Genomic DNA, 72,089 nt, shown 5'->3' with positions numbered 1-72,089 from the left:
CGTCCCACTGCTGAGCACAGGCCTCCTCTCATGCGCGAGAGGGCTTGGGCTATAGTCCCCACGCTAGCCCAATGCGGATTGGGGACTTCACATACACCTTTGAATTTCTTCGCAGACGTATGCAGGTTTCCTCACGATGTTTTCCTTCACCGAAAAGCTAGTGGTAAATATCAAATGATATTTTGCGGATTATTGGGCGTTCGGCCCTACGCAAAGCTGGTATCGTCTTGGGTCGTCCCATTCGTTTTTCGTCAAGTTTTTAAATTAGTCCTATTCTGCTTTCGTCACTTATTCTACATTGAACGCCATCGATGATTGCGACGAATGTAGAATGAGTGACGAAAGCAGAACAGGACTAATTTAAGAACTTGACGAATAACGAATGGGACGACCCAAGACGATACCGCAAAGCTCGGCCCTTAGCATCTAGTCTGTCGGGGCTACCTACCTATATTCGCCAGTTCATCATTTGTAAGTAGGTAATAGTAATTACTGCCACATAAAGATGTTAGCGTCGCGTAGACTGAATAATGAAATGCAATCTGACGCATACGATTGTTGTTCGATTTGTTGCTAGCAACGTGCTATTTAGCCTAGGGCTATGTGCGTCCTGCTAAAGTCGCATCGACGGTAATTAAGTCAATAACTTTTTTAGTGGGAGTTAAAGTTATGAGTCTTTACTGTGGACCTTCAAACCCTCATGGACATATTAAAAACTCCTACTTCTTTTTAAGAAGCTATGGGAAAATGTCAAATGTCCCATATCGTGAACACATCCACATAATTATTATCCACTGAAAAGACGTCGGTATTCCGGAACGGTGAGTTTAATTAAAAGGTCCCAGTCCCAGATGCTAATATCCACATAAAGATAACTTTGTGGCAAACTAAATGCCCGGGTAATCTTTATAAATAATAGTTTTAGTTCGTTTTGTCACTAAAATGTGTAAAATAAAATAAATTAATAAAAAAATTAAAAACACGACTGCTGAATTTTAAAGCGAACTGAAAAGCTAAAAATAATGTTAATATGTTAGTTACATAAGGGGTCATGCACATTTATGACCGTAACTGTAAGTAGGCACATGTGCATTTAGTTTCGATTGCAGTCGGGGGACCTTTTGAATGAAAGAATGCAGTAGGTAAATGAAGGTCCTCCGACTGTAATTGAAATTAAATGCACATGTACCTACTTACAGTTACGGTCATAAATGTGCATGACCCCTTATCTAACTAACATATTAACATTATTTTTAGCTTTTCAGTTCGCTTTAAAATTCAGCAGTCGTGTTTTTAATTTTTTTATTAATTTATTTTTTGGGTCTGTAGAAGCTGGTGCAAAGTTAACTTTAGAAGGACTTTAGTTTTCTTAGGACCTTGGACTGTTGGCAGATTGTTTGCCAGCAGTAAAGTGGGCACTTTAATTTTGCAAGCAGCGGTTGTGATAGTTAGTGTGTAGGTAAAAAAATAAATAAATAAATAAAGCGTTTATTCACAAACTTACTTACATTTAGATACAATACAGGTGAATAACAGCGTTGAATAATCAGCAATGTGTAGCAACATTGTTGACTGTTGACTGACTTTTAGCAATTTCACTAATAGCACACCTTGCTGAACCCATAATGCAACGCAACCCCTGGCCCCTGTCTGTGCCTGTGTCTCCCTGTTTTACTCATACCAATTACAGCAAGCAAGATACATCAGCAAGCGGTGCAGTTACGTATAAGTATAATATTGCCAAGTTATGCAGTGACTTTGATTTAGTTATTGGCGATTTTCAAAATTAAGTGCCCCTTTTTCACAAAGCACCATACCTGATATGTTTTATGTTCTATAATGTGTGTTTTATCTGATCATGCTGTCATCGTGTATTTAATGGCCGTATTTGTTTAAAAAAATGCACATTCATAATTCTATTCCGGAAACAGAAACAAACACTCTCCATTCGTCCAACTGCATGAACGAAAATTCAGAACGCATTTCCTTTGTGTTCGTTTATTTGCGTTACCACGATAGTGTTAGCATAAACAATGTGTGTATATTTTAGCCATGTTATAATACCAAACTGTATAAAAGGTGAGGAATCAAAATTCATGGCATTTGTCTTTGTAAATAAAACAACATTAACGCATTCACTGCCAGGGGGCGTGGCCTAGGAACAAACTTGTATGACGGTGGACGCACATGTGCGTCGGGGGCAGTGAATGTGTTAAGCATTAAGCAGAAGGACATCCTAGACAGAGGATAGGGATAAAACAATAATATATCTAAATATACAATTACTGATTCCACCCACCATAAGCAAACCGTTTTCACGTTTCCGTTGTGATTATATACCTGCGTAATACAATATAAGTGAGCAAACGAAATCGTATTTAGTCGTCATAGCGAGCCTACTACAAACACGGAGTTCGTTAACCGTAAATGGGTCGAACCCTTCCAAATCACGGGATGAAATAGATCGGAGTTATCGGAGGAACCAAACAAATATCAAAATCTTCCTAACAAAGTTATTGACTGTACAGTACAAGAGTATTAGTATTTAACTACTAACCCCCTAAGGGCCACTTGCACCATTCCCATGAGTTACCATGGTTACCAGTACAATTTGACACTGGATTAACGGTTTAACCGGTTAACCTCGGATTAGTGGGACGGTGCAAGTGGCGCTTATTCATAAACGCGCTACAAGCCTCAATTAGCTAGATAATAGTTTGTCTTTATCTGTCATTTCGACTTATGTATTTGTAGGAAAGGGATAAAACATAATTTTACTAATTCAGGCCGGTAAAGTTTTATGAATAGGGGGGTAAAAAAATAGTATGTATTTCCCGAATTTGACAGATGATTCGACGATATATCACTATTTAATCTAGATAGTGTTTACAGTCAGTAGGAGAAGTAGCTAAGCCGCCGAGAAGTTTCTAAATGACCTGCACACGTTATTTTTGTCAATAAAATAAAGAAGTAGGTCATGACTATAACTTGCTGCTATTAATATATAAATATAATTTTGTTTCATAAACAAACAACAAGTTTGAAAAACAAACCACTTCTTGCGAGAACATGACTGATAGAATTACATTCATACTTTACGAGAAATTATCGCGTTAAAAAACATAAAACCGCTTTCCTCAAAGTCTTCAGGGACCATGCTTGTTCTTTTCACAACTTAGGATCATATTTCTTTCAAGGAGATACAAAGAAAGATTGGTAAAACTCCACACTCGAAACGAATTCTCCGGAGGCTCTACGAGACGGCACCACCTAGTCGAGAAACGTAGGCGCTGAAGCCTTATTCTCTTACATTATCAAAATAACAAGACAATTGTATTACCATCGCACTCTCGCACGCTCTAAAGCATAAAACAACCATATGCGAGGACAACACGCTGATGGAAATTGAATTGGTATTTTAATATTGGATTTTATTTTCTGAATCCGGTCGCCGCACGTCTCATTCTTACAACTCACAATAATAGGGAAAATAGACTGAGGAAGCCATGACACTCCACTTTATATTGCACCACAACATTTCAGAAGGAGGATATATTTTATAATATTTACGGAAGCTATTTTCAATAGAGATAAAAAGAACATTATAATTAAATATGGTGATATATCTACCTACTATGATTGAAAATTAATGTAACGTATATAATTTAAGAAATAGGCTCGTCAATAAACAACGTTAAAAGTTGGGCCAAACTTGTTATATATAGAAATATACTTCTTAGCGAAATATAATTTAGACATCGAACGGTCGAAAGTATAATATAATAAAATTTAAGATTGCACTTTATTTTATATAGGTAGTTGTCAGAATCATAGCATTTATTTGTGATAAACTATAACATATGTCAGTATGGAGCAACAAAGAAATTTAAACATAAAATAAAAAAATAGTTTACCACGTAAAATGAATGTGAAAATATAAAAAAGTACCTACTAATTAAAATTTTTAATTTTATGTGCCCATTCAAGAAACTTTTCATAAAAATATCATACATATACATACATTAACATTTCTAATCAAACTAGTCTACGTAAATATAGCAGCGAAACGCAAGCATTTCGCTGAGGTCGCCTCAGCGCAGTTATTGGTCTGGCGGCTAACATATTGCATGTAGCTGTCACCCAGACCATTGTTTCTTAGAGACTCACTTAAGGCGTGCACATACCCCAGTGGCCTTGAATATTTATTGAGTTGAGCGTTTCTCAGTCGTGTCGTCTGTTTGTTTCTCTGCTGCAGTTCTGATAATGACTCGTTACCTTGGTAACAGGTACAACAACTTGGTTACAAGGTTTCCTTGTAGGAAAACTTGTTTGCAAAAATTCACCTTTCTTACAGGAACATCTCAGGTCAGAATAACGGCTGATATAGTTCGGCTCCGTGGTGAAAATGTTCCTTGCCATAAAAACTTTTGAGCCTCGTCATCAATGCGTCAACTGATTAGTAGGGTGTAAATTTAGTAAATGAAGCTTTGGCACTCCTTCCTCGTCAAGGATGACTCACGCTAGACTGGGCCTGGGCCCGGCCGGAGCGTCCGGAGCTTCTTTTTCAATGGTAAGCACCACGTGATCGTCACCGATCATAGAAAATGACATGTCACAGCGTGAGTCATCTTTCAATTGGACTCTTCTCGTTAATTGACTACAATTATGTCAATGACTAAATTTTTTTTTTACATTTCGGCCAAATAATTTACAATTCGATTCAGATTACTTAGTAATTTTTCGTTATGAAATATATCGTTTGTTCAAACTTCTAGGCTCTAAAAAACGAAAATTTCTCAGTTGTATGTATACGCCTTAAAACCCGCGCCAACAGCCTATTTAGCACCGAAATACATTTACACTTAATTCAATTGTAACCTCATTTCGGTTTGGAATTTAGTTTCAGTTTCTACGGAACTTCTTTAGTTTGTAATTGGAAAACTATTTTACAACAGTTGGGTCGTTTTGTTGGATACAGAACTTAGCACAAAGTACTTGATTCAATTTTGTAAACTTATAGACATTTACAATTAGCTTTCACCATTATCGTACAGTTGAGGTAATGCATGATTTTTTTTACAACCTTTCAATAAATTTTTGATAGAAGCTTTTATCGCTGACTGTAGTTTTCTTTTCACATGCAACTAATACCTACTCATCGATACATTTCTAAAACACCCAAACAATTAGGTTGCGTTGTTTTATACGAAGTTCCTATTTATGGCCAGCTCTTTTGTCTATCATCAGATCAGCTCGATGGTATCATATTATTGCATTGTCATCCAACGTCCATATTTATGTGAAGTTTCAGCTCAATCGAATAGTAGGAAGGAAATGGGAAAAAAAGAGTTTAGGAGTCATCATCTTATCATATATGGAATCTAGGACAGCGCCATCTACTCGTATAATTAGCTTTCACTGGTTTACCCATTATAGAGGTTACTACATTGCATGATTGCTCAGAAAAAATCCTAAAATAAAAGGTTGTGGATTTCCCTACATATTAGGAAAAAATATCTTTATATGGAATCCCAAAACGCACCAGCGCACCACTTACAAAGCTAATAATGGTACAGTTACAAATAACAGGCTGTGAATTAAAGCTAGAAATTACCTTTTAATTTAAAATTAGTTTATTTGTATGGCCGCCCTTGTTTTTATTAAGGTATGGATTATATGAGTGGAAGAGTACCATCTACAATTAACATTCACAAGTCTTCTCCATTATTGTACGGTTAGGATTTGGCTGAGATGGTACAAACAGCAGCAATAGTAAATTGTTAACCAAGGGATGAAAGGCAATTAATTCAGTCGAGGTAGTTTGGCGCTCGAACGTAGTGAGAGCGCCAATTGTTGACCAAGGTTTATAGTCCGTTGTTTTTAGCATTAGAAAGAACTTCGCAGAAGTTCGCTTGTTGTTCTAAATCTGGCACTTTTAGCGGTAACAATTTGAAGTAAATTATATGTATTGACCATGCTGCATTCGATAATTCAATAATTATTAACAATTAACGAGCCTGATAAAAACTGCACGCTTGCTTCTGCGGAGTTCTTTCTAATGCTAAAAAAAAACGAATTGGGTTCAATATTTTACGAATTTTACACGAACATTATTAAATATTTACGTAAACAGGACTTAATCGCGTATACGTATACGAGATTTAACTACGTATATTATACGCTATCTGCGGAGTTCTTTCTAATGCTAAAAAAAAACGAATTGGGTTCAATATTTTACGAATTTTACACGAACATTATTAAATATTTACGTAAACAGGACTTAATCGCGTATACGTATACGAGATTTAACTACGTATATTATACGCTATTAAGTCCCGTTTTCATAAATGCTAATAATAACTTGTTTTTATAGGTAACCAAAGATGAAGAGATGTAAAGCGTCCCCTAACAACCGAGTTGGCATGTATTAAAGCTCGTCCCGTCAGCCACGCTACATCAGAGACGTTGTAAAACTTGCCGGCCGGAGTAAGCTCGAAACGAAATTGGCAATCCTCTTCCACAATGGACCGTAAAATGGTTTTCCGTTTTTGCCCGACCGAGCGGAGCGCTCGTTGATTCACCGGACACGTCGCGGGCTATCGCTAGTCGGGGATTTGTGGAAATAACTCTTTTGCGCGCTCGTACCGATACTCGTCACTTGACAATCACGCAATACAAGCGCCGCAGAGTAGTTATCAGTATACTTAGTTGTGTACAGGGGGTCTACCGCGAAAACCGAAATTCGCAAATTGCGGGGATCTTTCTCTTTTACTCCAATGAAGGCGTAATTAGAGTGACAGAGAAAGATGCCCGCAATTAGCGAACTTTCATTTTTGCGATTATAGCCCGTCTAAAAGTTGTATAATATCGTATAAAAGTCGTCATGGGTGTCGTTTTATAGGTTTCAGGAAGTGCAGAATTCGAAAATGATGACAGTTTTGGAATCCAACATGTCTGCAGTGCACTTTGACATAAAAGTCGTCATGGGTGTCGTTTTATGGGTTTCAGGGAGTGCCGGTTTCGAAAATGATGACAGTTTTGGAATCCAACATGTCTGCCGTGCACTTTGACATAAAAGTCGTCATGGGTGTCGTTTTATGGGTTTCAGGGAGTGCCGGTTTCGAAAATGATGACAGTTTTGGAATCCAACATGTCTGCCGTGCACTTTGACATAAAAGTCGTCATGGGTGTCGTTTTATAGGTTTCAGGGAGTGCTGAATTCGAAAATGATGACAGTTTTGGAATCCAACGTGTCTGCCGTGCACTTTGACATAAAAGTCGTCATGGGTGTCGTTTTATAGGTTTCAGGGAATGCTGAATTCGAAAATGATGACAGTTTTGGAATCCAACATGTCTGCCGTGCACTTTGACATAAAAGTCGTCATGGGTGTCGTTTTATAGGTTTCAGGGAGTGCTGAATTCGAAAATGATGACAGTTTTGGAATCCAACGTGTCTGCCGTGCACTTTGACATAAAAGTCGTCATGGGTGTCGTTTTATAGGTTTCAGGGAGTGCAGAATTCGAAAATGATGACAGTTTTGGAATCCAACGTGTCTGCCATGCACTTTGTCATAAACAATCAAATTAAGGGTTAAAAACACAATAATACTTTCTGCCTTTAACGCTCGTTGTTTGAGTTCTTAAGACTTGACTCAGGCCTTCGAGGTTCGGGGGCTTGAGCTCTCTATGAAGCCCGAGTCTTAAAGATTTACTCTTAAAAGCTCATAAAAAGCTTCAGTCGTTAAGGTTCTGAACCGTTTCTGAGCTCAAACCTTTAGCGCTTGAGTCTTCAAAGCTTGAACCTTCAAGGTTTGCAAGTCTTTAAAGTTTAAAAGTCTTCAAGACTAGTCTTTTAACAACACTAACCGGAGGTTTTGATCACTTTTCTTAGTAGGTATATGACATTTATTTCAGTTTATGACTTTCATAATTATTGATTATCAGTGATAATTTATCACCGTGACACGGTACGAAGTGGGACTGAAATTAAAATCTTTGACTGGTATAGTTACAAGTTCTACTGAGTATTTAAAATGTATCGTTGTGCCGAATGTTCTGTGACGATATGTTCGTTTTACAGGTCGTGAAAAAAGAACAGATCGGAGTTTAATTACGTAGGTAGCTTACGTAATTTGAGCGCCTACTGCAAAACAGTTAGCAAACCTAGTTAATGTTTAGCCTCGTTAAATCTGGAATAAACATTGTTCTTGGTTTCTTTTATCTTAGTTAGCCAAATTGAGTTTAAGCATTATTAAAGTACCGGATGTTTTCTTCAGTAAGCTCAAAGCCGATTAAATCCTTATTTCATTATTTAATTAATACCTACCACGTACGTGCCAAATTTAGTAAATTAGAGATAAACTGTTTAGTTAGTTACGTAGGTATATAAGGGTACTTAGTTATAAACATTTTTTAAACTAAAATGTTTAACAAATAAAATATCAGTTTAAAATGTTTTAACATTTGCATATCGGTAAAACCGTATTAAACCACTTAAATATTTCACTGAAAACTTTTATCATAAATGTGATGAAGAACACTATTATATGTACATGAGCATGCGAAGTATTAAAATTCAACACGTGACATTAAAACACTGCGCAGTTTCTATTGACTTTGGTTAACAATTTTGGTTTTACTTCCCCTATTATTACAGTTATTACACAATGTAGTTTAGTTTACAATTTTGTTTAAAATTTATTTTGCAATGTCCGGAAACTGAGTCGAACGCTTAAAATGTACATTCATAAGTTGGTAGCACAATAATAACCTACCGATCATTCTCGTCGGAACGACCACTCTGCGGCTCCTGCCGGCCCGGCCCGCCGCTCATCCATTTAACTCCGCCAACCGCCATCAATCGCGATCCCCGGTACACCAGATAACACTTACAGCTCGTAATTATGCTGAGTCTTAGCTACACAAGTCAGTTTAAATAGTGTTTATTACATAAAAAGTCCTTCAGTTTTATTTACTCTTTGTATAGATTTAATTCTTTTGAGTGACGCTTCAGGACGATAACAGTGATTGATAATTAATTGTTTACCTTTTACTAAGGGCATACTGAAAATTCCTGGACTGACCACTCAGAAAAAATAAGTCTTCGCATATATCAGAATCCAGAAATTTTCAGTATGGCCCAATAGGTGTATCCACAATTCCACACCGCTATTATCTTTGGTGGAGCAACTGTGGAGCCACTGTGGAGCAAAACTGTGCAACAGTAAGTAACTAGGTAAGTTAAGCTATGTAGCTAATGTTTCCGTTTTACACAGTGTTGCTACACTAAAGTTACCTGTAGGTAAGTGTGGATACTCGTACACCTCATGCACCTAAAGTTCGTTTTTTTTAGCATTAGAAATAAGGTAAACAATCTTGATGTGTCTTTTAATTGAAAAACACATTTTAAAAATAAGTTATGGCAAATATGTAACAATTATAAATCTAATACGATCATTTATATTCTTCTGCTTTCATAAGTAATAGTTTTTGATTTTTAAAAAGCGTTTTTCAATTAAAATACATGTCAAGATCGCTTACCTTCTTGCAAGTTCTTTCTAATGCTAAAAAAAACGAACTAAAATAACTACAATTAGTAACTTGAGTCTACGTAAAAGACTTGAGTCATGAGTTGAGTTCATTGAGTCGTTACAATTGAAATGATCATTAAAGTCCGAATGACCAATTTGAGGCTCCGGCCCCGCGCCGCTCATCCATTTGATCCCGCCAACCGCCATCGATCACGATCCCCGGTACACCAGCCGGCCTAGCCAAGGTTACAATCGCTATCGCTTCGACATCGAAAAGCATTATGTCTCTCTATCACTCTTCCATATTAGCGCGACAGTGACAGTTGCGTTTCGATCGCTACGGAGCGTAAGCGATTGGCATCTTGACTACGCGGCCAGGTACCACTTACTTACCTACCTAATACTGGTTGTCGTAATTATTAATTATGTCAAATACATATTAGGATCGTTTGAAAAACGTTCGGTCAAGTAATGCGATCGACTGATAATAGTTATTAGTTTTACAAGGGGCAAAGTTGTTGTTTAACTCCTCAGCACTGTACTCGCGAAAGATTCCAAATTTGAGCATTAAAACTATCAAATGTCCTTCCCCGGGCCTCAAACTATCTCCATTATCTCTATACCAAATATAGGTTTTTTTTTAATCAGTTAATCGGTTTATGCGTAAAAAGGTAGCAGACAGGAAGGCATAGTTACTTTGTGTATCACTATCACTACACCTTATAAAACAAAGTCCCCTGGTGCATCTATCTGTTTGTGTGTATGTATGTTCGCGATAAACTCCAAAACTACTGAACGGATTTTCATGCGGTTATTTCCTAGACCTAGACCAAGAAGTGCAAGGTGTTATTTTAAACGTCAAACTTCTATGAAATTATGACGTTTATACAACACTTGCACTGTGTGGGCTATCAAAATCCGCTGCAGATTTTTCTTGGTCGAACTCTATCAAAAGTGATGCTTGAGGAAGGTTTAGTTGTATAATATGTTAAGGTTTTATGTAACCCGTGCGAAGTCGGGACGGGTCGTTAGTTTATAATATTAGTAGGGATTTAGTGCTCTGCCTTTAAAGGCTCCTCTTCACGTTGGGCCAACGCCAACGCCAACGAGGGACGCAGCCATGCGGTAGAATGAGATAGCAATATCACTTGCTCCCTCTAACGCATAAATGCAAAATGAGTCCCTCGTTGGCGTTGGCGTTGGCCCATCGTGAAGAGGAGCCTTAAGAATAACCCCGTATTATTAAGCGGAGGCTAAACGCTGCGAGCAGACTGTCTCACCTCGCACGTCGCGTCGTGTAGATGGGATGGCGCAATTTATAGAGCAATTCATCACGGCTCTTAGGAGCATACTCCACTGCGAGTACGTCTGCTGTGGAGACGTTTCCTTATATTTATATACGGTTTACTGCGTGGGAGGAACTAGAATTACCTAAATAGTTAGGTTGGGATATATTATAACTATGACTGCCAAAATTACTATTGTTAGTTAGGTACTTTTAAAATTGATGATTGGAGCAATTTGTGGAGCACTCTTAGGAGCATATTCCAGAGTACGGATGCTGAATGGAAATATTTCCTGATATTTAGGTCTTGTCATGTACTTCAGCTGTCCAAAACAAATTATTTTTGCTACCTACATTATTCTAATTTACCTGAGGTCTAAATTATCAAAATTTATTTATAAATGCTAAACTAGTCAATTCGTATTACCGCTCGTAATTTCAAAGTCTAATTACAAAACGATTTCAATGCATATATATTGCAGCATTTTATATAATTGCTTATTTATTCACCTAGGTAAACTAGAAATTATGATAAATTTCAATAAAATCAGTTGGTGCATTTTGGGAAAATATACATTTTCGTAATCGAGGTACATTGAACTTACGTTACGCTATACTATATTAGGGTCGAGTTCGCAAACATCTTTACAATTTAACTTTCCAAAAATATATTATTTAGGTAGGTACACGATATTATTGTCATATCTTAGAGGCGTGTCAATATATTTTAAATTAGCTTGTAATGATGATTACGATTCATAAGAGCTTGTTGCTATGAATAAAGTATATTTTGAATTTGAATTTGATGCTTGTTAACTGAACGTATGAGCTGAAATTGTGAACTACACCACTAAATAAATTGAAACAGTATTACATAAAAGCTCGCTTCATGGAAAATCGAATTAATGATACCACAAATCGGCAAGCGTAGCCTCAAAGCAAGTGGCATACTTGCTCATTGTTTAGGCCAAATGTACGAGTATCGTGCGTGTAGTAAGCCGCATCACTCGCCATTATTTCAGTTGGGAGCACTTAAAACCCTGGTTCCGTTAACAATTCAATTCAAGAACGCAAAGCCGTGCTCACAAACACGTGTAAATAAACGGAACGTGGAGTGGAGACTGATTTAATCATTTACTCTTTGAAAATATGATGCCGTATCGATCTCTGGGTTGCCTTTTATAAAATTATCTTCTTCTTCCTCAGCGAGTATGCGCCCATGTTGGGCATCATCATCATCATCATTTCAGCCTATATACGTCCCACTGCTGAGCACAGGCCTCCTCTCACGCGCGAGAGGGCTTGGGCTATAGTCCCCACGCTAGCCCAATGCGGATTGGGCTGTTGGGCATATGCCTCTCCAAATGTCCTCCAAGCAGCCCGATTTGCTGCTTCTCTCCTCCAGAGTGGGCCTGCAATCTTTTTAATATCATCCTCCCATCTTGTTGGAGGTCTATGATCTGGTCTTTTTGAACGAGGCCTCCACGCAAAATCATATTACCTACCTTACAACATACTTAGTCACAATGATTGAAAATTATTTTTGTTTTACAAAAACAACGGCTTTATTAATACATACATAGAGTGATTTTGTTACGTCTGTGCATAGTGTGCATAGTACTTTGAGAACCGAATACCATGATATGTCGGTCATAATACTGAACAACTTTAACTATTTGCTTTGGAGCCAATTCCGAAATCCCAAAGAAGTCTGCAGTATCATTAGAATAGAATTACGCGAATCATAATATATGCCAGTGTTTTATAATTATAAGGAACAGCAGATATCGTTTTCGCGATTTTAGGGTTAGTCAACCCTAAAATCGCGAAAGTTGCCATGAAATAGTAGGTTAATTAAATAACTTTTAAAACTATGTCCAGCAGTAGACGTCCTCGGGATGATATGATGAACTTTTATAAATACAGTCTGTTTATCGTAATCTAAATCTAATTACTATTTCAATGTCAAGTCACCGGTGGCTTGAATTCGCTACAGGCATTAGATAATATCTATATTTGTCATATTATGACAAAAAAGGCTTAGTATTAAGTTATAGTAAAAAAGATAGGTAAGTTTTTTGCTACATACCATAAGGCTAAGCGATTGTTGAGTCTATTCAGGGTCCTAGCATGGTTGATCAATATACTGACGCTATGGAATGTCCAATTTAGCTAGAACCAAAAATGGCATAACAATCACGGATCGTTGCTATGAGGTAAACTATAGACACTAGACAGTGATAGCAAGGTGTTATTTTGCATGTTTAATTGTTCAGATATTTTTGGCAACTGATCTATATTGCAATGTACTTGTAAATAATAATTTTTTGAATCATGCCGGTGCTTGTTTTGTGTAAAAAGGTAAAATAATCATTTCTGTATTTTCGCGCTTTTTTGTAACCAATGAAATAAAAAGCCTACCAAACAGTTATCGCAAAAACAAAAATCGAACAACATTTTCGTATAAAACTATTTATTTACATTTAATTGGGTAAAAGGTTTGCGCTGTTATGCAAACAAAAGCGAAACAAAATAATAATCATCATCATCATTTCAGCCTATATACGTCCCACTGCTGAGCACGGGCCTCCTCTCATGCGCGATAGGGCTTGGGCTATAGTCCCCACGCTAGCTCAATGCGGATTGGGAAACAAAATAATACAATAAGACAAAAAGCGGGATTAACTTTAGTTTCAAAAAAATCTTAATGTTGATTTGCTATTATTTGGACGCTCTTCATAAATTATAAATATAATGCTCACTAGATAAAACCTTTATAATAAGTTTTAAGCGTGCTTTGCGAAAACGTATTTCTAATAAAATTTAAGATTAATTAGTATTCAGTTTTAAGCGAGCTTTAAGCTTATTTTACTATACCACTAACCTTATATCAACCTTGATTACCTTTTGTATTGTTATCACGGTCGATATAAGTCTAGAGAAAGTAACCGTGAATCATTCAAAACTGTTATTTTACCATCCCTCCCATACAACTTATTTTTTAGTAAGTCAGGAAACTAATGTATAAAGTGAGCCCTCTAAGCTAACCTATATATTTTCACCACACTAGCTGGAAAGGCTCTCTTGATTGTTCAAAAACTGATGAAAAGTTGCATTTTATCCAAAGTGGGGCAAAGTAATCTGATGCAAATTTTCTTCTCCCCCTCACCCTCACCGCGTGCCTTAAAACCCTCGCAACGCTCAAGATTCCACTTTTCGAACCACTCGCTACGCTCGTGGTTCAATTATGGAATCTTCTCCATAGATTATTTTGGTTGCTCGGGTGTCGAAATAGCACTGGAGCGGATTAACAACAACTTTTCCACAAAAAACTTTTGTAAAACAAATAACTATTCTTTGCCTCGAGTGATTGCTGCGAGTAATGTATTTATTAAATACAATTATGTTTACACGGCATTGCAGTAATATGGAATAAAAGAAAATGTCGGTATTAAACAGAACATTCTATCATTACAGCATTATCTCGGTGAAAAGTAAAAACGTCAAATAAACCCGAACCAGTTTGCTCCAGTTTGCGACAATGTGCGCGCCGACACTCCCAGTTTTTTGTATTTTTAACTGGCGACGAGCTAGTTTAGTTGAATGTTCATTTAGATTCCTCTGCGCCATCGGGAGCATGAATAAAACATCCCGACCATAGAAGAAGACTTTAAATGGAATAGAAGTTTATTTTCCTTTTATTGTAATGAATAATTTGGTTTCGAATTGCAGTATCTGAATAGACTTTTCCAACTAAGCGTGACAACACTATATTCGCTAACGTTTGCGTAACTTACTTTCTCTCTTTCTCGCTCGCACTAGTTGCACTTTGATATGCGAGTACGGGCGAGATGCATAGAACATGTCAATACACACTCGCGAATATGTCAATGTCAAACTGGTGGCTGCCGTAAAGGATCACAAAATCATCAAGCATTACTTAGTTAAGACGAAACAGGAGCTGATTTTAAATATTTTAGATAAATATACCCGTCTCGCTAACGGAAGCGGCTCCTAAAACTAGTGCGATAAGGACAAGGCAAAAAATCCTGCGTAAAAATCTCAAAAATCGAGGGTTTCGTACTTGACTGATTCCTCCTCCAAAATTTAACCAATCGTAACCAAACTTGAAAATCTAAATGATTATATTGATTATGAAATTATCTGTGTCGGACCGTTTTGCTTTTTTGGCTAATTGATATCAGTTTTGAATACTACGCCTCTCATTGCGACATAGTCAATTAGGTCATTTTGGCCATTTTTGAAGGGCTAGAGCCTTAAAAAACAAAAATATGAAATAAAGCAAAACGGTCCGACACAGATATTGACAATATTAATCTGTATTGAAAAAATCATTGCTCTAGCATCAAAACCCACGGAGGAAATAGTCGAGTACGTTTTTATTGAGAAATGACCACTCCTGTTGGCTCTTAAAAGTCACAATACAAAACCTAGCTGCCGCCATACAATAAAATGCTTTCTCATTTTAAAACAACATTCTGAAATACGTACCTTGACATGAAATTTTACATGGACATTCAAGTAGGTACCTAATCTCGTGTTAGGCGTAGATCTCGATCTGGTAACGAGTGATATTACATTACAAATTGTATACAAAGTGACCTAGTTTAATTACTATTGACTATCTACTAAGGATATAACTCGAATCCCGCTCAAAATATGGAAGATAAACGGATGGGATTTACATTTACCAAATCAAACAGAATATGACTGTATTTTACGTTTATTTTACTGGAGCATTATATTTGCTCACAGCAATTTTTTGGCCTGAATTTTTGTTACCTAACTTTTACAGTTATTACACTCGTTAATAAAATCGTTATAAGAGGATTTATAATAGAATAAAAGATTCTAAATCAGAATTAATGGATAAAAAGTCTCTTTGGATACAAACAGTGAGTGTTTCATAGTTAACCGTATTCGGATCTCGTATGTGGCGTAGATATTATCTCGTGTTAGACGTAGATCTCGATCTGGTAGTTGAGTCCGGAGCCGCGCTTGGACATCAGTCGGATATTGGCGTACGAGAATTGGAAGAGAAACGGATGGGATTTACAGTATTTATGAATACAAACAGAATACAACTGTGTGTTTTATGTTTATTTTAATGGAGAATTTGGCCTACATTTTTGTTTCCTTTTACACTCGTTAATAAAATCGTTATAAGGATTTTTAATAGAATAAAAGATTCTAAATCAGAATTAATGGATAAAAAGTCTCTTTGAATACAAACAGTGAGTGTTTCGTAGTTAACCGTATTCGGATCTCGTATGTGGCGTAGATATTATCTCGTGTTAGACGTAGATCTCGATCTGGTAGTTGAGTCCGGAGCCGCGCTTGGACTTCAGTCGGATATTGGCGTACGAGAATTGGAAGAGAAACGGATGGGATTTACAGTATTTACGAATACAAACAGAATATAACTGTGTGTTTTACGTTTATTTTAATGGAGAATTTGGCCTAAATTTTTGTTTCCTTTTACACTCGTTAATAAAATCGTTATAAGGATTTTTAATTGAATAAAAGATTCTAAATCAGAATTAATGGATAAAAAGTCTCTTTGGATACAAACAAGTCTATGAGTGTTTCATAGTTGACCGTGTAAGGATCTCGTGTGTGCCGTAGATATCTCGTGTTAGACGTAGATCTCGATCTGGTAGTTGAGTCCGGAGCCGCGCTCGGACTTGAGTCGGATGTTGGCATACGAGAAGCCGACGCCACCCGCCGTCACGCTGGGTATCGCCTCCGTGTGGTCAAGGTCGCGAGCGATGATACCCTGGAATCAATATATTAATCTAATTAAATAATTAATTGATTATATTTATTAATTAGATGACGAAGCTTGCGCTGTGGATCTAAAGGTACCTGTGCTGTTATTATTATGTTTTTTTGGGTCAATAAATTATTTTTTATAAGATTAAATAATTAGTTTTACTACTCGCGCAAGTCATTTAGATTAAAATATTTTAATATTTAGATATAATTAAGTTATATTTGTATGATTTTATGTACCATTAACCTTTTGTATAAATACTATAAATAAATTATTTTGCATTATTAATAATCTTTTATTTACATTTTTGGGAACAACTCAAATTCTTTTATCAAACATTTTTTCATATTATAACTATTACAAAAAAAAACATATAAACTGAAAACTGGCGGCAGTCTGCACCGTGCAGTCTACATGGCTAATGATGGCCGCACAAAATGGAGACAAAAAGCGAACCTCAGCAATGAGGGAAGGAGAAAGAAGACTTCAAATACTAAATCCCGATTTCCCAAAAAAAAAGCCATTTAAATCATTTATAGCCACATAGGGGCCCGATTCGGATTTTGAAATAGACACCTATTAGACATCATTTAGATATCACCAGGATACGATAACGATATGTTTAAGTTCTACGACTCTGGATATACTCTTGAACGATTTCCACAGGATATGACTTAGAAATCCAATTCACATCTAATAGATATCACTCTATCTAACGTAAAAGTGACATTGGTTGCCCGAATTGCGCTGCAAAAGAGAACTAGTTGATATCTAAACTATAACGTATCTTTAGTACGTGTCGTCTCTTGTGAATATCTTGAAGTTCGAATACGGCAGTAGAGCATTGAGATCTCAAGACAATTACAACGAGACTAAATACGTAGGTACGTTTATAATACAGCATTTATCTGTATTCATTTTTGTTTTTAGGCTATGTTATATTTTAGTAATATATAAAAAAGTAATATATTGATATAAAATATATGTACGTTTTACGGGAATGGAGGGGAAGGGTGAGGTAGCATATTGAATTATTGACTTTAACGTCATTATAAATTACGAATAAAGACTTTTTTTACAAAGTACATATTCACAATGACATTTCGAGGTGTGAACTCCACGTGATAACGATAAATAGAACACGAACCCATTATTAATATTTTAACCGCTCAATAACCAATAAACGAGACCACAAAAGATAATCATTATTTAAAATACGACGACCTCATTTCAATGTAAACGTTGTTATAACTATTAATGGGAACCTAAAACTGCCTGCTTGAATATAATGACGGTGTTTTATCTTTCAATTATTAATTTACCACTTTTTGTATTAGTTTTATACTGTTGTTGCCACTGTGGGTAGGTAATCAACATTTTCACGTGTTTTGCAGATATGAAAACACAGATATACACAGATGTACACGAAAATTATCAAAACTTAAGTACAAATATAAAATTGGATCCTTTTAGTCGTCTAATCTAATGTATTGTACTCGTATCTCATTGAAGTCATAAACCGAATGTATGAATTTTTAGTGTAAATGCCTTTTGCACGATTTTAGAAACAAAAGTCTTCACTTCAAAACGACCAGGGGGGCGATTTTCGATCGCTCGATTTCGTCACTCGAACATCGGTGCAAAACGGCGAAATGCTAATTTTTGAAATACAAGACCCCCAGTTACCTAAGATACGAACTTCTAATACTGCAACAGATTAGAAATCATAAATATGTATATTTAAAATGTGAGTCAAACTAAAAAAAAAAATATGTTCGTACTCGTAAGAGTAATTCACTGAACCAGGGTAAATACTTCCCAGTTCACGGAACTGATAAATTGATAATGTATAACAAGATCACAGTTTCACGAAATAAATTGAATTTTATCCGCATTAATTATTTTCAAGCAATCGTTACCTACGGTTTTCCGATCATTCAATTTAATCATAAAGGAATTCCGAAATGGTGAAAAATATTTATTGTACGTCAATCAAGTGTATCAGATCTCGGGCGTCGTTAAAATACGAGTCCAGACAAAACAAGATTTGTAGCTGAAATGAAGATAAGGAATAAATGATTTTTGCTTTAGAAACAGAGCAGCGCAATCAATTTGCTTTGGTAAATAGTGCATTCAGATTGTACTTTGAATTTCTTCGCAGATGTAAAGAAATGTAGGTATTCTTACGTTTTCATGATAAGGAACTGATCAATTTTTAATTTTTTTTTGAAAGATTTTTTGGCTGTATAGGTAGGGCACGATCGAGGTTTTGACACATTTTTGTTTTTCTTTCTTACCTACTATATATCCTACTAGGCAAAAATATGGATACCTGGTGGCTGAAATCAATATTTTAATTTTTTTTTCATTCGAACCCACGATTTGAAACCGCCATGCACAGACATACGAAAGATTAAGAATGGTAAATATTAAATTATATTTTGATACATAATTACATTTTTCTTTTTTGTAAAAATAATATATCTTCAGAAAAACACGTCTTTTGCATTTTATCGATCGTATATAATCGCTATCTTCGTATATAAAGTTCCAATCACAATTGATATGTATTTCATGTTGAAAGTAAGCATAGGTACAGTCAGCTGAAGAGAAAAGGTACCACCGCTACATAGAGAAGTTTGTATGCAGGGGTGGTACCTTTTCTCTGCAGCTGACTGTACTTATACTCATACTCATAATCTACTCATAATATAAAAATAACACTGTTCATATATTTATAGGTACTATGTATTGTATTTACTGTTGCTTTGTGTATGACGGTGTAACTACTAACATAATTATCATCACAAAAAGTTACATAAACGCGTATAATAAACAGGAAACCACCTACCCCTAATGTAGGCCATGTAGGGGAGTTACCTATTCAACAATCGAGGTGCGTCAGAACCTTATCTATGTATTGTCATAGTTATTATTATATATAAACTAAATAGGCCTGTAGTCTTATTTACTTTTAGGGTTCCTTAGATTGGCAAAAATGTGCTTCCGTCATATTTTGAACATAGTTGTTGGGTGGTACACCGCCAACGGCCTTTCTATAAAAAAAATATACAAGGACGTAGGTATAGTATAGGACTATATGTATGTGTGTATGGTGGAAAGGAGGCCATTTTGGAAGTATTTACTTACTCATAATTATATTATTGTATGTAAGAACGAAACCCTCCAAGGCCTCCATTAAGTGTGGTGGAACGCGTATTGGGCCGGAATTTATCAGTAAATGATTGAGTCATAATAGGTACTAAATAGGCAGTCGGCAGTTAGCGTTGTTAAAGGTAATTAAAAAGTGAAGGAAACGGATTACTTTATATGTATGTACGAGTACCTACCTAAATTTTACACAACGTGACCCGATTTATAGGGCCTTATCTAACTGCTATCAAAGGTATGTACCTACATACGCGTTATTATTCGAATTATAACAAGACTATTTCTTATTTATAACTTAAGTACCTACTAATAGTTATCATGAACGTAGGTACTTACTACTTATTCATGACAGTAACAGCATGATATTGTTTGTAAGAAACATGTTGAAAATTATCAAGCTATGATAACCTAGTGTAGGCAGTATTTGTTAAATCTGAATGGTGACAAGAGATACGTAGGTACATGTCATTCAAAAAACGTAACATAAAGAAAAACATACGATTGAAATAAAAACTTAGCAAGCTACTAAACAACTGTAGGCGAATTATCTATGTTTGTATCAATAAAACAAAAAAAAAACAATAATAAATAAACAGATACCAACAGCTTTTAGTCGTTAAACTTAGGGTACTTAAACGTACCCCGCGTATTCTAAGCCAGCATTTTAGCCAGGTTTCTACCATCCTGGTAAAAACACAGAATATTCAACCACATTAAACCCACAAAACAAACAAAAATATACCTTAATTATCTGTTGTCCCGGATCAGAGAAAAACACCTCCTTAACTCTCTTCTTAAGCGGGATGGCATTATATTCAGCTTTCTCCTGCCACAGCAATCTGTTGTTAAAACTGGTGCCCACTATGAGATCCTTGCTTTCCACGTAAATGGCCGACAGGGCGACTACAAAAACTACTAAGGCGATCTTCATTATGAATAGTTAATGTTTATAAATTATAAATTAACTGGTAGCTTCGCTGGTCAGCGCCGGACTGGCTTGGTATCGCAACCCGCTTGCCCTGCCCTGTTTACATTCGTGCGTATATACTACCATTGTTAATGACCATGTTTAAACCTTATCACGAAGAAATAAGGTTGGCCGATAGTCAATGCTGTCAGTACTAAGAAGTGAGTAACAGGAAAAACTTATTGGCTGTGAATTGGATAAATTGTGTGAGTCGAAGAACAATGAGCACCGGGGCTAAGTGTATGCGGTCATTTCTCATTAATAAGGACATCTGCGTAGATGTATTTACTTGTTGTGATGTGACATGTGAATCACATTTGCCGTAGGTTCAACATTTACATAAGAAATGCTTTGAATAGGTACATTGTGCTAAACTGTTTTTATAGCCTAGATACTAAAATAGCAGTTCGATTAGCCATTTATTACGCAGTCATCCAGCTTTTGTACAGTACCTATTTTGTACTCAAGGTTGAGGTGAGCGGAAGTGTATTATCGTATTAGTGTCAAAATTATCGTAATGATAAAAAAATATCGTACTCTTTAAACCCTAAAATTTGAACATTTTAGGAGGAGGAGCGTTGTTTCAAACGGTTTATAGGAAATTTTGAAAATGTTGATGCCTTGGGAGCCCAACACCCAAAAGTGACAATGGCCGAGACGTTATCAACATATCATGTTATTAAACTTATTATGTTAGGTACTTACTTGCTCAAAAGTTCTTAATTTGGTTAATTTGGTAGGATACGAGTACATACCTACTTCTTTTAATTAAATTATATCTAAGTTTCATGAGTCCATCCAGGGTTAGCCACTAACTTGGACCGGTTAAACCCAGAGTCACCAGTACAATTTAACCCTGTATTAACAGTTAACTTCGAGTTAAGGATGACTCGCGCTGGACCGAGCCGGGGCCGGGCCGGAGCTTCTGGCGCTTCGTTTTCCATGGAAAGCACCACGTGATCACCGATCAGCCGTCATAGAAAATGACATGTCGGACGCCTCGGCCCGGGCCCAGCTCGGTCTAGCGAGAGACATCCTTTAGTGGCTAACTCTGGATGGTACAAGTGGCCCTTAGTTTATACATGTCATACGCTGCGTACAGTGTCAAGTTGTACATATATTTTAAATCTAGCGTTGCCATACAATAAGACCCTGTAGGTAGATTAGGCAGCGTACGGCGTAAACCCAAGATCCTTGCTATTAATGTTAATGGCCGGAAGGTCACTATAATCCTATGTGAGAGTTAATACAGCATTTAAAAAATATTTTAAATTATAACCTAGAAATATTCGGAATAAATATTGCGCAAGGTTATCTCGTGGTCATCGCATGGCCTGACCTCGTATAACTCAATATTAGCACTGTTTCGATTATAGACCTTGTTGTTATGATATAAGGTTGACATTTGAATGAGTGAGGTGTAGTTGTAATGCTTAGCGCGACAGAAACGGTGCAGTGATCTCAGTCTAACATCATCATCATAGACATCATAGTAATGCTAAACACACAGATTACGTAATAATAGCAGATATGGCATTAGCACAATTGAAGGAATTTAAACGTCACTATGAAATATGTCGAATTGTCGAATCGATTTTTATATGGGTTTTTTTAAAAACTGAATATTGAAATAATAGAAATAATGGACTGAGAACATGTAAACTTAATAAAATACAAAATAACACATAGATTTAGATCTAGTCAAAACAGTATTTTTATTAATTTACCCGTTACAAAATATGCAGTTAAAATCATGAATATACATAGAAGTACCTACACATATCCAGGCTAAGACAATTAAGTATCTAACTTAATTATTTTAGAAACTGCCTATTTTTAATTAACTCTTTAAAGCTTAGGAGGCCTCCTCGGCGCACAAATTATTGTCAAATTTTGTTTCGAGCGATCTCATTGTCATTTTCAGCGTGTCTATTTCTTAACCTATGTAATCTTTTCCTGCGGTCCAGCCTACAAACCTGCCACCTGTTGCAGACTCTATCACCTTCACACACGGTCTATTTTGGTTTGAAGCTCATCAAGTATGATGTCTTTGTGCGACATCGCCCCATATAAGTGTGCGGTATCCTTGACTCCTTTGACATAATTTATAATGGTATTTTTTCCTGTCCTCAGTACAAGGTCAAGTGCATACTTCGGAAGTAGAAGTATAAATCGATGGATTGTGTCGCAATTTACTTTATGATGGTTGTACCAGTTTTTAATAAGGATTAGGTATAGGTACCTCTCGCGTCGAATGATGTTCATTTTTAAGGACCTCAAATCAAAAACGTCCGTTTTAACTTTGGACGCATAGATTGACGAATCCAGCAACATAAAAACTAGTTTGATGTATTCAAAAGGTACCGAAATATACAATACAGTACGAAGCGGTCCCCCTTTTTAAATAATCACGATTAATTAGCAGTGGCGCTAGTGTGCAGGTTGATGGGCTCTTTAACCAGTGAAAACACGTTTTTGCCAAGGCGAAACGGAAAACTAGTTTTAACTAGGGAAAACGCGTTTTCACTAGAAATGGGTTTTTACGGTAACATATAGGTACAATAAATTAAAATTAAATTGTCGACATCGTGCAATTATGACATCCTATTAGTTCAAGCGTTCATGGGCTTTTCTAAACTATTATAGTATTTTATGCAACAGTTTTATAAGAGGGGTCAAAAAATGTGAGTGGCGTGGGTAACAATGTGAGCCGAAGGCGAACATTGTTAATAAATACGCCATGAGCATTTTTTGACTACTTATACAACGTTGCATACAATGCTTTTTCTATGAGTAGGCGATATTAAATAAAATACAAAAATTTATAAACAAAATTTTATTTATGAAAATGTCAATTTCAATTTTGGATAGTAGGTATAAGGTAGGTATTACTATATGTATGTAACTTTTGCCTGCGACAAGCACCCATAATATCAAATATTACTGCAACCTGTAACAAGAAAAAGGATAATTAGATAATATTCAAGTTTCAATGCAAAAATATAAAATGTACCTACATAAATATAGCTTGTTGTACTGTGTACTCTAAATCAATAATTTTTATAACATATACCAACCTTGCTTAAAAGATAGATCTGATCCGGTGCTTCCAATCAGTCTTTGAAAATACACCAATAAGACGTTTTCAGAGAACGACGAAGTTTTATGCTCCAATCTCCACGCCATGAACTTCTCATAAGATTTTGTCGTATAGGTGCTGCGACTTAGTACTTCTTAGGCAACAAATTTTCGGTCGCTGATTGTGCTGCAGCATATATTTCTTCAGGTGTAGAAACGATGTTGTCCTCTTCGTCCATTTTCAACGCTTTTTATGAACGCAAAACAAATAATAACGCAGAGTACTCAAACAACAAGAAATTACCGGGAAAGGCGGGAAACGTAAAAACAAACGAGTAATGTCTATGGTTATGTTTTTTTTAAAAGCCGTTACACACTACCGCACCGCACCAGGGTCGTGGTGCTGTAGGGTATAAGTGTGTTACAGGCCTTAGAAGTCCACCTTAAAATAGTGATGATATGGTTATATGGTATATTTTTGAAAAAAATATTTTTTTATTATGTTGGTAGCAATGAACTCAGTACAAATTTGATTTTTTTTAAATAAAAACCGTATGCATATATTCGTTTGTCACGTTGGTAGCAATGTATCGGTATGTGGCACCGTGTCGTAATGTCTCTAAAACGACACAAGTGCTTTTTTGGGCAATAGACTATAGACTTTTAAGGAGTATTAATAATGTATGCCCTTATATGTTCGTTCGTGACTATGTAAATGACAGATAAAAGTACACGAGTAGAAAAAAAGAGTTATAACTGTTATAAGTAAATTAACTTCTGTCTGCGGCTCCGTCTCCGTGGAATGATGATGATGATTGAAAAAAACCATAGTGGCTAGTGACCCTGCTTGTGAAGCCAATGGCCCTGGGTTCGAATCCCGGTAAGGGTATTTATTTGTGTGATTAGAGTCAGACCGTGAAAAGTCTGCAGCGATTTTGATAGCCCACGCAGTGCAAGTGTCATTTTAAACGTCAAACTTCTATGAAATTATGACGCATAAATAAATAACACTTACACTGCGTGGACTATCAAATCCGCTGCAGACTTTTCTAGGTGCGACTCTAACACAGATCATGAGTCATGGGTGTTTTCCATGTATTTAAGTATTTATATATAGGTATATCGTTGTCAAAGTATCTACAACACAAGCCTTATTGAGCTTACTGTGAGACTTAGTCCATTTGTGTAATAATGTCCTATCCATAATATTTATTTATTTTCTTACCCATAGTTTGTAAGGACAAACCCCGGGCCTCAAACTATTCCCGTATCAAATTTCATCTAAATCGGTTCAGCGGTTTAAAAATGAAGGAGTAATAGACAGACAGATATATGTATAGAAAGAGTTACTTTCGCATTTATAAAATTAAGTAGGCATAGTTACACGTTACTAAGAAATCATAAGAATAGTAATATGTAGTAAGTATCAGTACTAGGTATTCTACTCTTACTCGTATTGTTGTTATTAAGATACGTAGCTCCAAAGACAAATATTACATTTCTAGGAGGTAAGGTCATGTTGGGTTATCGGATAATGAGTATTCCTTTCCTTTTAAACAATACACGTTAAAGGGCATTTCTATTTAAAGTTGTACCAAAAATTGTTGTGTTATAATTGGGAATTTTTATATTATTTCTACTCAGAATCACGAGTTTTTTCCATTTTTACTGAGAAAAAAAGTGTCCCCAAAATTTTTGGTCCATTTGGTTACGGTTTTCAATACAAACTCTATGACCGTAACAAAACAGACAACAAAAAATTTGTATGAAATTTTGAGGACACTTTTTTTCTCGTATTAGGATCGAAAGAGCTCGTAATTCTGAGTAAGACTGAATAATATAAAAATTACAAAATCTAAAATGCAAGTTGAGGGTACAACTTTAGGCACTGGTCCCACCGCGAGCTAGTAAGCTATGAGCTATCGGCTATAAACACGAACAAAAGATAAGCACTCCCGTGTAAATAAAAGAGACGGCGATATTTATAGCTCACCGCTGGGCGAGTACCTAACTATCTTTTGTTCGTGTTTATAGCCGATAGCTCATAGCTTACTAGCTCGCGGTGGGACCAGTGCCTTAAATAGAAATGCCCTTAAACATAAATTAAGACGACCGTTTGTAATGAGAATTAACACAAAAACGAAGGAGGAAAATGTTCCTCCCTGTAGGTATATGAATATGACTTACAGAAAATATTTGGAGCTGCTTTCGTTAGATTTATTTTTTATTTTTTTATCATCTTTAGAGTTTCAAAAAAACAAAGTCCATTCAAATTATTAAAAGTTCCTTACTAAACGACGCTTAGATGAGCAAGAACTTAGATTAACAAGACTACGAAGGTTAACTGCATCCAAAGATTTGATCAGATACCCCAATCTCCCCATATGTGTACAGTCGACGTCAAAGATATGTTTACACTTTTGCACCTTACTCCCTTGTAATAAAGTGAAAAATCTAAACATATCTTTGATGTCGACTGTACCTATTATAATATGTGGGCAATATGTTTGCTGTAGTATGCGTGACCGCTGAAGAAAGTACGCCGTTTCCTTCCAGTACACACCCCGCGGCCCGGCAGATGTAGGGCCCGATTCGGATTTTGAAATAGACATCTATTATATATCTTTTAGTCATCACTTAGATACGATAACGATATGTTTAAGATCTAACCTGTCAAATTTGACATTTGCGCGATTCTGAAGATACTCTTGAACGTTTTCCACTGGATATGACTGAGATCCAATTCACATCTAATAGATATCTTACTCGTAAAACGTAAAAGTGACATTGGTTGCCCGAATTGCGCTGCAAAAGAGAACTAGTTGATATCTAAACTATAACGTATCTAAAATGGATCTAGTACGTGTCGTCTCTTGTGAATATCTTGAAGTTAGAATACGGCAGTCAGTATCCTACATCCGATATCGGATCGGACAATGTGAAAACGCTCTTATAGCTTGGCAAAAAAGAGTAGAAATTAAAAAGTGGCAACACTGTAGTGTCGTCCCGTTTTCTTATATAAATTGGTTTGAAAGGGACGACACTATAGTGTTGCCACTTTTTAATTTTGCCAACCTGTAGCAAGGCGCAATGCCAATATTAGTCAATCAGTTGTTGGCTCAAACGAGTTCAAAGAATTTTTTCATAAAGGGGCTTTTGGAGATGACAAATCGACGTGAGTGGGCTCCGTTTCCCAGAAAACTCAATTTACGAGTATATAATAGTTTCACGTATTTGAAAGCACAGCTACCTCTATCTACCTACGCCTAGTATATTTTTGCGAGCAATTACAACAGCCAATGTCGTTCAGTCAGATATTACTTAACTTATTGGTACTTTAAAATGTATAAGGTGCATTGAGGAGGTGGAACTTCTGCTTTAATTTTGCGCACTACATTTTGAAGGTACGGTTGTAGATGTAGATGTAGTGTAGGGACGCCCGGCCGGAAGCAGGCGGGCTGTCGATCGCTTGTCGCGTTCATTCAGCCCGGTTCCCTGGAGTTGGAGCTGCAGGTTACTGTCCCGGCGGCATTCCCACACTATTCTCCTCAAATCTTCTTGTTTTCCTGCATAACAGAAGGACATCTTTGAATTCGACGTCCTTTAGTTCGTTTTCTTCTAGTGTGTCTCTACCGAATGTATTATATCGCGGTGCCGCGGTACGGTTATTCGGAGAGTAAATTTCAAAATTACAAATAGGTATTTTGTTTATTACTGAACAAGAAACATAACAGTGTTACATTAATTTATGCTGACTCCCACACCATTCACTTCATACTTTGATTTGATTATGATTACTGTTTCTATAGTAGAAAATGCTTGTAGTTTAGTATAAGAATATATTGTTATTTTCAGCATTACCTACCCCGTTTTCAAAGTTACCCCAATACACCTTAGTGATTATGCGACTTACCTTTACACACACTACGAGCCACTGTAAGTTTATGACTCAACACGTACATGCAAGATTTATTGTCGTAGATAAAAGCAAACATATTACAATACCTACGAAACTATTACACTGACGCCGAGCGTATTGTGCCGGGAAACGTATAAGTGAAATGATTCCGCTTCTCACAGATTACGTAACAACATCTCAGAAACGCCACCGGCTTTTTGTATTTAAGACTATTATGTACTGACGGACTTTATTGGAACGAAAAACTAATTCCATGTATTTTTTTTTTCAAAACTTATAACTGTTATAATAATAAAAGAACGAAAAAATTAAACGAACGGAACATAACCTGTGGTTAATATGCCTTCATATGTAGAATTGCGAAAAAAAAATCTATAATGTTACCTGAACCTTGAAGAGAAACGGTTACGTTACGTTTGTATGGAGCAGCGGTCACGTGTCGTCGTTCCCTTTCCTCTTAAGCACACAAACATGTGTCAGGCATTATACGACTGCAGGGGACAATCGAGTGCGCCGACTTCTGGCCGAAAGGTGTCGTGTTTCGGAGGTTCCGGGGCAAACTGCCGAATCCGACACAAGAGCAGCCACGCCGTTTTGTCGTCTAAATAGTGTTTAGTTTTAAGTTTATAAAATACATATGTATGTTAGTCTGTAAGGTATTTGTAATAAAGGCCTTGTTGCCCGAATTAAATATCTAAATAAATAAAATAAAATTATAGTGTAGCAGGTAGCAGGTTGGGAACATTACTTTTACAACTGCAAAGCTGGCGCAGAAAGGTTCTGGCCGCGAAATGGAGGATGCAGCCAAACTAGCTACCGACGAGTTAGACCGAGCGTAGATACTTATTGTCCCGGAAAAGTATTTAGTGGAATGATTCCACTTGTGTGAAATGATTACATAACTTCGTCATATGCCACTGCTTTCAGGTTTTATAGACAGAAAAGAGTTGTCAGGAATAGGTAAGTTTAAATAGGTATATATTGTTGATAGAGCCGATCATTGAGTATTGACCTCAAACTGAAGGAAATCGGGAAGAGAGCCCACAGTAAGGGGTGGTCCATTAATCACGTCATACTTTTATGACGTAGTCTAGTTTTTGATAGAGCGCAACAGTAAAACATACCAAAAACATGCTTGATATCATTTTCATATCTGAAATACACGAATAGTGTATAATCTGTGTCTGTATGCATAAAACGTAATGGCGGATTGCGGCCGTGCAGCTTCACGTACTATATTCGCAACTCCCTTGCAAATGTATTTGAGCCTTTTTATTCGACGGTTATTCATTTTTAGCACTTACACTTTTTGAATTCTTCCCTGCATGTGAGAAGCTGTAACATTGTAATGTAAGGTGCATGGGGTAACTTCGAAAGCGGGGTAATTTTGAAAATGGCAAGAAGATACTTTTGACGCGCTAATCCGCTATTTTGATGCTGAGTGTATGCGGTTTACCGTTGGTTGTACTATAAAAGTTTGTAAATAGCCAAACACATTCGGTCACGTTGTTATGACCCCATTCGTCAACTGGCGCGGTCTGTCCACGAGACATTTCACCTTTATGTCCCAGACAAGGATTACTTCCACTAGATTAGAATTAAAGTGCCCGTGGGGAAGCGGGAATAATTTTTATTAAATAAATATTGAAGACTACCGCTACGGACAGGACTCGAACGTACGATCGAAACATAAACAGAAAGGAAGCAGTGGAATGATTCGCACCGGAAACGTGCGAAGCATTACATTCCTTCCTTTATGTTTACACGCCTTTAGGAAGAAAGCCAATTAATACGGCTTTCTCGCATATTAATATATTTGATATGGATATAGGGTAATTTTTGCCAGTAAGTGGCCACGTATTAGTAACTGGCCGCCCTAGACTAAAAAAATGCATTAAATTCCCCTATAAACAGAATTCATTTTACTTAGTATAAGGTGGCTAGTTATTGAAGGCTGGCCAGTTATTGAAACCTTATACATATTAATATGAATTCTGTTTATAGATGAATAGAATTCATTTTTAGTTTAGGGTGGCCAGTTATTGGCCCCATGGCCAGTATTGGCAAAATACTCTACATACCTATTGCTCAGCCACACGTACCGTAATTTAAATACTAGATTCTTAAAAGATAATATTCACTTATTGTGTTCCCCATTGTCCATAATATTTAATAGTTGTATAGAAAAAGGTATTTTTCCTGACCTGTTAAAAAAAGCTAAAGTAATAACCATACACAAAAAAGGAAGTCGCTCTGAACTAAATAATTATAGACCAATATCCCTGTTATGTGTCGTCTCAAAAATACTAGAGAAATGCTTAGCTGAGAGATTAGAAAAACACTTGAAAAAACACAACATGTTAACTACACAGCAATATGGCTTTAGGAAAGGAAAAAATACTTCATATGCTGTAATCAATTTAGTAACGGAAGTAATGTTTAATCTAAATAAAGGTTATAAGTGTGGCGGAGTATTCTGTGATCTGACAAAAGCATTCGACTGTGTCGATCACAGGATACTTCTCGACAAACTAGAATATTACGGAGTTCGTGGCTCTGCTCTGAATCTCTTTGAGTCATATTTAACTAACCGCACTCAATATGTAGAAATATCGTATGTAGATTCTGATAGCGTAGCTCGTTCTGAAGAAGCTGTAGTAAAATACGGGGTCCCTCAGGGCTCGGTACTAGGTCCATTATTATTTCTAATTTTCATAAACGATTTACCCCAATCTCTTACCTATGGAACACCTTATCTATACGCTGATGATACCAGTGTCATTTTGAATGCGACCACTACCCATGAGTTCAAAGTAATGATCAAAAAATGCTGGGAAGAAATCGAAAATTGGTTTACTGTCAATGGCCTTAGAATCAATCATGAGAAAAGTTATTACACTATATTTCGACGTAGCCCTAAAAGTACCGACTTCGACTGTGATGTACCAATACAAAAGGCCGAATGTATTAAATTTTTAGGGGTAGAACTCGATCCTTATCTGAGATGGAACAACCAGATAGATTCCATATGCAAAAGGCTGGCTAGTGCATGTTACTCCTTAAAATCACTTTCGAAAGTAGCCGATGTAACTATACTTAAATCTGTATACTTTTCCTACTTCGAGAGTATTATCAGATATTGTATAGAAGTATGGGGTAACGGAACGAACATAAACTCTATACTACTCTTGCAAAAAAAGGCACTACGAATTATTGTGGGATCTAAACACATACCAGTCACTCATCGCAATATGTTTATAGACCACAAAATATTTACAATTACGGCATTGTATTTATATCGAATATGCGTTTATATGTATGTCAATCAAAATAATTATAGAAAGGCTGAAGAAACCCATCATTTTAATCTCAGAAACAAATCAAAAATTGTTCAAATTAAATCTAACTTTATCCATTTTAATAACAGCCTTAACAATATCGGAATTAAATTTTTTTATAAATTAAGTACCGACATAAAACAATGTAGTGACCTAAGAACATTTGACATAAAGGTAAGAGATTATTTCATAAATAGACCATTCTACACAATTGACGAATATTTTGCCAACGCACTTGATTAAAATTATTTTAGGAACTGTATTTGTAACTTCGTAGACTTTTTTATTTATTTTTACATCATAACTTGACATTTATACAACATCCGACATTATTTTATACTTTCATTTATATTTTTAGCTAGATTTAAGATATTATGACTGTAATGGGGGTTCTTTTTATGAGTGGGGGTTTTATTGTTAAATTAATTATTAAGTAATTGTAGTTGTAATTATTATATAGTTTGGACTGTAATTTGTAAGCTTTATGTGTGTATGTGTAGTTTTAAATTTATTTTATATCGATTTTAATTTTAATGTATTTTCAATGTTTTTCTAATTTTGTGCCAATTAAATTATAAACATAATTGAAATTGTAATGGATAATAATTAATGTAAATATTGTAAATAATTGTATATACCTACCTTGTACCTATAAAACTGTATTTGCATGTACATGTACTTAACGCAAATAAATAAATACAATACAATACAATACAATACCCAACCTAACTGCTTAATATACTTTCGGTAACCTACGTCAATGCTGATTTGTGTGACTTAACGAGGAATCTACGGGAAGAAATCTATCGTTTTAATACAAGTGGTATTTTATCAACAACATTTGCTTTACGGCCATATCAGTCTGCCATTTGTTCCAAATTGCCGTCTTGATGAGACTGTTTCAGTCGGTATTGTACTTGAGATAGGTTTTATATTGGTACCTACTCTCATTTACCAGATCATGAGCTAGGGGAGAGTGGGAAAGACGGAATGTGGGGGTTTTACGTGCACCGTCCACCCTGGCCCCTTTGTCAGCGTTTTTTGGTTTGTATCCTAGGAACTCATCAGGGTCCGTTTGGTTACATAATCTCAAGAATCGGCACTAGCACTAGTTTTAAGAAAGTTACTACCTACCTACCTAATACCTTCTAAACTTCCAACCCAAAAGGAGACTGGGTTGACCTATTTTTGATTAGTTCGGTTTCTTTTGAATGTTTTCATGCATAGAGGAGTGACGCAAAAATCAAATAACTAGGGGGAAAGTGGCATGAAAGAGTCAGGTTTTGAATAAAACCACTTGCATTATTTAGATCGTTTCGTACAGAATTTTGCAAAAAATGGGACAATTCATTAGGTAACTTGAATTTAAATTGTTGACTAAAATAAAAACCGTCGTTCAAAACCTAACCGTTGCAGCTGAGAGGGTAAATGTCGAGTCAACTTTCAAAGAGTGACATTCCATTTCCAACTGCAGCTGCAATACTGTTCATTTTCTATGGCAATTGACAATGACAGCGACGCGTTTCCATAGTAAAATGAACAGTATTGCAGCTGCAGTTGGAAATGGAATGTCACTCAAATAAGGCACGTGCAGTGGCGTCATTGTCATGCACATAACCAATGGTACAAATGTAATATATAAGTGAATCAAATATGTTCCAATCTAAAACTTCGCGGGCCCTGTCCATCCGCAAAAAGCTGAATAAATTTAAATGAAATCATCACAGTTTATTCAGACCGAGACGGCCAAACTAGGGTTGGTAAAAATTCGAGTCAGTATATTTCTTAAACGATATCGAGTATATATAAGCGCAATTTCACCGTATGTCTTAAAATGAAAACGTATCCGGGTATTTTCGTAACTCAAAGGAAACTTGCATACATTTTTATCGGGTCAAGTTTTGATATAGTATTTTCTCCATCCAGAAAGGAGCTCTTAAATCAGCCAACTCTTATCTATCTAAAAAAAATAGCCAAAATAATAATACAGACGACCTATTTGAAGACATCAATTCAATGTAATTAGATTAAGATAATGTACCTAATAACTATTCGTAAGTGCTTGTTCCTTAGGCCTACATGAATAAAGTATATTTCTGTGTCCCTAGTGAAAAAAGGTATAAGTCTCGGGCAGCGCAGTTGTAAATGGGTATAAGTTCCAAGTAACACCTGTGCCCTTTTACTCCTAAGCTGCGTGAGACTTGTATCCTTTTTCTCTAGGGCCACAGATTTTGACTTTGACTTTGTTATAAGAATGAGCTAAAAAAAGTTTATAGTCTTTTGAATCTGAGTCTTTTAATAAACTCAAAAGAACTGTGGAATACTTATAAAAATATTCCATCGATTCTGAATTTTCTGCTGACCGTGGACTGAAACACAAAAAAGTTTTAAAACGGAGTCGAGTCTACCCGATCTACCAAAATAAACAAAACAGTTCTAAAAACTTAGTCGAGTCTAAAACCGCGAACCATCAAATACTCGAGTCTGTATCAGCACTAGAAACGGGCGTTCAACCGACAAGAAAGCGCCTCAAGACTCATTTACAATTCCAATTAAGGACAATTCTCATTTACTTTTGTCCTGTAGAAATAACAAATCACGAGTTGCTAGTACCGACCCCGAAATATGATGGCCGCCGCCGCTGGGGTCGCTTTTTTTAAACACAGATATACAGGTCGATAAAATACCGCTTTCGGTTTCATTTTGTTTGTAAAGAACTTTTAATTCTACTTAAAATATTTCTTTAAATATTTGATAACTCATGTTCATCGAACCGATTTCAAAAAACAGTTAAAATGGTCAATGAAGAAATGAACACTGTAAGGCAATTTTACACATATCGACCTAGTCCCACAGTTAGCTCAGTAAGGCTTGTGTTGTAGGTACCTATATACTAGTCGACGTCATATTACGAACAAATATTTGTGATAAACACAAATAAATGCCCTTACCAAGATTTGAACCCAGGACCAGGTCCTGAAGCAGCAGCTTTGTAGGCAGGGTCACTACCGACTAGACTAGGAGACCTTTGCTTACATGCGTCATCTATTTATAAATATGTCTGTGCATTTAACACTGACCTTCATGAAAAATTAATACCTATCCAATTTCCTCTGGGCTTGTCTCTGGTCTATGAAATATTTATCTACATACTAGATCCCGCATAAATCAGCGCTTCTCATAACAGATTACAATATAGGTACAGTCAAATGCATAAATATTTATACAGTTTTTAGGGTTCCGTACCCAAAGGGTAAAACGGGACCCTATTACTAAGACTTCGCTGTCCGTCCGTCCGTCCGTCCGTCCGTCCGTCCGTCTGTCACCAGGCTGTATCTCACGAACCGTGATAGCTAGACAGTTGAAATTTTCACAGATGATGTATTTCTGTTGCCGCTATAACAACAAATACTAAAAACAGAATAATCTAAAGATTTAAATGGGGCTCCCATACAACAAACGTGATTTTTGACCAAAGTTAAGCAACGTCGGGAGTGGTCAGTACTTGGATGGGTGACCGTTTTTTTTTTGCTTTTGTTTTGTTTTTTTTTGCATTATGGTACGGAACCCTTCCTGCGCGAGTCCGACTCGCACTTGCCCGGTTTTTCACTTTATTGCAATGGTTTAAATGAAAAGATGTATACACACGCACTCGCTTGTACCTCATTTAGTTCAGTAGTGATATGCCATATCTTTCGCCAAATCCGGGGCTGGATTCAGATTTAACAATTTCGTTTTGACCTCATTGTGATACGACCTTGAAGATCGCTCACGCTGACTAGTGCATGCGAAATGAAGTGAAACCAGTTCAAAACCGTAACAAGTTGTTAAATTGGAATTGGTCTGCCAACTCCTTTTTTTTTCAGCGTAGTAGTTACCCTATCATCAACCTAATCACGGTCACTTTTGGAGATTGGTTTTTTATAATTATAAATTATCTTAATTGGTATACAACTAAACATACTAAAGAAAGAGTGATCAAGCCCTCCGGTGGCCTGGTTTTCTAGTGGTCAGGACGTTGGGCGCGTAAGCTGAAGACGCCAGTTCGATACCGGAGTATACGACATCTATTTCAGTTTATAATTTATAATACATAGTAGCATGACTGCTTATAAACACAAAAAAATATATAATAAAGTAATTTGACTTGTTCCCCAACAGTTGTAGCTATGGAAAAGGATAAAATAATAAAAAAACAACTTTACTTGGATATGCTCGAAATTTTTGCGGAATGGATTGTATATAATATTTACCTAGCTACAACTGAACCGTGAATCCATCTAAAGTAATCTGTGTAAATAGCCTCGCGTTCAATCATGGCTGAAGCAAGGAATTGCACAAGTTTATTTACAAAATGACCAGCAGCGACATTCGAGCTAAAACATATTACTGATTCATTATCCACGGATATGTTATTACTCGCAGCTCGCAGCGCATCTCGCTTGCAACTAGGTAGTAAGCGTCCTTCAGAATATGAACTAAAACAAATGGCATTACCTTCAAAATGTTCTGCTCAAGTTACGATACACAAACGCAAAAGCACGCGCGCATTTGGTTTACACAGGCCTTTAAAATCTAGCGAGATGCAGAGAAAACTTATATCAAAATGAGATAAAATTGCCATCAATTCATAAGTTCGAACCAGCCTTCGGGCAAGATCACAGTGGGCGATTGAGGCGGGATTTTCTTAAAGACGCAAGTCGCTTCCAATAGATATTTGCTGGCATTTGCAGAATCCACTGTGCTCGGAAGTCCGATATAAGTTACGTTTGAGATTTGTTGGTTTCCCAGACCTTTTACCCGCATGGTCTGTATGACGATTTCCACTTACCACTAATCTACACGTCCGATCCGTAGACGAACTAAAGTCACCGACATAGCCCACCGGATTAGCAAGCTGAAGTGGCAATGGGCTGGCCACATTGCGCGCAGAGAAGATGGCCGATGGGGTCGAAAAGTGCTCGAGTGGAGACCACGGACTAGCAAGCGCAGCGTAGGACGTCCACCTACAAGATGGACAGACGACCTTGTTAAGGTCGCCGGAAGACGCGAAGGATGCGGGTCGCTTAAAACCTGCACGTGTGGAGGTCCAAGGGGGAGGCCAATGTTCAGCAGTGGACGTCTTATGGCTGAGATAATGATGATGATGATGACTCATTCTACCATATTCGTTCAAAAATATAAACTATTTCTCGCAAATTTTCAAAATCTAACTGGTTTTCCAGGTGGTACGTGAGTGAAACCGTAGAATTAGCTTAAGGGTCTAGATTTTTTATTTTTTTAATGGTACTGACAGTCCATTTCCGCCCCATTTCAGCTGCATCGCCATTCATTTTACTATGGAAATTGACAATAACACCGATGCGTTCGGTACCAGTAGTGCAGCTGCCGTCAGAAATGGAATGTTACCATTAGGTTCTAAGATGCTAAATAATTCTAAGTGGCATAAACTGAAAGTCCAGAGGTCCTCAAGATGAAAATCGGTGATCGAAAATGCCCAACGAAACTTAAATAACGTATGCAAATAGTCACGTGATTTTTCGTAGCATCTGTCACCCGATATTTTTTTTTCTATTCGTTTGGCGTTTGACGATATACTATAGTGATCTTGGCTAGACCCTAAAATGTGTAAGAAGCAGGTTAAGTAGAAAACAGTGTGGAAAGTCCAATCGCTTTCTACGCAATCTTCGCGCAACAAAAGGTTTTAATCATACCTAAATAGTAAACACATTGTACCAAGTTATACCTACGCATAAGATTATAATTACTCGGAATATTGGTATCAGGGCGAATGGCAATAAATCACTGTGTCAACTTTGATCCCCATTCTTTAGTTGGCCAAGTTAATGTTAACATAAGTTCATATATTCTCGTCGATCGCTTTAACGAAAACGATTTATTACTTCAAGATAAATTACTTTATGTTTATAAATACAAAACAGTTCTTTTTCTTTGAACATAAGACCCGTATGTAGATGATTACAGGTGTGGAAAATTAGCATTTTCCAAACGAGTGACAATATTGTAAAACTCGAGCGAACACAAGTAGGTACCTACCTATTTTACACACATTAGGTTAAGAGCGTTTTCTGCACATTATACCTCAATTTGTTATTTACAATACATTATGATAACAAATGAATAGGTACTAATTATACAATTATTTTCTAACTTTTTTTAAGTGACATCACTCAATACCAACGCAACCGCTGCCAAATCGTAAGTACGTACAGTAGGTACTGGCGCCTTCCTTATCTGCTTCTTTCTCCTTATCTTTAGGACGCCAAGAACCCTTAATTGCGTCGTGAATTGTCATGCCCATAGTGCCAAGAACACTGAAAAATTTTATGGTATACCTAATTTTTCAAAATAACCTTAATTCTTTTAAGTAAAGAAAGGGTTTGTTAGATTAAACCAATAATGCTGGCGTATTCGTGACATATTGAGTAATAGCGCCCTCAAAAGTAACAATTGTAAACTATGCAATACCAATTACATACTTATTTAACCAAATTAAGTGTCTATCTTCCACTGGAAGTACTTATAGTGTAACTATTTGCCAGTAATATCTTAATCAATAAACTAAGAAGTTACTATTAAAATTAAATTACATCCTGCGTATGTAACACATATATAGGTTCTCGATTGCGTTTGGCAGTTCGTTTACAAGTTATCTACAAAGGGCTCAGTCTGAAATACTCTCAGTGTATTAAATGCTGACTTCAAAAGACTCGTGTAGCATCCGAGCATGCTCCGGATAGGGGTTCCGCTGTACTGCAAAAAGTCTATGGAGGCACTTGTGACAAGTGTCGTACTTGCGGGGCAGGGGGTTGGTTATTCAGCTTTTGATGTATCGAAATGGTTTTAAAAACTTGTTCGATTTTCTGACACCGTACATAACAGCAATTTCATGTTTACTAGAAAGGGGGCGTCCATTAACTGCATAAGGAATTTTTACGGTCCCTCCCTCTGGTGTGATGTCGTGAGTTTACTCGAGTCTTAAATCGAGGTATTAAATTTTACTAGGAGATAAAAATTACGCCAAATAGGTATGTTCCGGAAAAAAAATTACGTGATATTTGCCAATACCCCCTCTCCCACTGTGGGGGGACCCACATGACAATTGATGATATTTTTGTGTGTATATTTATCACGAATATTTCTTCCTATTAAGTCATGGATGTTTTTATATGTATGTGTATACGTATTTTACGTGCTGACTGTATTTTACTGAGCTTACGGTGGGACTAGGTCGATCTGTGTAATATTTTCCTCTGATATTTATTTTTATACTCACCAGCACACCAGCAGGTAGCGAGATACTGACGCGGCGGCGGCGCTCCCGTGCTAAGCCTGCGGGGAATACAAAAAATGTTATTTCGTTTGCAGATCTTATGGGTGCAACAATTACGAAACTAATATATGTATAGTACATTTGTAGTTGTTTTGATTATTGACATTGTGTGTTTGAACACGGCCTTATTTTCTGTGGCGCTCGAGGCTGCACACTAGTTAACGCTGAAGCATTTTTTTCGCATTTGTCGCCTGGGGATGTAGGACGATTCCATTTGTCTTCCCCTTTCTCCAAGAAGTATATTCCCGCTGGAGTTTTCAAAGCTAGTTTACTGCGTTTGCGATAAGATAGAATAAAACCCTTTGCGCTCGTATGTCATGGACACTTAGGTACCTACCTATTTGTACAAGCGAATGAGTACACGGAGTTTTATTATTCTTTTAATTTTAAAGATATCTGCTTCACATATGCTGCGACAAGATTTCGCCTTTTTCCCTTGACTAATTTCTAGTATTCTTCCCCACAATGGAATACTTAGTGTCATTGGAAAACTAGAACCTTGATCTCGGAATTGTGTGCCCGAGAATACATTACCCACCCAAGTTTTCGAACGTCGCTTATCTACGATTGACTGTTGCGCATAGTGAACCAGTATTAGCGACCCGATTTTCTACCGAACTTATTTATTAATAATGTCATTAAACTCATTAAATATTAATATCATTAGTTTAGAGTCCAAACTAGCGACTCTGCTTATGAATTTCCACAAATCTACATAGACAATTAGACATCAATAACTATAACCTTTACAACTGATTGATTCACAATTTTCAAATTAATATCATTAATATTCTTATTCACTTAGTGAATTAACAAAGTGCTTAAAGCGTAATTACCTTTCGGATCGGTTTATAGATATTACAGCGTAAAATCCATTATATCCATGTTTAACTCGATTACTTCATAATTAGGATAATTGAAAACATGCACGTACATCCAACACCACACGTAGGGGAGAGTGGGGTTAAACGTGCCGATTTTCATAAAATACAAATTTAATCTATGAAAACAGTATGAATATTATGTTGCTTGCGCTATATTAAATAATGATTATTTGCGTTTCTCAATAGTGATATTGTTTTGTGCATCGTTAAACTGTATTTTTACCGGTTTTTTTTCATGAGAGGTCGGAACGGAACAACTAACCCCGCTATGGGGCTCATACGAATCGCTCCATGGTTTACTTGCGTTCCTATTCCCATCGGAACAACTTACCCCCGGCACGTTTAATCCCGCTCTCCCCTACCGTTATATTTACTCCTACTCGATAATAACGCAGATTATACAAAATGGCGAATTACCCAAACATAAATTTTTTACTAACGTTGGCTTTTGCGTGTAGGTACCTATAGCTAAAGGAGATTATTTTTGAGAAAATACGTTTTTTTTGGAGGTCAGAGTTCAAAAAAACGCGCCTGCTTTTTCAAATTAACACTTATACATAATTATTAAGGTGTTTATTTAATGGCAATTTTAAATTGAAATATCCAGTGCCGCAGGTCCGTGTTTAAATTGTGGCGGGTAGCGACGGTATGTGCCTGCGGTGACCGGGGCGCTCCGAAAATGTGGCTTTTCCAACTAAACGATACTAAGCAATGCAATACGTGTACAACAAAATTAATTGCGAAGTATTTAAACTTCATGTATCCGCAATTGAGTAAAAAATAAGTTATGCATGCACTTTTTACAAGCTTATATTTGTGACCGCTTCTATCCAGACTGTATATTTTTATAATCTGTAGTTAAAAAAAATTGCCTACTCTAGTACTTAAATTCAAAAAAATTAAAGGAATTCTATCTTTTACGCGTTATTAGGGCTATGGGACCGCTATTGAGTCTATTGAGTCGCTAAAAAAATCCTGTAGGTATTGCTAAAAAGGTATCACATTATCAGTTGTTACTATTAGCAATCAGAAACCGTTCTTGGTTATGGTCAACTATGTGGTATCTTTTTTCTACAAAAGTTCAAATCATAAGTATTTCAGCCGAACGACGTACTCTACTGGACAAAGGCCTACCCATGGATCACTACAACGATGAGTCACGCCCCGCAATCTTGACTAGATCGTAGGACCATGAATGACACTTAAAAGATCACTTGGTCGATTGCCTCGGCCCGGACCCGGGCCGTTCTAGCGTGAGTCATCCTTGATGCTGGTAATTCTCTGAGTTATGTCGAAGGAAAAGGTTACACTAACGTAAGTCTATTTTGTTTTTTTTTTGTTTTCAGTATTATGTTTACATCACCTCCAAAACAAATCTTAAATGACTCACAGACAAAACGTACGACATAAACCCAGAGTAAAATAAAAGAACTACATCTATTTGCATAGAGAAACCATTCCTTAAGCCCCGAAATTGCACCAAGTAAAATCCCATGCACAAATTGTGTGCATTACGCGGAGCTATAACGAGAAAGATGGACTGAAATCTGCATATTCTCGAGGAAAACTGTTGTTATAAACTCCTATATCAAGATAACAAACTCGAGTCTCGTCCAGAGTCTATAAAGTCTTAATCCTTTGCTCACTCACTTTAGACAAAAACACGAGTGCAGCATCGTATATAAGTGAAACTATTTATAGAAATGAAAAATAAAGCTTGCGTTCTATAATAATGTCCTGGATAAGAGCTAGTTTTATGTTGTCGTACCGCTTTTATAGCACTTTTTTCTGTTACGTATATCGTTTCGTCTATCACATAACCAATGTGAATAGAGGTTTTACCTATTATATTTAGTTAAAATTTTATTGTCTTTGATGATTTTTTGGGTTTGGTTATTTTTTGCGACTTTTTATTACAATAAAACCTCTTAAATTGTATAAAGGCACGGAATTATTATCAACGTGGGTGGATCACATAAAGGTCGCAATTTGACTACTTTCATAAAAATTGGCAATGTCGCCCGGAAAATGTCAGCTTTTATGTCGCAAATGTCACATACATAGCTCTCGTGTCATGTTTTTACGAGATCGACATGTATAATAGGTTATCTAATTTCTAATATGAATTGCCTACGGTTTAATATCTTTCCCTCCGTAAGGCAACTAGGATTTAAAATGATACTTCAAAGAGAAACATAAACGGTATAATCTAAAGATACGCTACATATTACTGAGAGCAATGAACATAGATTAAAGGGGCTAAATTACCCTGCCTTAGGCAGGGGCAAAATGCTTTAATCGACTATACCAAAAGTAAATATTGCTCGCAAGTTCAATAAATAAAACACAGAAAAAGGATAAAAAGCATCATGTAAACGGCGTTTGCCAACGTCTATCCTAAGCGATTTTTCATGAGGTATGCCGCGTTAATGTGTACCAACGCACAGTGTTTCGTCTAGAACAAGCTAGGTGGACAAAATTATTTTTTTGTGTTTTTGGGTAGTATTATGGTTAGTATTGTTCAATTAAATATAATTTACTAAAAATTTTAAAATACCATGAAAAAAACGTAAAAAAATTAAAATAAAATATATATTTAAATTAATTATATATATTTTTGCAAATTATTTATTAACAAAATAATAAACAAAATTTTACAGTTCTTTAGATACATTATTTTCATACTATTTACTTAAAAATATACAAAAAAATAGAAATATAATATAGAAAATTAATTAAAACTTAACTTATTATTAATAATTAATCTGTTAATTATTAATAACCTAATAATCTGTTCTAACTCATGTATTATATCAGAATAATAATTGTTTTCCTTGTTTTGCGTAAGTTTTTTAAAGTTCTTCTAAAGGATATAACACGCTTGTACCTTTTGCATTGGACAAATAATGATATGATGAATATTTATGATAATCAGCCTTCATTGATCACATTTTAGTCTGCTTGTAAGTTTGTATTTGTCGATTTTGACTCAATATAATATGCTAATGCCTCATTAACACTTAGCTGCCTAGAATTCATTGAAGTACCTACTGCTGTCGTAAGAACAAGACTACGTTGGCTTATATGGACTTTCTCTAATTTTTTTTAAACATTTTTGCTGTGTTCTATTTTCTGCCGATCACGAATCAATCGGAATTTCGGCAGCAGTTAAAACATAGGTAGGTACGTAATTGTACCAGATCTTTAACTCCGCGTTTTTTTCGTTTTAAAAGGGGAACTTATGAAGTTTAATTTGGGTCTTCCTGCAGGATTAACATTTTCAGACGACGTTGATGCACTTGGTCTAGTTATGTACACTTGTTTGGCCATCCATAACACTTTTAAACTTTTCCACAAATTGCTTCTTTAAATCTTGACGCACTATTCCACTTGGTATTCAGTTTTGATGAATAACTGCTTAAAATATTTTTCAACCGTCTCTCAGACTCTTCTTTGAAATCTCGTAACTCATATTTTACCAATATAAACTGATAAAGGTGGAAATTTTCGTCGTTTTTCCCCTTATTTATCCATTCTTCAAAAACCCCTTCCTTAAAATAGAGAAAACGTGTTCTGCAAAAAAAAGAAAAAAAAATGTTATGCAAATTTCTGCAAAATGAAATATACACCATCATAAACTAGAATTATGCAAGTAAATAATATCAAAAATCTAGACCGGTGTCAAGCGGTGTCAAGTATTTGCTAGTCTATCAAAGTTCTAAAATGAAGAAAAAAACACCACGTTTTTAAGTGCATATTTATTGCTCTATACGAGCATTATTACAACTGATATGAACATGTTTTTATGAAAAATATAAAGTGCTTACCTTCAGTTATAAGATCTATTACCAAAACTTTTCATAAAATAACGTTTTACTTGTAAGAGATGTTGTTGAACGCATCACAAAATTGCAACTGATTTAATTGTGCAATTGCACTTACCTCATTAGCTGACTTCTGCACCCTATGACTCGTAAAATTAGAAAGTTAGACATAATCTATTAATGGGTTTGGGGGTTTCAACATGTTGTTTATCATATCTAATGACTCATTAGAGATAATTTGATAACGACTTTTGTCCACCTAGCTTGTTCTGGACGAAACACTGTGCAACGCTCTTGGCTCGGTCCGCGATGGCGGCATACTTTCCTACACACGAAATAAATTATACTCAGTGCTGATGTTGCCGTGCGGAGAAAATTCACCACGAGATAAGCACTCGGTTATTCCGCGTTTAGTTTTACTTTCTTTGCCACACTGTTGCGCCTTTCCACACAATAGCGCATCTATCAGAAAAGCCAGCTCTTTACATATCTTTGAACAGACAACTTATCTCTGGAAGTGCCGTTTATTTTTCAGGCTAGAAGATAATGTGCCTCATATACATGTATATACCCATTGTTTGCTGAGCTGGCAAAAAATATATGTGTATTTTTTGTTTATCTGCTAGTGTTGGTGAAGACTCAAGACTTTGGAGCCCACATTTTATGAGACTCAAATTCTTTTTTTTGACTCTGGGAATGAAGTCGAAACTTTACTTCTTTTGAACTTGCCAGAGACTTGATTCTTGTGTAGAGACTCCAGTTCTTTCTAAAAAAGAGTTAATATATTTAAAAAGCATTTTCTACAAGAATGCAATTCTCTTTTTAGCAACAGCAACGAATTAAGGAAAAAAAAAGATAAATGATTTAGATTCACCTTAATCAATAATCATTGATGATTGTTATTTAATACTTACATAGCGTCAAACTCATGACTCAGATGACTCTAAACTAAAGATTCTAAAGTTATTTTAAAGTAGAGTCTCGATACTGATTCAAGCTCTTCAAAATACTTGTAACTTTTGTACAGTAAAGCTCAGGGGGTGTATTCGAGAACGGACATTTGACGTATCAGGAGGATATCCAGTTGATGCGGATAAATCATGACTTGTGGAATCGCGTACAATCACCACCTGTCAGTGAACTCTATCCACACTAGAGGTGGGGGTGATGTACTGAAATAGTTTTTGGGACAGGTTTTTCTTAATGGACGACGTTTTGTTTGTCGAGTATTTAAAAGCACGGACTCTATTTTTCGAAATATAACAAATATGAAGTTGCCAACACCTCGTACCTCCATTCTTATTTTTACTTTATGTAAAATATTTTTTTGTTAACAGACAGTCGTCTGGGTGTCTGTTGGATCAAAAAATAATGGAAATAATTTTTACATTGTTAATATGTCATTTGATTAATGGCCTTGACTCAAAACGTCACGATACGTCAGATCCCTACTAATGAAAAGTCGATATTTGCATAAATAACCCTTATTTGTAAGTCGCTTAAGTACGGTAAACACGTAAATTGCCTATTTGGGGTGGTACACGTAAAACTGGTATTTTCATGGAAACGTACTTTTGGTACGCATTTTGCCAACGTGTCCCAGCTCTAGTTAGGATCACAATGTATCGCAAGTTGTTACATTTGACAACTTGTGATCGTAACTGTCAATGAAACTAGACTTTTTTGTCGATGGGTATGGCTGCCATATTTGGATTTATGACATTCAAAAGGGGATCCTACGGCATAGAGTAAACTGCATTCTTATTTTTCTACAATACTTTGATTCTTCTACTGGACGCAAGATGGAGTTAGCAGTCAAATTTAGATCTTGGCGTTATAAAAATAAACCGCAAGAACATGACATGCAGTTGCGTGGGTGTAGATCTATCATTAAACGAACATGTGACAATTGTCTATGATTAAAAACATAATTGACAAATAACATAGAGCAATACATATACTTCAAAATGGCAAAAAGAAAACAGATTTATTATAAACATACTTACAAATCATATAGGTAAAAAGGCCCGGCTATTAACAATGAACTTGTTGTAATGTAACTATCTTAACCAATTACTTTTCTGTGAAGTAAAATATCATGAGGAAGATGGAGTAGCCACAATAAGGTACGGTAAGGTAGAGATAGTGAAGAATGCGGCAAAATAAGAAGTTATTGTGATGACTACTAGACTACTAAGACTACTTTTCTTTTATAAAATTTTAAGTTGTCACTACAGCAAGCTAAAAGCCCTAAGCCATGAGCCAGGGTATGTTAGGTGCATGAAATTTGGATTTTATCAGTTTGAATGAATAGCAAACTGGAGAGTTTTAGATTAATTTAAAACTTATTATTTTAGGTATTTTGTGAGGAAAGGTCTTTCACAGACATTGACAGAAAATCGGGAAAACCCGGCCAGATGCGTCAGACCACGCAAAATGGAGGATTCCATGCCTACTTCTTCTACCATGTATAGGTATCCATAATTATGTCATTAAAATACCGTTTCTTCGCAGCACTACACTTCAGTCCTTTTATTAGAAAAGTAATATGTTTAGGTACCTATATGTAAGTAATTTTGTTCTGTGAAACTTATTTTGTGTTACGAGACTTACGAGTTACTTTAACCTACTCGTATTTTGCCACCTTAGTAGCCTCGAATTGGTTGTTATTTGTGGCTTTCCGTAAAATAAGGGTACGTCTTTATGCTTCAAATGCAATAAGGACATTTCATCTGAAATTCGAATAGAAATTGGAAATTCCAGAAGCCACATTTTTACAAGCTTTTATGTAGTTTCACTTTCACTTGCCCCGTTGTCTGTTTGTAACAATTAAATCTAAAGACCCACTTCCCGGGTGTTCAATTAAGCTGAAAATTTGCATACATAAGTAATCAAGTTTTCACAGATGTTTCGAATAAATATAGTTTTTTCAAAGGTTGTCTCCTTTCAATCATAGACAGAGATTCAGACAATCATTCAATCTTTGTCTTATACTTTACACTAGTACTAGCACCCAAAAGAAAAGGACGACTATAGTTTTCCCGGTTATTACTGACTGACAAATTGGTTTGACCAACTATATAACATTGATGGATCAAGGCGGTTTGTTTACAGCCTGCTGCGAAACCCGAAAAGCGAAATTTCTTTATTTGCCACTCTATCGCTCGGATATAGGATAGTGGTAGGTAGTTAACGAAATTTGGAATTTCGTGGTTCACGGTAGGCCCTTTGTTTGTGGTAATTTTTCCGAAAAGACGAATAGAAGTACGCACGATAAACGCCAAAAAGTTGGTATTTAAATATTTATCATATTAATTTAAATCGTCGTCCGTGGTTCTTGCTTGTGTGAGTTATAAGAGATAAGAGATCTTTATTTGCATACCATAGTACAGATGTTATATACATGGACCCTGGAAAGGGTGTAGCAAAATTGGTGGTTAACAATTTAGTTCATTTAGTTATATAGTTAACAATACTTTTGGTTATTATTACTACTGACTTATACTTAGGTTCGATATTATAATACTTATACATTAATAGATGGTCAAGCAAACACTTGTCAGTTAAAAAAGGCGCGAAATTCAAATTTTCTATGAGACGATATCCCTTCGCGCCTACGTTTTTCAAATTTGCCGCCTTTTTCTACTGACAAAATCTGCTTGACCAACTATAAATGTCACTGTGCCTTCACCTGCGGACTCAACCTTCACGTTATAATTTTTTTTAATATTTACGTTGTCATAGTAACGGAAATAATAAACACGTCAATCGAAGTGAAGAAATTTATATCCAATAAAAAAATGCAAAATCATATTATCGCATAGAAATGATTTACCGATTATACAAGTTACATTTAAAAAAAGATGATTATCTTGGAAAGGATACAGAGGTGAACAAAGTTAAAGTTAAATAGTTAATTCAGGGCTTGTCTGGCACACGCATGCTGCACCTACCACGACCACAGCCCGGAATATCAACAAACTAGTGCTCAATGCATTCTACAAATTTAGATTTCAGCTTTTCAGGTTTTGGCATTATTTTCTTCCATCAATCTCACGTTCTTCAGTGTTCATGTGTACAGATTTGTTCAGTTTCAGCACAGATTATAGTTACTTTATGGTTTCAGGAACGCGTGAAAAACGAAAGTTTAAAAGAGAATAAATTTCCGATGGCTGTGGGAATGTATAACAACATTTTAAAGTATCGATGTAAGATAATCATCTATAAACTGTTTTCGGCCATAGCGAATACGTTTACCACTAAGAATGTCTCAAAGTAAAAAAAAGAAGTAAGTAAATATTAACTATTAAGCTCATAAGTACACTAAGGTAGAATCAAAGAATATAATACTCACTAGGAGAAGAACGATAACTCCATACAAAAAAATGTCCCCTTCAAAAGTTCGTTTATACTACTAGCGCTCGGTAGGATACCATTGTAATTAGAATTGACAACCCGTTTAGCCAAGCGCCCCTAGCGGGTATTGGCAGTAATCCAGTTCAGGAAGCTAATGGTCCTGGGTTCGAATCCCGGAGAGGGAATTTCTTTTTGTATTATTTTATTTTTTGTTGGGGTCAGGTTTTTAAGAGCCCATCAACGTGCACACTAGCGCCACTGCTGAATACATTAAACTAATTTTTATGTTACTGGATTCGTCAACCTACCCGTTCAAAACTAAAGCGGCCGTTTTTGTTTTGAGCTCATAGATTGACGAATCCAGCAACATAAAAACTAGTTTGATGTATTCAAAAGGTACTTAAATACACAATACAGTCAGTAGCGGCCACTTTTTTAAATACCTGTAAAATTTAAATTTAACTTAAATAATCACGATTATTTATTTTAGCAGTGGTGCTAGTGTGCACGTTGTTGGGCTCTTAAATTAACATATCACAAATAAATAAAGAAATACGTTATAAGATAATGATTAGGTACTATATTTAAAAATTCGTCAAATATAAAAGGTTACAAAAAGTTACGTATTATTAAGATATAAATATTTTCATTCCTATTAGGATTAGTGTATATATGTTAGGAGCAATACATATGAATACATACATTGATATGGCAAATGGTTACAAGTTGTTATTACATCTATCCGGTTATCGGACATTTCTGCTCCACAGCTCCACGCAGCGTTCTTGGTCACCGGAAAACTAGTCTGTATATGCAGCAGATACGTGCCCTTTGAGCTTTTTCCAAGAAATCATATGACGGGCCAGGATTATATTATTATCTCACGCTCAAGCCATGATTCACTTTCTAAAACAAAATAGTCACAAATTAAACAATATAATCTAACTTCCTAATTACTAACGTCGCTAATTCCTAAGGTCTAAATTTACCAGCTTACTCGTAAACAATGAGAGGTTTTACATCTATGATGAATTTAGATTATAATTTCGGACGCGATATAGCGTCCGCGGGACTTACGGGGATAGTAAGATTAAATTATTATATTTGAATTTGGTAATTAGTACGCTCATTTTTATTTAAAGATTGATATATTTCTTACCTTGAAATTATCGCTGTTTCTGGTTTACTACAACGGTTTCCACACACACATTAGGGCTTTTCATAATCCGGATAAGAATTGTTGATGAAGTTGCCATTGCCGGATACATAATACAGCAAGGAAGGAAGAGCGACAACGGTTTAAATTTAACTAAGTCTGTGCGAAGACGCATTTAGATATGTTGCTCGTACATATGAATAGTTTTTATTTTTAAATTAATAGGTAAATAAATATATTTCAAGTGAATAAATCGTTTTATATGAAAATTTATATTTTTGGCGTTAAATGACTTAAATGACAGCATTGACATTACAGACTTTTGTCTTGTCTATGTTCTTACCGGCCAGACTCAAATCAAGGCCTATCAAAGAGGCCTATTGACAAAGATTTTTTTTTAAATTTTATCAAGGAGGGTAGAGGCACGTCTACCCTTCATAGATTTTATGAACATAGACAAAGGCAAACTGAAATAGATAATAATTTACATATTTCAAAAAATTAATAATAATTTACATATGACTTTGACTACTCCATAAAATACAAATCAAAATATATTTGATAAAATAATTGGATTTGTTCCTAGAAATCGTATAGACAAAGCCAGTTCTAGCAATGTTGCTGTAGTAAAATATTTTTATGGTAATTACTGGCAATACAGCTCTAGAAACGGAGCACACATGTACAATTATGAAGGGTCACGTCATTCCAAGGAAGTCAATAGGCCTTGGGTAGAATTGTCTAACATTTACAAAAAATAAACTATATACATACTTACTTACTTTCTTCTTGGGAATAATAATTTTTGATCAATAATAGGTAGTTGAAATTTACCAAGCACTGTAAGTTTAGGGTTCCGTAGCTATAATTGCAAAAACGGAACCCTTAAAGTTTCGTCATGCTTGTCCGTCTATCTGTCCATATGCCACAGCAATCTTACTCAAAAACTATATTATAATGAAATGTGGAAAGTAGGTATTTTTAATTTTGTAAACCACTACTTACTCGTAGGTTAGAATTTCAACCGGTTGGCGGTGGTGAACCGATTTGGATTTTTTTTTGAAAGTATAGGTATATGTAGTTTCAAGTTGGTCCCGTTTTTATCAAATCCCATTCTGATGATGGGTCTATCCGAACTCCTCGAATCTTATAAGTAGGTATACATATAGCGATTTTTGTGTTTTCATCAATAAAGTAAGTATTTACGTTCAGAAAAAGTGACATTTAGTGAAGTGGATCTGCTCATAGGAGGTTTGTTTTTAGGGTTCCATACCTCAAAAGGAAAAAAAACAGAGCCCTTGTAGGATCACTCGTGCGTCTGTCTGTCTGTCCGTCTGTCACAGCCTATTTTCTCTGAAACTACTGGACCAATTAAGTTGAAATTTGGTATATACATATATGTAAATTAGTAGTAGTTTTTTTATAATTTTAAAATACATTTATTCGAAGTTATTTAAGAAAATAGCCTAAAAGTTACTTATCTCCGAAACTACTAAGTCTAAAATTTTGAAATACAAAAAATACACAAAATAGTTCTTCACTTGTAGATGACAGGAAAACCTATTAGAAATGTGCAGTCAAGCGTGAGTCGGACTTATGTACGGAACCCTAGAAACGCGAGTCCGACTCGCACTTGGCCGGTTTTTTTAAATTACGTGTAGGTATGTTAGTAAGTAGATTTTTTGGTACTAGAAATAATATTAGTATATATATAGGTATACATACTTACCTTAATAGTTTTTCTTTCACTTATGTAAGTAATATGTAAAAGGGACCGAAATATGTAATAAGAGGTGTAAAGTAAATACGAGTACAAGTTATTTTTTTAGGTCCCGTACCTCAAAAGGAAAAAACGGGACCCTTTAAGGATCAATTCGTTATCCGTCCGTCTATCCGTCTGTCCGTCTGTCTGTCCATCCGTCCGTCCGTCTGTCTGTCAAGTCAAGGTCCTTTATCTCGGGAACGGGTGTAGGTATCGAGTTGAAGAGGAATAAAGTTAATACGATTATTACTTACTATAAAGTACTTGTATGTCTAAAGAATTTAAAGAACGCTATGATAAGCAGAAAGTAATTCTTTAGGTTTCCGTACTTCATAAGGAAAAAACAGGACACTTTTAGGATCACTTTATTGTCCGTCTGTCCGTCCGTCCGTCCGTCTGTCCGTCTATCCGTTGTGCATCCGTCCGTCTATCCATCTTTCTACCTATCTCTGTGAATGATCATTCCGTAAGAATTTATTCCTAACTCGTCTAATCTTACAGACATAATACATTTAAATTTGTTGTTGAATCATATGATGATCAAGCATTCAGATTAAATAAAATGAGTGATATTTAATGGAGTGGAACTGCTGATGAAGACCAGCTGGAACACCCTAACGACGCGTATTTCACGTTTGGCAATATGTCTTCTTCGTTATGTTTAATCTGCAAGTTATTTTTAAGCATCATTTTAGTCGAGACCTATTTCTGGTGATGGGTTCCAGAAAGAATAGACGAAACTTTTCAAATCTTTTATATATAGGTACTTATAGTATATTTTTACATTTGCATTTAAACAGTGCTATTTGGTGAATGGAACTTTTTCATGAAGACCAGAAAGTAACTTCTCCATGACAAGTATTTAATAGGTGATTCGGCTTAGGCTTTTAATTATTTATTATTTATACCCTCCCGGGCGGAAGAGAGGGAGGAAGAGAACTGACCAAATTCCACACGGGCAAAGCCTTGACCACAGCGAGTATAGAATCACTCCACCTTATAAAACCAAGTCCCGCTGTTTGTGTGTATGTATGTTCGCGATAGACCCAAAAACTACAGATTGGATTTTCATGCGGTTTTCATCTATCAACAGAGTGATTCTTGAGGAAGATTTAGGTGTATAATCTGTTAAGGTTTTGTGTAACCCGTGCGAAGCCGGGGCGGGTCGCGGGGTTGGTACTAACCAATATGGCGTAGTGGTATCGTCTTGGGTCGTCCTATTCTGGTTCTTAAATTAGTCCTATTCTGCTTTCGTCACGCATTCTACATTGAAAACCACCGACGATTGTGACGAATGTAGAATGGGTGACGAAAGCAGAATAGGACTAATTTAAGAACTTGACGAAAAACGAATGGGACAACCCAAGACGATACCGGCGTAGTTGGTGTTCATTATACGTAGGTCAAATTTAATTTCCAAAATATCGATCCTAGAAGAAAAATTGTGAGGACCAAACTTGTAGAGAATCAAATTTCCTACAATTTTTGTTCTCACGGTTTTACTGTAAAATCAAAAATGCCCGAGTTATTCAAGAAAAACCGTTTTTCGAATATACACAGAAGCCTGATTCAGTCTACTTTTTAACCTACTTCCAAATCCCAAAGGAGGAGGTTATCAATTCGGTTGTATGTTTTTTTTTATTTTTTTTATTTTTTATGTTTGTTACTCCATATCTCCGTCATTACTGGACCGATTTTGAAAATTATTTTTTTGATTGTATGTATATACATACAGATTGGTCCCGTTTTTGTCAAAATCCAGTTCTGATGATGGAATCCATGAGGAATCGATGGAACTCCTCAAATCTTAAAGGCATACATATAGTGATTTTTGTGTTTTTATCAACAAATCAAGCATATACATTCAAAAACGTGACATTTGATGAAGTGGAACTGCTGATGATGATCAGAACGGAACTCTTCAACGACGCATAGTTCACCTTTGGCGATTTGTCCTCTTCGTTATGTTTGCTAAGCAAGTTTAGTTTTTAAGCCACATTTCTGTCAAGCTCGAGTTCTGATGATGGGATCCATAAGGAATCGAGGGAACTCCTCAAATTTTAAAGGCATACATATATTACATATAGAATTTTCTGTATTTTCATCATAAAATCAAGCCTTTACATTAAAAACTGTCGCATTTGATGAAGTGGAACTGCTGATGATGATCAGAACAGAACTCTTCAACGACGCATAGTACACGTTTGGTGTCGGACCCGGACTCGGACCCGGACCCGGACTCGAACCGGGACTCGGACCCGGACTCGGACTCAGAGACCCGGACCTTGACCCGGATGATTACCTACCATAAAATGTAGGTATAAAGTATGATGATGCCAAACCCCTCCCGCTCAAACCCCCGTACACCGCACCGCATGCGCCGTTAAGTGGGTTAGGTTAGGTTTGAACTGCGATCCTTACAGAACCGAACAAACGTGGGTTAGGTTTGGTTAGAACCGCGAGCCTTACAGAAACGAAATGCTACTAGAAAAGTGGGTTTGATTAGGTTCGAACTGCGATCCTCACAGAACCGAACTGCTATCAGAGAAGTGGGTTAGGTTAGGCTAGAACTACGACCCTTACGGAAACGAAATGCTACTAGAAAGTACTGGTTTTATCTCCTTTTCTACATAGTGCACCATCTACCATAATCTTTCACCGGGCCCCATAGAAGTCGGTTTTTTTTTCTTAAAAATTATTGAATTTATACTCCCTTGACCCCCCCGAGGGACCTACAAAAAAAATCCAAGAACTGATTATTCACAGGTCAAAATCTATAATGACTGAACTAAGATACCTACAAAGCAGGTGTTATTGGCCCGTCTTTATACACCTGTATCCTGTATATAGTTATATACATACAACCTACGGAACATTTTATTTAATTAGATGGGTGATGGGAGGCATGTTTGACCTTACAAATGACTGTGCCCAAACATTTCCGAAACATATCGAACGTTTTAGTTGCAGTTTTCAGTAGTGTAAAATAATTGGTATATTTATCGTACCTCGTGTTATAAATGTAAATATAATATATTATTTTTTAGGTTCAATGTACTGGCATTGGTTTCACCAAGAACGATGAGCGAGAAGCGATTAGAGCTAGAAAACTGGAAACGAGTTGGGGCGTCCGGCTGCGACCGAAGCGAGTTTTTGAATGCGAGTTTGACGTTTTAAACACCGTATTTAAGGTTAACAAGGTCTACAAGCTTCGAGAAGGAGGTCAACCGTCGAATCCAACTCGGTTGGGCAGCGTTCGGGAAACTACGTAATGTCTTTTCGTCCGACATACCTCAGTGCCTCAAGACGAAAGTCTTTAATCAATGTGTGTTACCAGTGATGACTTACGGCTCCGAAACGTGGTCTTTCACTATCGGCCTCATCTCAAAATTCAAAGTCGCTCAACGAGCTATGGAGAGGGCTATGCTCGGAGTTTCTCTGCGTGATCGAATCAAAAATGAGGAGATCCGTAGACGAACTAAAGTCACCGACATAGCCCACCGGATTAGCAAGCTGAAGTGGCAATGGGCAGGCCACATTGCGCGCAGAGAAGATGGCCGATGGGGTCGAAAAGTGCTCGAGTGGAGACCACGGACTAGCAAACGCAGCGTAGGACGTCCACCCACAAGATGGACGGACGACTATCGATATAGATGTGGTATAAAACAATACGACTATTTTTTCTAGTTGCATGGTCTCTCCGACCGCCAAGCGAACATCGCTTAGCGAGTACCTACCGCTAAGCGACTTTATCGTTGACAGCTTTTATCGCTGCGAGTAAAGAGTGCAAAGAGAGTCCTCGCCGGCAATGTGAACAGCCAGCGATCAACTATTAATATAGGTACCTATCTATTGTCTTTTACCGACACGGAATCTCTATCTTATCGCTTACACGCCCTTGGTGCTTGAACTAGTGCATATCCATACTTAATAATATAAAGGCGAAAGTGTGGCTGTCTGTTTGTCTGTCTTGTCTGTTACGCTTCACTCTTAAGCCACTGAACCGATTTATTTGAAATAGGTATGGTATAGAGATAGTCTGAGTCCCGAAGAAGGACATAGGATAGTTTTTATTCCAGAAATCATCCCTTAAAGGGGTGGAACTTTGTATGGGGACTTAACACAAACTGGACAACAAACTTTGTCAATAGGAACTGTCCCGCCCGCGCGGTGTAGCACCGGTGCTGGTGCACGATTTAGTTGGGTACCGTAGAGTTTCGTATCTTTGCCTGCGATACCTATTTTCGCCTATAACCTGTGTTTTAACTTCAGTTTTAAACGGTGATACGGACCCCGTAATGTTAAACTTTTTACATGATTATATCCTATAACTATCTCTTTTTCATATGAAACTATTATTTAATGGTTAGCTCACGTTTAGAAGTCACAATTGGATAAAACGTTGGAGAGGGTACTTTGCGTCCATCTTTTGCCAAATTTCGCCTACCCCTAGGGTTGACAAATTTTTTGTACCACATTCATTGGTGAATGACATTATTTGTTTCCAAATTTAAATATTTTCTTATGTTTAGTTATTTTAGTTTACGCTATATGCAAATGTTTATTTCTACTCTTACCGATATTGAGTAGGTACCAAATAGGTATTTTTATGTCTCACTTTGTGTAAATAAGGTTGATTTGATGTCAATTACGATAATAACAACAATTTTGCAACAATTAAACAATTTTGTTAAAAATAATTATTTTTTTTAACTTATAAACCATTACTCCCCTTTATTTGACATGTTGGTTAATTTTGGCAGCCCTAGCTTCATTATAGAAAATGTATGAAAACGACTTCAGACTGTTACCTAACTTCGCCTACTACCCCGTTTTTTAAATATATGCCTAGTCTGGTATAGTTAAGGTTCATAGTATATTAGCGTATTCCAAGGAGATGCGACTTAACATGTCTAAGTCACAGAAAAGTAAGTATTAGCGGCAAGGCATGCCATAGGCGAAGATTGGGAAAAATACCCACACATCGCCTATTGCCTTTGGGGCCATTTATTACCAACTTAACCAATAAAATTCAAAGTTTTAGTGGTGTATACTGATAGTTAGGAATACTAAAAAACCTTTTTTCGCCTTAAATTTTGCTTTCAAATTTGAGAGATATTTTGAGAAAAGTGTCAAAACCCAGGCGAAGATACGCAACTCTACGGTACATAGAGATAGTTTGAGTCCCGGGGAATTACAAAGGGTAGTTTTCATTCAAGAAATCACCCTTTAACTGATTGAATAAAATAATAGCTACCTATCTAAATTAATAATTCCACGCTGAAGAAGTCGCGGGGAAAAGCTAGTATATATATAACAGAGATGAGCCACTGGAAATATTATTGATACACAATTATGTAGACACCTAACCTATTTTATATTAAGAGCCAACAGGAGTGGTCATTCCTCCATACAAACGTACTCCTCGTTTTCCTCCGTGGTTTTTAAAGCTAGAGCAATGATTTTTTCAACACAGATTAATATTGTCAGTATCTGTGTCGGACCGTTTTGCTTTTTTTGATATTTTTGTTTTTTAAGGCGCTAGAGCCCTTCAAAAATGGCCAAAATGGCCTAATTGACTATGCCGCAATGAGAGGCGTGGTATTCAAAACTGATATCAATTAGCCAAAAAAGCAAAACGGTCCGACACAGATTATTTCATAATCATTTAGATTTCCAAATTTGGTTACGGTTGGTTAAGTTTTGGAGGAGGAAAAAGAGGAGTACGAAACCTCGATTTTTGTCATTTTTACGCAGGATTTTTCGCCTCAGCTGCAGTTGTCCCTATCGCACTAATTTTAGGGGCGGAGTCAAGTTTCTAAATACGTACACAGCCAGAAAAGTGATGGGCAATAGTCGACATTTAATGTCGATAATCTAGTGATGTAAGAAGTTATCGATAAACCGTCTTGTGTGAAAATATCTAGATCCTCCTAAGACACAAGGGGTTTTGCGTTGAGAGGGAACACATTTTTGTAGTTACATAGTTACAATCTATTTTGAACTTTTTGATTCTAATATTTCAAATTAGAAATCAAAATCAAATATATTTTATTGCATGGTTATGGGTTTACAAAATTTTTAGGTACAGTCACGCTCCGTAATTGTCGAGCAATTTAAGCTAGGGAATGCAATCTCGCACCAAGATTGGCGATTCGAGATCTCGCACGAAAAATCCGAATCGAGATTGGGTGTTTCGAGATCTCGACAGTCAGATTTTATCTCGGTCGAGATCTCGAAAATATTAATCGAGATCTCGACCGAGATTGCATATATTGAGATTTCCTGTCAACTAGGTTAAAGTTCAAAAATATGTGCGAGATCTAGCGAGATCTCGAAATTGCGAGATCTAGATTGCATTCCCTAGTCCTAGCTGAATTGGTTGTTTCATACACTTACTCTTACTCTTACAAAGACGTTAATATTTATATTTGTCATGTCTATACTTCGTTTCTGAGCATTATTGGAAAAAAAAATACTTGATACTAGTATTAACCACTAAGTACATAAATAGGGTAATTCGCCAGTAACAGGCCACGCCAAACCAAAAATGAATTCTATTCACCTATAAATAGAATTCATTTTAGTATAAGGTGGCCAGTTATTGAAACCATAAACCTACTAAAATGAATTCTGTACAGAGGTGAATAGAATTCATTTTTAGTTTAGGGCGGCCAGTTACTGGCGAATTACCCTATTCGATATCGAGTTCCGTAAACGTAAGCCGGGTAAGTAAAAAAGTTCAATCGCAATAGGTAATTCGTCAGTGGCCACCCCAAACCAAAAATGAATTATATTCACCTATAAATAGAATTAATTTTAATATAAGGTGGCCAGTTATTGAAGTTATTGAAATCTTATACTAAAATGAATTCTGTTTATAGGTGAATAGGATTCATTTTTAGTTTAGGGCGGCCAGTTATTAAAAGTGGCCAGTTACTGGCGAATTACCCTACTTAGTAGTAGCAGTAACAAAAAGTGACAATGCAAATTGCAATCAGTGAGGTGCGCGCCAGCGCGAGTACGGGCGCACCGCACGCGTCTGTGTGCGTGCATTACACATACAAATACAGTCTCTCACGCCGCGGTTACGCCCCGTCAGAGCGACGGGTATATTCACCTTGAAATCTCAAAATTGACTTTTAGCTCAGCTCCCGTTTCGTCTTAAGTAAGGATATATTATTATCACTGCCAAAATAAGGTTAAAGGTGCCGCCCTGTAGTAGTAGAAGGTATTGTGATAAATATTTTTTTCTTTCATATATATACTATGGACATTCCTCGATGGCACCAAGTTGCAACCAGAAAGCGATGATCACACGGCAAATCAAATCCTGAAGACTATAGCATTAGCAGCCACGTCAAAGGAAGATATATATACCTACCTATTCAAAGAATGTTTATTGATCCTATTTGAAAGCAATCCTACAATCATGATCATACACGCTATATTTGTTAAGATTGTTGTTATTTAATTACCCTGTGATTAATAATTTAATTTAATTTATTTAAGGCCAACAAAGGATCAATTTCGTCATTTCAATTTAAATCTTACAACAAATGTTAGTAGGATACACGCACAAACTTATTAACTAACTACATATTTAGAGATGATGGTGTAATAACAACAATTTTGACAAATTTGGCGTGTATGACCATAATTGTAGGATTGCTTTCAAATAGGATGCCATATACAGGGTGGAAAGATAAGTCGGGCCCTGGAGGGAAACTACCATAAATCCTTACTTACTTACTGCCGTGGCGCAGCGACCCGAAGTGGATCTTGGCCTCTGACACTAAGGAACGCCATGCTTCTCTGTCTAGCGCCGTTTCTGTCCAATCGACGGCACCGAGCTCGTTCAGATCTTTCACGACCTCATCGCACCAGCGATACCTAGGACGCCCAACCGGTCGTCGACCATCCGGACGGCCCGAGTACGCTCTCCAAACCGCTCGATCTTCACCCATACGGACCACGTGCCCGAGCCATCGGAGTCTTGAGGCTTTCGTTTCTCCTACTATATTGGGCTCGGCCACTAGATCTTCGAATCTTGATGTACGGATGCTAACACAAAAAGAGGAATACGCACTGCTGGTGGCTGAACGGAGGATCTACCGGAAGATACTGGGACCCACTCGCGGAGAAGATGGCTCGTGGAGGATACGCAGGAACCAGGAAATCGAAGACCATAAATCCTTAAGCTGGCTCATTTTACTTAAAGGAGACATTCCTTTATTTTTAAAAAGAAACAAAACTTGGTACAAAGCAAAATTTTTATGGTAGTCTCATTGCGGCCTTTGTATTAGAACAATAATAATCCAACCAAAATTTCGGGTCGACAATTGAGTCCAGGCCTGCTACCAAAACCTGATGTCCTATTTAAGGTGAGGCGGCACTAAACATAGGTCCGCTCGTGCATGGAATACTGCTGCCACTGGCTATCAAATTTGCTGCAGACTTTTTTTGGTCCGACTATCAGCTGGCAGCCCTGGACTCGATAGAGCGCCGGGCTCATATACTTTTTGGCGATGGCTGTCAAATCAAAGTTACAAAGCCTCGATCATATCATCGCCGACGAGTTACATGTCTATCGGTGTTCTATCGGATATATTCTAGGGAGTGCGCAAAAGAATGTGTTATTCCCACTAGTTACCACCAAGTTCTTACCAGTGGTAACTACTGGGCATTTTTCCCACCTTTTACCACTGGTAAAAAAAAATCCCACTAGTTACCACCAACTCGGCTTGGTGGTAACTACTGGGAATTTTTATTCCCAGTAGTTACCACCAAAATATTGTTAGAATTCAATACTAATAAAAACAGTATAAATAGTTTAGTATAAATGTAGCGTGCTGCTATAAATAATTATGTGTCGGTTAGTGATTCAGTAAACTGCTTTAAAAGTGATCAAAAATATTAAAACAGTTTTACCGGTATAAGTGTAAAAACTAAAATAGAAGAGTCTCATTCTAGTTAACTAGAAATTAACTTATTATCCGAATAAAATTTATCTTATTAACTGTAAATTGAATTACATATTTATACAAACGAACAAACCAATCAGTCAAAAACGGACAGAACTGATTTCGTTTTATTATTTAGAGCTACTTCATTTCGTTCTATTATAAGTATTATAACACGACGCAGAGCTGGAATATGTAGGTATTCATAATTTGTAGTCAGGCTAAATAAAAGGGCATGGTTGTTATTAAAACCGCTTAGGGCGCGCTTCGGATGGGCTGACGGCTGACTGCTCGGACTAACCAGCGTAGGTTCGCATTCCAATTACGCTCGGGTAGTACATCGCTCGGTCATGTTACACTGGTTGGCTCGATTGCTTAAACACCCACGCTAGCGGGATGGTAATAACACTCTACCAGTGGGCCATCAGTAGTCAGAGGGTACACTTCTTTTTTTTTATTTAACTTTTATTCTTTTGGAAAATATGTTTATTGGAAGACCGTGTAAGTAATTAAAATCGCATAAAACAACCTTAAATTGAGTTTTGAGAATTGTACGTTTGTATAAATATGTAATTCAATTTACAGCTAAAAAGATAAATTTAATCCGGATAATAAGTTAATTTCTTCTTAACTAGAATGAGACTCTTCTACTTTAGTGTTTACGCTTATACCGGTAAAACTGCTTTAATATGTTTGATCACTTTTAAAGTAGTTTACTGAATCACTAACTGATGCATAATTATTTATTTCAGCACGCTACATTTATACTTTACTATTTATACTGTTTTTATTAGTATTGCATTCTAGCAATATTTTGGTGGTAACAACTGGGAAAAAAAATCCCACCTTTTACCAGTGGTAACTAGTGGGAATAAAAATTCCCAGTAGTTACCAGTGGTTTACCACAGGTGGGAAAAAATTCCCAGTAGTTACCACCCGTAAGAACTTGGTGTTAACTAGTGGGAATAACCCAAAAGAATTGCACGACCTGATCCCACCTTTCCCTTTTCATCATCGGACGTCATAGAGGTACAATAATACACCATCTTTTTTTTATTTCCGTTAATTTCAAGGGTGCATTCCTGAGCTTAAATCAAATTACTTTCTCAAAGACACCAATATTCTAATTAACTCAATTTCGGAGATAATAAATAATTTATTTTTTTCCTATAAGGCCTCTACAAGCGTGTACACTTGCCTTAGTGCCGGTTTACATATTGATAAGTGTTTAGAATGAGTTTATACATCTGCTATTAAACTTAAGTACAATCTCGGTCGATTGATGTTCAAAATAACATTGACATGTCACAGATTTCAATTGTTTGGTTCCTTAGTTTTATATTCCTATTTATGTCTTTTAGTAATTTATGTAATTTAATATTTCTTATAATGTTGTACATACATGGATACAATAAAAAATTACCTGATTGTTTAAAAAAAAAAAAAAAATTGTTTGGTTGAGTTAAATGTAATGCCCGTGTTACTACAACGCTATGTGCTACATTTAATTACTTTTTAAAACTTAATATTTCTACAAAAAAAGGAAAAAAAGTTTTTTTTTTAATTATCTACGCCATTTAGTTCTCTTAAGGTGGCCACTGACGAGCCTTCCAACAGTCTAAATAGCGTGGCTGCAATCCAAAATCGGTCCGTGAATGTCAAAAACGTACAATGTTTAATATTAGGATGCCTTCCATTTGGATGAATCCATTGTAACGGCATCCATTTGGAAGGCTCGTCAGTGGCCTGCTTTAAACGTACTTATCCATACCCCGAAGGTAACGGAATTCAATAAAAACACGGTGTATAGAGATGACACGGGGGAGGGGCTAAACGACCGAACCAGATGCACTTATGGTAATTTCAGTAGGAGTAGCAGAGAAAGCGGTATTATTGCTTGTCCTTGTCACAGTCTCACTTTTTGTTTGTTCCCCACCAAAATTTATTTATATGGTTTATGGTGGGCAACAAATAACCCGACCGAATTACGTAGATTGTTTTTGGTATGTTGTCAGGAATGTTAAAACGTGTTTTTAATATTGTCGCTTTGCGAATGTTTTATCCCTCACGGAGGCACGCGTATAGCTCATCTATGTACCTAATACTAGGTCTATGTCGGACGTCCAGGCGGGAGGAGCAAAGCGACTGCACCCGTTCGTTGTTAATATTCTATAGTTGGTCAAGCAGATCTTGTCAGTAGAAAAAGGCGGCAAATTTGAAAAATTTAGGCACGAAGGTATATCGTCTCATAGAAAATTTGAATTTCGCGCCTTTTTCTACTGACAAGATTTGCTTGACCATCTATATTTGTCCGCACAAAACGATTTGCCTCATCTTTTTTGTAAGGACGATTAAGGAATGGAATGCGCTCCCGTCATCTGTGTTTCCTGGGAAATTTAACCTCGGTGTCTTTAAAGCAAGAGTGAATAGGCTATTATTACTTACTGAGCCGGTAAGCTCCATCATCTTAGGCTCTGTTTTCACTTTCCATGTGTGGTACTATACAGCACGTCCACGGATGATTTTATTATTTCTTTTGCGGTACATATTCATGAAAAGAAATGTACTTTTATGTACTTATGTTTTTAAAAAATGTACTCGCACGGTTTTGGCATAGCGACATACAGGTCGTGGTCGTGCTGTGTAGATACTGCCTGGCACGACCACACTATATTTATGGTTAATTTAATGGTCAAATGAATACAAAACAAATGTACTCAAATTGTACTATCTACAAGCACATCAAAATGTGACAGTGGTACTGCAAAAATCGCTGTCATGGTTAAAAAAGGTGAACCTAAGGGCTGATTTAGACGGCGCGCAAACTCGCATGCGAGTTTCATTACATTGCGGTTAGTTGTTATGCACAACAATCGTAATGAACAATAAAAGTACGAACCAAAACCATGCGAGTACATTTTTTTTAAACATAAGTAAGTACATAAAAGTACATTTCCTTTCATGAATATGTACCGCAAAAGAAATAATAAAATCATCCGTGGACGTGCTGTATAGTACCACACCTTTCCATCAGGTGTGACTAGAGCCAATCCCCGTTTAGTTTATTATAAAAAAGATATATACAAAGAGTACTATTGTATTATTTCAGTAGTTAGTGCCTATACCCAAAGTGCGACATAAAATAGTAGAAATTAAATAAACTGAAACTAAAAATATTCGATACTAAATTTATGCCATTTTTAAGCATTTTACGTCAAAAAAGGGACAGTAACGTAGAAAGTGGCGCCCTCATTTATATTCTACTGGATTTTGTCACACTGTAATTTGAGGCAGGAAATAGGCAATATTACGCAGAACCCTGCGTAGAGGGCGTTAATAGTACATCCCAGGGCCTACCGCGAAACACGTAAATCGTTTTCTGCCTCTATCACTCATGGCCATTCGATCGACAGAGAGGCAGATAACGAAATTTCGATTATCGCGTTTTGCGGTAGCCTATCTGTAAACATAGGTACTGTAAGCAAATCACCTTGATGCATCAATGTCATAGTGAAAATTGTCGAGAGACTCGGGGGGATCAGGGCTTTGCACATAGCAAGACCGAGCCGGGCCCGCACCGTGCCACTCCCGAGCCCTGGTGATGACATAAAGGTGGCCACTGACGAACCTTCCAACAGTCCAAATAGCGTGGCTACATTCCAAAATCGGTCCGTGAATGTCAAAAACGTACAATGTTTAGTATTAGGATGCCGTCCATTTGGATGAATCCATTGTAACGGCATCCATTTGGAAGGCTCGTCAGTGGCCTGCTTAACGCTTTGCATAGAAAAGGAAGCTCCGGTAGCTCCGGCGGCCCGGCCACCCGGTCTAATGTGAGTCATCCTAAACTGGAAAAAAACCGGAAAAAATGTGTTGTTTTTTGTGTGTGCGATAAGCATTTGTTTTTTTCCGGGATTTTCATCCCTAATTCCACCCAGTAATAAAAACTGACTTTTCTAAATATGGTTTAATTACAACTTGCGTGAATAGGCATTTTTGAGCGTTCATAGGTGAATGTGTGGAGCGAGCATTATTTGACGTGTAGGTGTGGGTTCAACAAAAAGAGCGCTTGTCAATAAGGCGTTCGTGTTGTTAAAATTCAATTAATAATAGCCTTTATCGACCATCAACAGTGTAGTCCCCTTTTGATTGATGGAAATTGTCACGTATAGTTCCACTACTCGCCGCCGCACCATGAATAGCGCTTTAGTTCATCTATCGCTCACAAGATGTCATTAATTCCTGTAAACGTATATATTGAAAAAAAAAGCTTTACTCTATGCTATAAAATACCCTTTCGCACGTCAAAAACTCCAAGATGGTGCCCAAGCCCATGGACAAAAAAGTCTAGCGATAGTATCCATGCCTGTCAAAATTTGACATTAGCAATCCACAGTTAGGTGACAACCGAACCAAACCGACTTAACCGACCTACCCCGAGTTCAAAGTCATTATAAACCGTATAGTAGTAATAAAACAAAGTTGATTTTTTCTTACTTATTTTTCGATCACAAGTTTGCGATAGAACGCGATTCCATTGAACAATGCGATACAATCATCTGTTGATGTGATGTTGATTTGAAATGTCAGCTTTGCACAAGTGGAATAAGGCCCCAGTTTGCTTTCCCGTCTCTTTTTGTCTAGGTATTTATATTCCATAAGTGATATAATAATTAAACATCGAAGGCTCGTGGCATCTCAGGTAGCATAGTGATGCGACACAACGTTTTTCATGTGGTATTTTCGATACGATAAAATAACCAATGAGTAAGTTTTGTATTTCAACCTTCATAGTTATATTTATCAAATATCTGAGAAGTGGGCAATTATGAAAAACATCACTGTCAATTTGTCAATATGAAATATGTCACTGTCCTTTATTCAATAATTATTAAAAAAACGTGTCGCGAGTGTTCGTGAAATATTTATCAAATAATGGAGGAAATCATGAAAAAACATCCAGAAATCGTGCTAGAAGGTGATAAGGTAAAATGCACCCGTTGTGATGTTTTTCTGGTCTGCAAAACACATAACGTAAACAAACATTTAAAATGTATGAAGCACAACAACGAATCCTTAGGAAACTCATCTTTAGAGGATTTGGTTTTAAATGAACCGGAGCTTGAGATAAGGGAAGATAAGTGTTTTTGTTTAACATGTCAAACGTATTTAAAATCAAAAAAGTATAATATACGGAAACATTTAGATTCGGACACTCACAAAAAAAAAAAACAAAGTAATGCAAAAAGAGTTTAATAAGGACCTTACAGAGTTTATGATCACGTGTAATATTCCATGGTCACAAGCAAATAACCCGAACTTCAAAAAATTTATTGAAAATTGTATTCATAATAAATATGGAAGCAATGTAGCTATGCCTGCCGACACAACATTAAGAACGAATAGTCTACCTACATTGTTCAATGAGAAAAAAGAAAAAATTAAAAAAGAGTTAGAAAATGCATATATATATTTAAGTGTGGATGAAACAACTGATGGAAATGGTAATGATGTTCACAATGTTATAATTGGAAGCCTACAACAAACGTCATCAATGCCACATATTTTTGCATCAAGACATTTCGGGGCAACAAACAATCAAACAATTCAAAATTTAGTAAACGAAACATTAAAAGATTTGTGGGGTGAAAAATATGAAAACAACAAGAACAAGTTTCTTTTTTTTACTACTGATGCTGCCGCGTACATGGTCAAAGCGGGGAAAAAATTAAAAGAAATGTATCCTAATTTGACCCACTTGACATGTCTAACCCATGGATTGAACAGAGTTGCCGAAACGGTTCGGTTGATATATCCAAAAGTAAATGATCTAATAAACACTGTAAAAAAAGTTTTTGTCAAGGCTCCACGTCGAATCAAAATATTTAAAGAAAAGTTCCCCAATACACCCTTGCCACCTAAGCCCGTTATAACCAGATGGGGCACCTGGCTTGAGGCAGTCAAGTACTATGAAAATCATTTTGATAAAGTGAAGGAAATAATTTTGAGCTTAAACTCCACAGAAGCCAGTTCAATTAGAAATGCAAAGAGATTATTGAGACTGGGTGGTTTACAAAATGATATAAGTTTTATCAATCAAAATTTTGGTATTTTGGCCACGTCAATTAAGGAATTAGAACGTAGAAGCCTTAAGCTAAACGAGTCTTTGGAAATCGTTTTTAAAATTGAAAAATTATTTTCGTTACTAAGACTGCACCCAAAAGGTAAACTGGTTTACCAAAAACTAAAAATAGTCCTATCAAAAAATCCAGGATATCAAACAATAAAACATATCAATAACTTGTTACAAAACCAAGAAGTCGAAGTCAAGGAAAACATTAACAAAAATACACTGCAACATTACAGAAGAATGTTATTCTTACCCATTACGTCAGTCGAAGTTGAGAGATCATTTTCGTACACCAAGTGGATTTTTACAGATAGAAGACGTAGAATAACTTCTTACAATTTAGAGCAAATATTAATTGTGTATCACGAATGTCACATACTAAATGGTTAAATTGAAAACAATCTTTTTCTTAATTTGGGTCCTTTATCGACTTGGCTACATCACTAGTCTGTGATAAACGTCAAATGCTACCTAGATGCCACGAGCCCTCGATGTTTGATAATAATAATATCTCTTTAGTATAGTACGTCGGTTCCTCACTCTGCGGCCCTGATCACCGGCAGCTTGGGCCCTGCCCCGCTGCCGGCGGCACCCTAGGTTAGGTTTTTTATAATGTGTTTATATGTATTTTTTATTGTTTTGTAAGTGTTTTTATATTTTACTTTTATATTCATATTATAAATGACCTAGCCTAAGAAGAAAGATAAATAAAGAGTATATCTCTTTCAGAAGTGGGATAATTATTCTTATTTGATGACGATTGCCTACGTATTTTAAGTCATATTTTCTCTGTTCGTAACCCAAAGGTTACTATTATGGTCTCAAAAAATTAGATGAAGGATTTAAGATCAAAGGGGAATTGAACAGAAAGCTTATTACTCCTTAGATGTCTATTTTTATATTAGGGCGACCTGTAAGCGACGTTTTCCTTTAAATACATAGATATAAACTATGGATGAGCGCATGCATACGAATTGCCTGTTGCGATCTTCATGTCAGCAAAAAAGCGCCATCTGTTACACACTGCGTACAACTACGTAAGCTCGACGCTCGACGCTCGACGCGATAACTTTGTATGGGCGTACAAGGCTTGTTAAGTTCATTCGCGGTTTATATCACAGGAGCGTCGAACTCCTCGCGATAAACTTAAAAGCTACTGAACGGATTTTCATACTGTTTCACCTATCAATAATTCTTGATAATGGAAGGTTTTGGTGTATAATTTGCTAATAATGTAGAAAAATATGGAATAGCATGAGTCCGTGGTCCGGGTTTAAAATAAGGGTCATTACGTTGACGTCGAATAATACGGCTCCAAATTTGATTTCGTGTTGGATCAAAAGGATTAATTACATGTCAAGATTTGTTACATAATATTGGATGAAATTTAACTAAATGTAAAGTATGTAATCAGTTCAAATACAAATGTCAATCAGAATAATATTAAAAATCATAAAAATGTATCTTAGATTGTATGTATGTATAAACTCTTTATTGTACAAAACACAAATTTATGGCGCAGGATAGGCAGTACAAAGGCGAACTTCTCCCTCTAAGTTTCCATTATTCTACGTTATTTTGTGATGTCATTATCGTCTCAGGCGGCAATGCAATATTTTAAACATTCGCGCCGTGCGGTGTGCCGCCCTGTGTAAGCCGGCTCTGTCAAGGTCAACAAGTTGGCCGAGCTACTAGCTACAGTCCGATAAGTACATCCCGCGCTTTCGCGCGTAAAATGCGGCGAACAACTTTTTCTATCAGTTTCTTGCTTGCAAAACAGGTAGAGTAAAAAAGAAGGAATCTATACAGCGATACAAACATGATGCAAAAATATAAGTAGGCAATTAAAAGTAATAAATACAGCGATGTGAATTAATCGGTGTTTGAAAATGCGCGCTTTGTTTCTAGCGCTTACCTATTAAACATTTTTGAGTTTTACCTACATTTAATTAAAAACTTATACCTGTCAAGAATTAATATAAATACCGAAATTAAAGTGCGTATAGGTCCCTAAGTCAACGAATAAAACAATAACAAATACTTGATCTTGTTATTTTGAATGTTTTTAATAATTATGTAAAACAAAACGGGAACAAACTCTGTAAAACAGACAATAGGTACTTTAATTTCAGTAATTATATCCGGTAGGTAATCAACTAATCATATTTAAGTAAATTTACCTATACAAATTACGCATTATGCATTTCTACTTCATAATAACTTCCAAAGAGGAATGACGTCCTTACAAGGTTAATGTATTAGGGCTATGACGTACGAGCGAACATCAGTACCGCGTGAGAATGAAATAAAATTATCGTTTAAAATTGGGTTTAAGCAATAAATAAACGTAATTGGAAATTACTTACCGATGATATGAGATCCCATCTTTTTTCTTACACTTCCGGTAATGGTTTTTGCACCCTTTTACAACGCAATGAGGCATTTTTATGTTATGCTGCGTGACAACTTTCTACTGCGCAACTCGCCACACGACTGAGCGCCGTGGTGTGATAAATGCGATTATCACACCCATGTAGCGGCCCCCTTTTCAGTGCTCGTTAACCGCGTCCTTACGAAGTAATATATATGTCAATATTTAAATAGCTCTGTTTGTCAGTATATATTCTATTACGTGGGTAGATTGAGATGTACGGTATGTTGTAGCGGCGTGCAACAATAGTTAAAGCGAATTTTTATTCGTAATTTCGGCATTAGTCCCATAGTAAAAGTTGTTCAGTATGACCTATAAAGTCACTACGCAGAGTATGGCTGGTATTTAAAATTCACCCCTGTATAAAGACTTACCCATTACCTTATTACCCATTCAAATCCAATAATTCACGCAAGTGTATAACTCGCATAAAACCCGTTTTATTCCAACTTGTCGCCAGTAGCCTAGTGGCTTGAACCGATAAATTACCTTGCCTCGGATAAAATGGCTTGTTTTGCTCTCGTTGTACAATCTACTACTAAAAACGGCAAAAAGATTATACTATGTTATTTATTGGCTTACTGAAGTTAAAAGCGATTTTCAGTAAAGCCAATTTAACACCGCTGACCAGGTTATTTATACTGTAAAGGCAAGTCCTCATGGGCAGATTTTTATTTTGTTGTAGATTTTATTCGTCAGGTTTTGATAAAATTTGGTTAGTTCGAAGAGCTTCTCATTTTGGGCGCATTAAACACAAAATTACAATTGGGGACAGAAAAAATATATGCCTAATATTAAGTTGAACTACTTAAAATTCTCGTTTTCGTAACTCAGGAAATAGTACATTACTACAGAGGCCGGGACCAAAGGGGTTGCCGGCCGAAGACATATAGACGGCCGAGCGAAGCGAGGCCGGATAGGTCTGAGCGCGGGCAACCCCATTTCCCGCCGAGGTATGTATAGTGCTTTTCTCAAACATGCAATGAAATAAATAAAATAAAAAATCCACGAAGCCCAAGTTTTATTTATAGAAAAAACTAAAAGTAAACCACACCCAAAATATAAACAACACGTACCTATATCATTATCACGCGTATGTTTTACACGAGTCGTGTATTTTTACTACCCTATCATGTATCTTTGATTTTTTCGCCTTGTATTCGTCTGACTGTCGTTTTCGTCACATAAGTTTACGTAGTCTTTCATGTTGATATCATGTTTCACATACATCGTTGCTTTATGCATGGAGTAAATAAGTATAATTTCCACAGTGTTGACGAATTAGTAGTTACATTAATTTAAAATATGCCACAAAACTGTTTCTAATAAACAGTAAGCCACTTTTCTTAGTTTCTCAAATAATAAAATTGCCATAAGCAACCATATACATACTTCGTCTTTGACTTGGCGGCATAGGCAGCAAGTTATTTAAAATCAATTCTGCTTACGCTGCCAATTCCAACACCTACGATTACAATTAATATTAATTTCATTGTTTCGTCGGAACTCATATTAAAGTCAAAAAATCAACAACGCACCATAAATCCAATAAAACAGAATGAATATTTTTCAACTTTACCTCCATAACAATTTAAAAAATATAACTACGCGTGTTTGAGTAGACCTTTTTACCGCTAACGTTTAGATGAAATATTTTAAATGTTTTTATTTGTGTAGTTAAATTTATAATTTAAAATTATAGAAAGTATTATTTAAGTTCATGTTGATTTTATACAAATAAAACTGCAAATTATAGCAAACATTGTTTTTTTGTTTTTTTTTTATAGGCGTAGTGGCAGAGTGCCATTACGAACCATAAAGCAAATACTGCCTCTAGTTTTTTTTAATGGATGAATGCCACGATGCTGTGTCACAAATATCTGTGAAATGAAAATTAAAAAAGAGGACTTTGCCGGCCTAGGCCTGCAAGATGTGTATGAAATTCCATTAACGACCTTTTGTCCTAGCCGCACCTGAAACGTCATACTTCGCAGCCTATTATAAGGAACATAACATCAATATTTCATTGCATGTTTGAGAAAAGATTTTTACGACAGCAAAAACCATTCTACTAAACTAATATTATTGATCTGGATAGTTTTCTTCCAAGGGAAAAACATCTCCTAGTTGTTGCCAGTCTAATTTTATTGTTATTATTTCTATTTAGTTCGCTCTTCAAAGTGTAACAGGAACTGTTATAGTTCTAGCCTAACTCCAATAATTTGCAAAACATTAACCACCACGCACTACCTACATTCGGACGCGCGAATCTGTTCCCGCTCATTTTGATTTGTAGTCCGCGCGAACAACTGTAGCAGCCGTATATTTCCCGCGGCTCCTAATCGAATGTCATAAGCGGTCTCCGACAGAACTATTCACGCGCCAGCCCGCGCCAGATTTATACCCCGTCCCGGACAACAACGCCCAGCACCTTCTGCGACATTTGGACTTGACGTCTTTAAATTATCGGAGTTGGTGTAAGAGTTACAGATGGTAATAACATACCGCAGCTACATTGAAAACATCAGGAAACAAACTATCAACAACTGAAAATAACTATCTAAGCATTACAACATAGGGGAGTAACAAATATTTTATTAGAGATAAACATTTAACGTTCAATTCACAAATGATTTAAGCACCACACCGCCGCACTCAAACCTGCAGAAGGTCCCCGATGGGTCCAAAATATATCACCAGTAGCGACAAATAATGCCGTTGTGATCTATATATGTATTTTAAAATATGTGCCATGAAAGTGTAATTTCGATAAATTTAGTTCTGCATATGTACTAACACAAATTCTCCCACTATCTGTTCCAAAACTGTTACATTCCTAGTCTAAACTAACAACTCTAACTTCTACCTGTAGCATAATTTCCACAGTCGCTACAAATAATTTCCCGTCCCTAATAGTGAGCCATTTAACATGCAAGGCTACAATGGAATTAATGAGGTTATATGTGGCTCTGGGGAGCTGCCCGTTGGCGCCACTCGTAAACTCATTAAAAGTTGACTTGGCTTGGTAAAACTGGCCTTATCCATACAGACGACAGTTTTAATCGAGACCGCTTTACGGGCCATTTAGTTCTATGGACTATTGTTGAGTTTAATCGTTATGGAGACCCTCCAGGAGGGCTACCGTCCATTCTAACATACCGCTGATTCTGATGTGTCTAGCTAGTCTACTTTGAATTACAAGTGAGGGTCCTATTAATCCTACTGTGTCTGTCTGCCTGTTACTTCTTCACGCTTAAACCGCTGAACTGATTTATGTGAAATTTGGTATGAAAATGAGATAACTAAGATGGATTAATTACCTACCTAAGCCTTCTTCTTCTTCAGTCGGTCCCTCAATACTGAGGATCGTGACATCATATCCTTCTGTTGAAGACCAGGTTCCTCCATAGGGTTCTATTCCCCGCCATGCGCATGGCCTCGTGCAGTTTTAATTGCATAGCTGCTGTAATTTGAGCACACCATCTAGCAGGAGGAGCGGACCTAAGCCTTATATTACACCTAAGAACTGATGTAAAGAGTAATGAAATAAATACATTTATATTTGTAAAATAGCTTGAGGCCCGGGAAAGGACATGGGATAGTTTATATCATCAATCATCGTCACCCGACGCAGATGAAGTCGCGGGTAGAAGCTAGCAATAAGTCATTTAATAAACAGCTAATATTGCTGGGACTCACAAGACACAACAAATCGCAAAAGACTTTGGGAACTTCACAATTCACCTTTAAATTTCTTTGTTAAAAAAACAGGGTAACAAGATATTACTTATTGATAAAAAGCGCTGGTGGCCTAGCGGTAAGAGCGTGCGACTTGCAATCCGGAGGTCGCGGGTTCAAACCCCGGCTCGTACCAATGAGTTTTTCGGAACTTATGTACGAAATATCATTTGATATTTACCAGTCGCTTTTCGGTGAAGGAAAACATCGTGAGGAAACCTGCATACATCTGCGAAGAAATTCAAAGGTGTATGTGAAGTCCCCAATCCGCATTGGGCTAGCGTGGGGACTATAGCCCAAGCCCTCTCGCGCTCGAGAGGAGGCCTGTGCCCAGCAGTGGGACGTATATAGGCTGAGATGATGATGATGATGACTTATTGATAACTTAAGTATTGTACTTTACGAGTAA

General features: G+C 36.5%; 1 protein-coding gene across 1 annotated transcript; it reads right to left on the bottom strand.

The window, feature by feature from the left end:
* Positions 1 to 16,256: 16,256 nt before the first annotated feature.
* LOC134677702 (uncharacterized) lies at positions 16,257 to 20,789 on the bottom strand. The gene is made up of 2 exons (XM_063536190.1): positions 20,523 to 20,789; positions 16,257 to 16,612 (listed from the first exon to the last, which is right to left on the bottom strand). The coding sequence occupies exons 1-2, from the start codon at positions 20,709 to 20,711 to the stop codon at positions 16,472 to 16,474; spliced, it is 330 nt and encodes a 109-aa protein (XP_063392260.1). The 5' UTR covers positions 20,712 to 20,789; the 3' UTR covers positions 16,257 to 16,471.
* Positions 20,790 to 72,089: the final 51,300 nt, after the last annotated feature.

This window comes from Cydia fagiglandana, chromosome 1, assembly GCF_963556715.1.
Source record: "Cydia fagiglandana chromosome 1, ilCydFagi1.1, whole genome shotgun sequence".
Lineage (NCBI taxonomy): Eukaryota > Metazoa > Arthropoda > Insecta > Lepidoptera > Tortricidae > Cydia > Cydia fagiglandana.
Note: the sequence above shows the minus strand (reverse complement) of the source record. Positions and strands in the feature narration are given on the sequence as shown.

Bases quoted from the DNA above. Each gene is read 5' to 3' on its own strand.
- LOC134677702 (XM_063536190.1), bottom strand. From the start codon at position 20,711: ATGAAGATCGCCTTAGTAGTTTTTGTAGTCGCCCTGTCGGCCATTTAC. The intron at 16,613-20,522 runs GTATATTTTTGT...TATTGATTCCAG, and splicing joins CGGGACAACAGATAATTAAG to GGTATCATCGCTCGCGACCT.